At 40.0% G+C, this 72089-nt stretch overlaps 1 protein-coding gene across 2 annotated transcripts; it reads right to left on the bottom strand.

The window, feature by feature from the left end:
* Positions 1 to 21694: 21694 nt before the first annotated feature.
* NDUFS4 (NADH:ubiquinone oxidoreductase subunit S4) lies at positions 21695 to 68797 on the bottom strand. Of its 2 annotated transcripts, none has more exons than XM_081945817.1 (5): positions 68603 to 68792; positions 56357 to 56429; positions 29694 to 29866; positions 24923 to 24996; positions 21695 to 21911 (listed from the first exon to the last, which is right to left on the bottom strand). In XM_081945817.1, exons 1-5 carry the CDS (start codon positions 68722 to 68724, stop codon positions 21808 to 21810), a joined length of 546 nt encoding a protein of 181 aa, XP_081801943.1. In that variant the 5' UTR covers positions 68725 to 68792; the 3' UTR covers positions 21695 to 21807. The 2 variants fall into 2 exon arrangements, with proteins under 2 accessions (XP_081801943.1, XP_081801944.1); XM_081945818.1 differs by lacking the exon at positions 21695 to 21911 and adding an exon at positions 21918 to 22832 and having other exon boundaries at positions 68603 to 68797.
* Positions 68798 to 72089: the final 3292 nt, after the last annotated feature.

The raw sequence follows: 72089 nt of genomic DNA, 5'->3' as shown, positions 1-72089 counted from the left end.
ATTCCCCAGCCAGCAGAGCTGGCTGGGGAATTCTGGGAGTTGAAGTCCACAAGTCTTAACGTTTCCAAGTTTGGACACCCCTGATGTATTGGAATCAAAAATATATAATGTCTTGCTTATAATTTGTATTTCTACAACTGTGCTTCTGTGCATGCCAATGTGTCCTCATAACAACTTTGGTACTCACAAAGCTTCAGTTGATTTCATTATATTTCATTATATATATTAAAAAGTGTATTTTTTAAAAGAAAAAGTAGGAGTAATGTTTATTTATTGCCCCAAAGGTGCTTTTTTCCAAAGGCAATTGTACTGTCTTGTTTTTTCATTGAAAACATTTCAGTTCTCAGCCAAGAGGTTTCTTCAGTTCTGACTGGTGGAGGATGGAAGGATTTGTATTCCTTACAGTCTTCTGCTTGTCAGGACTCTGAGGGTAAGTTGTTAACCCTCTCAAAAACTGCTGAGGGCCCTTGGGAATTTATCTATATCCTCACAGTCGCCTGAATCAGAGTATAAATGGGTGTGGAACCTTCTTGGGACTGCTGAAAGAACTATGTCATAAACAGAAGATAGGTGATATCGTATCCCCGCTCCCCCGCTGAGGGAGGGCTGTTCAGTTTTAACGCAGATGGCTTCTTTGACTCCTCTTTCAAACCAGTGGTTTTCTCTTGTCCAGAATGTGAACTTTGCTGTCTTCAAAAGAGTGACCTTTTTTCTTTCAAATGCAGATGGACTGCTGAATCCTGTCTTGATGAGTTTGTTCCCCTGTGTTGTGCCATGCATTTGTGAAGTGTTTGTTTTGTTTCTCCAATGAACAAGTCTGCACATGTTTCACTGCTTCACACTGCATATACCACATCACTCTGTTTGTGTCTGAATGTTTTGTCTTTTGTTTTTATACAGATAAACACCCAAGTGGTCTCAACAACACCCAGAGAGCTAAAAACCAACCCTCAGAGTGCCAATGACCAGATGCCTGCAAAGAACATAAATCCTTCCATTCCCCAACTAAAGAAGCTTCTTAAATGAGAAGTGAAAGATGTTCAAAGAAAAGTCCAATTGCCTTTGGAAAAAGCACCTTTGGGACCATGACCTGATGTTGAGACTCTAGAAAGAGTGTAGAGAAGAGCAGCTAAGATGATTAGGGGACTAGAGGCTAAAACATATGATGAACTGTAGCAGGAACTGGGCATGGCTAGTTTAGTGAAGAGAAGGACAAAGGGAGACATGATAGCAGTGTTCCAATATTTGAGGGGCTTCCACAGACAGGAAGGGGTCAAGCTATTTCCCAAGGCACCTGAAGGCCAGACAAGGAATAATGGATGGAAACTGAACAAGGAGAAATTCAACCTGGAAATGAGGAGAAATTTTCTGACAGAGCAATCAACCAATGGAACTGTCTGCCTTTTGAAGTTGTGGTAGCTTCACCACTTGGAAGCTTTCAAGAAGAGACTGGACTGTCATTTGCCAAAAATGGTGCATGGTCTACTTGAGTGGGGCGGGGGGGTGTTGTTGGACTAGATGACCTACAAGGTCCCTTCCAACTCTGTCAATCTGTATCTGTATTTACCTAGATGGTTGAAAATCTCCACAGACATTTTTTATTGCATTTGTAAAGCTGCCCATCTCATGGAAAGCAACTCTGGGCAGGCACAACAATCTACTAAAAGAATAAAAATCTAAAACATTCATTACCTAAAACAACTATAATTATTAAAAAGCATTAAAAACTGTAAAAGCAAAACTAAAATTAAAAAGAAAATAAATGGAGGAATATTAATAATATGGGAACCGCCTCATCAGTCCACATGTGTGTCTCCCCCCCCCCACCAGACCTGCTGACAAAAATAAGCCTTGAGGGACCTTCAAAGATCAAGAATGGTGAGGCTGACCTCATCTCTGGGAGAGGAGATTCCATGATGGGGACATGTAAAAAAACGGCCTACCACTTAAGGCCCACTATCCATTTTTTTTTTAAAAAGAAAGAAATCCAAGATACTCAAAAATACTGGGCAACATTTGATAGTAAGGCTATGCCTGCCAGAGAATGAAAAGAAGGTCCTCCTTTTGTCAGAGATGTGGAAATCCTACTGATTGTATTTAATTTCTGAGATGGTGTATGACATAGTCTCAAGTTCCAAATATCTACATGGAGAATCCCGCCTACAGCATTCAGACATTCCCCTTTAAAAGTGTCAAGGAGGCTTTTTATGTGTAATGCCCATGTATTTTCCCTGCCTAAAAATCTCAAATTACATGTAGGACTTGAATGTTTGCACAATGATGATGTTATCTAATTTGGTAATGAAGCATCTGCAAAAAAAACCCAAAAAAACCACCAAACTCAGAGAGCACCAAGATCTCCACGATTCAAACCTGACCTACAAATATTCTCTTCTGTCCAAACCCATAATATGCAAACAAAGCCTAAGTCAAGACTATTTTCCATCTCCACTCAGTTGAGTTGAAATAAAATAGTACTATCACCTCTGGTTGCCACCTTATCAAATGGAAGTATGTATTTCATGGCAAGGCTACAACTTAGTTATATAGTTGTTTGTATCCATTCTAATTAATCAAATTAAAAATGTAATTATGTGGTGTCTGCGGTGGTGCATTAATTTACAAATGCCTACATAACCTATACATTCACAAATGTTTTTTTTTCAGGGATTATACTTTTAAACAAAAGAGGTGCCCAAATTCCAGAGTCTTTGAAGTTGCCCACCCAAAATGTATTCAAAACATCAGGGGTTGGCTGCAGCTTTACTGAAAGAGACACAACCAGCTAGAAGAACAGCTGGTTGGTTAAAAATAGGAAGGTGTCTAGAAATACCTCTTGCAGAAGACAAAAAAGAAAGAAACAGGTCTGTGATGCTAACATTGAGGTGATCTATCATTCAATTGACAGCTGTTGTCTCTCTACTCATGATATCTTTACTATAAGAAAACCTAGTAAACGTATCTATATCTATCACACACACACACACACACATACACACACACACACATACACAACTATTGTTAAAGTATTGGACTTGGAATGAAGACGTACAGGTTCAAATCCCACATCAATAGCATTTAGCCTATTGCCCCAACAATTTGAGTCCTCATTTCACCAACCTTGGAAGGTTGGAAGGCTGAGTCAACCTTGAGCCTCATCAGGGTTGAACTCGAGGCTGTGGGCGGAATTTGCCTGTACACTGCACTTTAACCACTGCTCTATCATTAGCCATGAAAACCCTTAGGATGTTTTTTGGCCACTCCCTTTCACTTTAATCAGCAGGGTTGCTATTACTGGAAATAAAATAACGTGGGTTGTCCATGGAAGCTGCCTTAAGCTATTGATGGAACTGCACGACAGAACTTTAATCAATCTGAACTGCAAGCCACTCAACAATGCAACGATGCAACAACGATGCACACCATATCTAGATGCATTCTTATCTCTTAGGGGGAATTAACAGTCAACCAAAAGTGCAAGAAACCTTAGAGAAATGTTTTCCTCTTGCTTGGCAAGTTTAAGATATGTGGAGGTGGAGTTCAACTCCCAGAATTTCCAACAAGTTGGGAAATTCTGTGAACCGAAGTCTTAAACTTGCCAAGTTTGAAAAAAAAAACTTATAGGCAAGCATCTCAAAATACCAACTGTAAAACCAGGTTAAAGCAACACATTTGGCAAGATGAGTTATACATCTAACAATGGATACATAAAAATAGATATTTATGCAATTCCCATTATAGATGAACTCTGTGTTTACGGCGGTCCACTTTTCAATCTCTGCATATGTCACTAGGTGTTTGCAGGAACAACTATTGTATGTGATTTAGAAGGCAAATACAAGTGATTGTGACTTGAACATTGTTGAAAAACAGTTATGAGAGGGAAGCTTAAATATGGCAGCTAATTGAAAGCCCCTAAAGTTTAGATCAATTGCAACAGAAAAAAGGTAACTTAAAAGGTGAAATGTAATTATTAGAGCACCAGTCCCCAATTTCTGAGGCTTGGTGACCCGGCGGGAGGGAAACCAGGCTCTCTGAGTGGCAGGCCTGTGCTCATGTATGTGCGCGCAACTGAACATGTGTGAGTGGTGGGCCAGTGCAAACATGCATGTGCGTGCAGTTTAACTTGCACAACTTGAGATTTATGTGCATGTGCTTGAGCGCCACCCTGCTGCTTGCATGAGCCGAGCTGTGCACTTATTCGTGCATGCCAGCCCACTGCTCACGTGATCCAGTACACTACAACCTGGTGGTGGGCTGTGGGCCAGAGATTGGGGACCCCTGTATTAGAGAATATTAGAGAAGCGTCTGACGTGCTATAACTGTTGCATGGAAAACGTAACATACTTTGTTCCACATTTGTGTGTGTGTGAGAGAGAGAAAGCATTCGTTTCATTCAAATTTTAATAAGGTTTTTATTTAGATAATACTATGTTCATAAGATTTAGAACTTCTATTTCTTTAGAAAAAGAAAGGAACAAAGATGGACTGCTGAATCCTCCATGTAGTAACACTGAATGATGATTTGGTAGATTTTTCTCCGGAGAAAGGCACAAGGCGTTTCTGCCTAAGAGCTTTAGAGACAACATTCAGTAATGTATAGGTTAAATCTTCTGATTGTATCCAAATAATTGAAAGAGAAAGAAAAGTAGCTGTGATGCTGGTTCAGACATGTTTGTGTGAAAGTTCACAGTGTGTGATATTGTCAGTTAGGTAAAGTTCATGGACTTCTGCTGGTAGAAAAGAAATTGTGCAAGTTATTGCACAAATGAAACAACCACATTAGATTTAAAGTCCCTTGTTTTGTAAATTTTCTAAGCAAATTCTGACTCACAGTATCACAAATTATAAAGTTTAACTTTGGTACATCTTGCATAAGTTTCCTACAGAGAGAAAGGGTCCCCCCTCCCCTCCTGCCCTAGGAAGACTTTTGATCCCAAAAAATGTTTTCTACTGGTTAAATAAGGGGAAAGGCAAGGTTTGCAGTTTTCATTTTTTTCCGTGACTCTGAGAAACCAGTTGTAGGAGTGGGAGTGGTAGAGCTAAGGCCTGCAAAGGGAGGGAGAATTAGAAAAAGAAAAGAAAGATAGAATGGATTGTGCATCCCGGACTGCCAATGGGGAATTTTGCTTTGGCAGTTTTTAACTGTGGGAAACAAACATTGTCTCTCTAACTCATTGTCTTTTGCCCTGTTTCATCATAAGGTTTTAGGGTTCATCTGTCAGCTTTAGTTTGAGAAAAACAGTTCATATATGAGTAAATAACCAGTTAAACAGCGTTGTATGTTTGAGAAATGCTTTTAAGAAAAGATTAGCGAGATGGAATATTCTCCATATCAGTTGTCGTCTGATATGTCTCTTTTTCTAATAATATGCCACCAAAAAACAAAAACAAAAAAACTTCACAGTATCTGCCAGAAAGGCCACATCTATTTTTATAAATAGAGACTAATCAATGATTAGACAATCTGAGTTATCATAATTTGCTAATCTCTTCATTTACAATCCCGATAAAGTTCATTCATCAAAGTTTTCCCAGGCTTCCAAATTACCTTTATTAATGAAGGACAGATCATCATCAACGTGGACATCAAGGCTTTAGAAAGTCAGCCCAGAAGAGATTCTAGGGGATTGTTTCTTTGTTACATACCTATTAGACTATCATTCAGGGACATATGAAATAATACTCATGCTATGCAAGAAAATGTTAGCACTTTCTGGATCCAGGCTAACTTTTGGAAAACTGGGACGGGGACGGCAAACATGCGATGGCCTCCTACTATTTAAGGGGCACATTCTAGGTGTGATAGTTTCTTTAGTAGGAGCTACTAATTATTTTGTTGTTAGAAATTGCTCTATAAAAGGCATCCGAGAGCAATTCAGAGCTGTTTCCTTTTATCTGCCTTACCAATTGATGTCTATACAGAGCAAGTGAGGCTCCCTAAACACATCAGTCTGCCTCAAATACACAAGATTAAGTAGCAAGTGACATTCAGGACCAACCAGCCCACCCAGGAGAAGAGAAACCAGCGGAAAAGCTGTCAGATTTCCCCTTTTCTCCATTAACGTTGAAGCTTTTCAGTGCTGCCGGGTTGCATCTCCGTCAAACAGGCTAGAAAGAGAGTCGGGGTGTTTTCTTTCTGCTCGCTCTCTCTTCTTATCAGACTCTTCCAGTAACCCCTTTTATGCTGGCCTTTGTTGTTAGACAGCTCCCAGGCTTCCAAATTACCTTTATTAATGAAGGACAGATCATCATCAACGTGGACATCAAGGCTTTAGAAAGTCAGCCCAGAAGAGATTCTAGGGGATTGTTTCTTTGTTACATACCTATTAGACTATCATTAAGTGTTGTACCCTGTGATTTTGTATATTTTTTTCTTTTATGTACACTGAGAGCTTTTGCACCAAAGACAAATTCCTTGTGTGCCCAATCACACTTGGCCAATAAATAATTCTATCTATCTGTCTGTTTACCTGTCTGTCTGTCTGTCTGTCTGTCTGTCTGTCTGTGAAACAAATTGGGAGACTCTACACACCAATTTTTTTAGGTTTAGTTTTCATTTCTGGTTGTATAATCTTATTCAGCTATGTTTTAACCCCCAAAGTCTTATTAGGATAAAAACTAAGTTCCACAGTTTGTTTCTCAGCATGAAAGAGAAAGTAAATATTGTTGTTTATTTAAATAATGATTTAAAAAGTAGTTTTCCTTTTTTTAAAAAAACAAGGAAATGCTTCATTTGCGCTAGCATTTTAATCTTTTGAAAGAGATTGTTTATATCAGTGGTTTATATTGCAAAGTAATGATTGTGAAGGGGATATTATAGATATGTGGAAATAGTTGTAGATGTTGTTTATGGAAACTGAGATTCCAGTAAGATAAACACCTCCCTTTGTGATCCCATTACGAGTGCAAACTGTCCCTAATTGGCTCTCATTAGATTTTATGTTCCACAGGCAATGAATGATGTGTGACTGAGGAGGCTGACATTGTGTTGCATAGAAAGGGAAAGGACTGCTGTGTATTTGACATGCATGGAAGCTAGGCTGTCACTGTGGTTATTTTACCCAGCAATAAAGAACAAAACATCAGGTTATAATTCAGATCAAAGAGTCCAACCCTACCCCTAAACCTAAACGAGTACAGAAGTCCTGGAAAATCCCAAATTAAACAAGTCCTCTTACTCCATAGACATCTCAGTGCTTTCAGTAGGCAAAGAAGCTCATATGGAAAGCAATAGGATTAGTTTCTAAGAAAGACAGCTGGTCATTACAAGCAAGGGATGAGATTAATGCCTTTCTTTCCAGAACCATTTCTGACTGCTACTATTGCATATAAGATAAGGTAAGGTAAAGGTTCCCCTCGCACATATGTGCTAGTCGTTTTTGACTCTAGGGGGCGGTGCTCACCACCGTTTCAAAGCGAAGAACCAGCGCTGTCCGAAGACATATCCACAGTCATGTGACCAGCATGACTAAATGCCAAAGGTGCACAGAACGCTGTTACCTTCCCACCACGGGTGTTCCCTATTTTTCTACTTGCATTTTTACTTGCTTTTGAACTGCTAGGTTGGCAGAAGCTGGGACAAGTAATGGGAGCTCGCTCCGTTATGCGGCAAAAGGGATTTGAACCGCCAAACTGCCGACTTTTCTGATCGACAAGCTCAGCGTCTTAGCCACTGAGTCACCACATCTTATATCTATATACAAGATAGTGAACATGAAACATAAAAATTTCAAACTACAGGAAAAGAAAATACATGACTGCAAAGATAATTGACCTGGAAGCTCTGTGTCCTATAGAGTTCAACAATATCTAGAGGCATGGCAATATTCTGAACTGGAAATATGACAGATGCTTGAAAAGCTAGCACAATGTTTCTCAGTCTTGGCAACTTTAAGATAAATTGACTTTGACTCCCAGAATTCCTCAGTCAGTCTGGGGAATTTGGAAAGTTGAAGTATATCTATCTTAAAGTTGCCAAGGTTGAGAAATTCTGAGTTAGTAAATAGACCACTGCTCTTCTGAAAGAGCCACCAATCCAATTTAAATTGACAGAGTCATATGAAGGTAGATGGATTATGGGGTTAGGTGACAATCTGACATCTCAGTCATAATAGGAAATGCTATAAGAACCTGGCTGGAATTGGTCCTGATAACATCAAGAGTTTCCAAAAGCATTCTAGATCAGGAGCCCCCAACCACTACCCGGCCATGGCTTGTTGGCCATCAGGCCTATGAGTAGCTGGCAAGTGTGCACTAGCATTCCCGTGAGCGCCATGCAGTTGTTACCATTGCTGTGAGTGCCACATGACTGCTACGGTTACCCCGTGTCATGCATGTGCTCATGGCTCAGTTTGCGTGTGCGTAAAGGCACCTGGCACCCCTCCAGGCTGCCAACCCAGAAAGGTTGGGGAACTCGGTTCTAGATAGTGATGTTTTAATACCAATTAATTTCCTAGATTTTAAAATTGGTTTGAAACCTCTGCATATTGAAAGATCTCTATATAGTGAGAGCCAGTTTAGTGTAGTAGTTAAGTTGTCAGGCTGACAAGTCGGACATTGGGAGTTCTAGTCCCATCTTAGTTAAACTCTCTCAATCCAACTCACGTCACAGGGCTGTTATTATGGGGAAAATGGAATGGATAAGTTGCATTGGATATGTTCCCCACCTTGAATTATTTGTTAAAAAGAATAAAGGCAGGATATAAATAAACAAACAAATGTTGACAGTTCCCTAGATACAAAAACTGAAAGCAAACATAGATTGTACTAGGAAATGTGCGACGACTCATGGACTATGGCTCGTTGCCAAGGCTTTCTGTATTCAGAGGAACTCAAGGTATCTAGACAGTCCTGAAGCACTGTCTGCTAAATAGAACTTGAGGTATCAAGGCTGAAATTTTATGTCAACACTTACCTGAAGTTACTCAATGCCAATCTTGATATCATTGCAAGAACTAAACTTCATGGCTCACAAGAATCGTCTTGTTTGAACCTCTTACAAGGTGAACAGAAGACAGAGATTCAAGCCTGCCCATGCTCCATAGTGTCTGCTCAGGCACCCACAGTTCATAGCACCTGTTTATAATGTCCATGTGCCCATGCTCCATAGCACCCACCCACCCATCTATATTCCATAGTGCCTGTCCATAGTACCCACCCACCCTTGCTCTTATCCAGTGGCCTGGTTGCCTGAAATTCCTGCTTCTTCCCATGTTGTGGACATGTGAAATCCTTGTTTAGTTATCTGTGGTGTTTTAGGTTTATAACAGCAATCAGATCTGCCTGGGTTGCTGTCACTAAGTGATGTAGTCACATGATATCATGCATTATGACCGCATCAAGTAAGAACAGAAATTTTAGCCCCAATTGCTGTTGCAACCAAAGGGCTGCCTAAAAAGCAACTGCTAAAACATAGAATGAATGGGATGCTTTTTTCAGAGCATTGAAATTAGAGGTGGTATTCAGCAGATTCTGACCAGTTCTGGAGAACCGGTAGCAAAAATTTTGAGTAGTTTGGGGAACTGGCGAGTATCACTTCTGACTGGCCACGCCCCCATCTATTTTCTGCCTCCCGAGTCCCAGCTGAACAGGAGGAAATGGGGATTTTGCAGTAACGTTCCCCTGGAGTGGGATGGGAATGGAGATTTTACACTACTCTTCCCCTGCCACACCCACAAAGCCATGCCCACAAAGCCATGCCACACCCACCACGTCACATCCACAGAACTGGTAGTAAAAATTTTGGAATCCCATCACTGATTGAAATGGTTGGCAGGGAAAGTTGCTTTGCAGCCATTTTTAACAAGCATTCACAAAACTGTTCCTAAAGAAAATGTCAACGTGAAATCTCCTCTATCTGAAAGAGAATTACTAGAGTACATGATTGCATTTCATAAGTAACTGTTGCATTTTTAGTACCACGTATCTGGCAATCTGTGAATTTCATGGTTCTGTAATGTAGAAAAATTGGAGGTGATGGAGATTGAAGAACAGAAAACCCACAAAGTTGGTGAGGCTAATATTACTCTCAAGCCCGTGATCTGATGGGTTGGGTGACCAAAGGTAACATTAATTTCTGATAGTGAATTGTAATTTGGAATTGAAAATTGGAATAGCTTGACATGTTAATACCCTAATCCAGGGGTGTCAAACTCGATTTCATTGAGGGCCGCATCAGGGTTGTGTTTGACCTTGGGGGGACAGGATGGGTGTGGCCAGGGTGGGTGTGACCAGTTTGACTTCACTCGCATCGGGGGTGCCTGTAGTGGCCCGAGGTCTACCAGTGAAAACAGGCTCCCGAACTCCGTTTTCAGTTGTGACGGCTTTCTGCAACCCTGTGCCAGTGAAAGTGGAGCTCGGGAGGTCCACCCACAACCCTCCCAAGCTCCATTTTCATTGGCAGAGGCACCGCAGGCCAATCCTTTGCAGTTTCCAGGGCAGCCCCATGAGCCAGATCTAAGCACCCTGCAGGCCAGATTCGGGCTCTGGGACTTGAGTTTGACACCCTTGCTCTAGTTGATGTTTCCTGAAATCATGCCCAACATTTGAAAGTGTACATTCATTCAAATCACGTGATGTTTTACATTCCATTCATATTGAGGGTTAACTGTAAAGACAACATTTTGCAACCATCATTTTGTCCCCTGAGCTCTTTTAGTTGCTGTTTTCAACTCAATAGAACAAGGCTCAACAAAGGAAGTTTTGTAGCTACCATACCCTCCTCATTTTATTATGGCCTTTGTTTCAGATGTGACAATTCAAATTGCCTACAGGCCTTACAAGAGTACATGTGTGGAGCAGAACAGCGAGTTTATTCATCTTGAAGGGAATGTTTAACAATGGTGGGAGACTTCATCACCAAACAAAACAGATCTGCAAGAATCCTCCACCTTCATTAATTTTAATGTATTTTACTTCATTCAAATTTGTGATGCTACCAGATGCATTCAAATGATTACTCCACAATTATAATGAATTTTAGAAAATTCTGAAGCAGTACTTCTTTTCTCTGGAAAGAGAGTGTAGCTTATATCAGACCTGGAAGCCATGTTTTACATTTTGGCCTTCAGGCCTGCCACATTTTCTACTGTGGGAAAATGGGAGGGGAGATTATATGGAGTATGGGTGATATATAGTCAAAATAACATTCTTTTCTCAGAGAGTCAAGGACACCTTGCCCTGCAGCTGTGATGAGGTGACTAGGAGGCATCTCCAGTTTTGGATGGTGCCTGATTGGACCATGTGATGGACATGTGGGTGCTGGGCAAAGACTTGAATTTAGTTTGGGTGGGGAAAACCTAGAAACTTTCAGATTCGGGTTTTCCCAGATGTGCCAATATGACATCACTGATAAAATGGAACTTTGAGGAAACGCAAGCAACAGAGTCTTCTGTCATTGGCGGTGTTACTTGAAGCCCTGATATTAACCTGAATCTGAAAGCTTTCAAGGTTTAGATGTTTCTCAGTTCCAGCAGCACTTTCCTTGAGGATACTTTCAAAAATTATAAAAAAAAAACAGGAATTATCCCAATACAGGAATGTCTGCCTTGGGGGTGGGTGATGATGGTAGGAAGAGGTTAAAAAAAAATGGCAGCCATGATCACATGATCAAAGATCCACCTCTTTTTTGCAAATGTTCAGAAATATATTGGATATGGCTGATAAATATTCAAAAGGAGTTTTGTGTAGGCAACCAGCTTCTTCATTGTCAGTGAAAGGATCAACCTGCTAACCAGACCACAGGATGCTCATGAAAAAGAAAAGAAGGAAATCTCCATTGTAATGCATGTAAGGATACAATATGTTGGTCCTAAACAGTCAATAGTTTAGTAGCTGGAATTTTGTAACACCATTCCTTTCTTCTCCATAAAACTGTTTGAAAAGATGTAAATTGTCTGGAAGAATCAAGGAGTTTGAAAACAAGTAACAGGCCTTTGTCAACTTTTGAGATTCCCCCCTATCCCCCACCTCACGATTTTCTCTGTTGTACAAATTTAAAGATGGCTAAACAGGATGAACAAACAACTTCTGGGTGGTGAGTGATTCCAAAATATAGAAATCCTTTTTGGTACCAGATGATGAGTAATAGCACATTTTCAGCTGTTTTTGATAGCCCATAGGATGTATTAAGTGCATCCTCCTATCCCTTTGCATTGACTGGCACTTTTCTTTATCCTTGATTTCCTGAACTTGGAGTAGTTTCAGGATAATCTCCAGCAATATAGTTATAAGCTGAGGAATGCTGATTCAAAAAAAGAAAAGAAAAGCTGTTGCTATCTTTGTCTTGTGCATTTTGTGTACGGTGACTTTTTAACAGCATGAAGCCTAAATAGGGTATGATTTTCTGCCTATAATCTGTCAAATATATCCAAATTGTATTGTTCCTGTATAGAGCTTAAATATATATCTGATCAGAAAAATCCCTAATAATGTGAGATTTACACATACAGGTCTTGCATATCCAGAGGCCTCTCTGTTCAGAAAAACTGGATATGGTGGGGCAAAGAGATGACCCCCCTCCCCCCCGCAATATTTTTGACTTGTGTATATATTTATGAGGGATGCGGTGGCTCAGTAGCTAAGACTCTGAATTTGTTGATCAGAAGGTCGGCAGTTCAACAGTTTGAATTCTTAGTGCTGGTAATAGGGTGAGCTCCTGTTACTTGTACCAGCTTCTGCAAACTTAGCAGTTCAAAAGCATGTAAAAATGCAAATAGAAAAAATAGGGGTCACTTTGGTGGGAAGGTAATAGTGCTCTGTGTGCCTTCAGTGTTTAGTCATGCTGGCCACATGACCACGGGGATGTCTTTGGACAGCGCTGGCTCTTTGGCTTTGAAACGGAGATGAGCACCGCCCCCTAGAGTTGGGAATGAGTAGCACATATGTGCAAGGGGAACCTGTACCTTTATATATTTATATAAAATACAGCTCTAACAGGTTTAGTTAAATATCAGCTCCACTTTTAGATAATCCTTGGAAATGGATGATTCAATGAACTCCCCCCCCCCCCCGCCTCCAAAAATTAAAAATTTCAAATTCTGTGGTCTGATTTACAATGAGTTTTCCATGTAGGAAACTTGGCTGAAATGACAAAAATAATTTAGATGTACTAAAGGTGCAGATTTTGTTTTATATCTAGAATTATATGTACTGGATGTCTGGATCTTAAGTATATAGATTCACGCGTATATTATTATGCTGAGATCATATACCCTGTTTCCCTCAAAATAAGACCTCCCTGGATAATAAGCCCAATCGGGCTTTTGAGCACATGCTCTAAAATAAGCCCTCCCCCAAAATAAACCCTCCCTGAAAATATTGCAACACAACAGCAGCCATGAGGTGACCACACTCGCTGCCTCCTGCACCTCAAAAATAATAAGACCTCCCTGAAAATAAGACCAAGTATTTAGGGGGGTCAAAAGAAAATAAGATCCTGACTTATTTTTGGGAAAACACAGTATTAGGTAATTCTTAGAGGCTTGGCAATAATTGTTGTTTTTTGTGATTGGTTTTTTTTTAATTCTCTTACATACCATTTTAAGTATACATTCACATAATGGTTATTCTTCTTTACATTTATCATTCTTATACATTTATTATTTTATTTAATAGGTTATAATATACAGTATAATATACAGGTTGCTTTGTTTACCATCCCTTCCTCCTGTTGTAACATCACCTAATTTTCCCTTTCTTTTCTCCCTCCCTCCCTTCTCTACTTCCTTCCTTCCTCCTCTCCTTTCCCTTCCTTCTTCGCTTACCTTTTTCCTACTCCTACTCTTCCTCTTCCCTTCCCTACCCTCTCTCCTTCTCTTCCTCTCCCTTCCATCCTCCTCTCCTTACCTCTTTCTTCTTTCCCCCGTCTTCCTTTCATTCTCTCCTCTTTTCTCTCTTTCTTTTCTATTATTGTAGGTGTCTCTTTCAGGTCCCAGTTTAAGTTTCCTTGGGATGGTAAACCCAAATATAATTTAATATTATTCCCTTACCTTTGTTAATCTATCCTAACTATATTCCCCACCTTTGTGTCTCACTATTGTGTGTATGTATGTGTGTGTGTGTATATATGTATGTATGTATGTATGTATGTATGTATGTATGTATGTATGTTTTCGTAGATTTTCACGGGTGTAGGTATACTGGTTTTGTTGTCTTTGGGTCTTTTCCCGTATAGGATTGAGATTGTCTTTGCAACGTTTCAGCAAGATCTCACCTGCCATCTTCGGGCTTGGGGTTTAAGCCCAAGCCCGAAGATGGCAGGTGAGATCTTGCAAAGACAATCTCAATCCTACACGGGAAAAGACCCGAAGACAACAAAACCAGTATACCTACACCCGTGAAAATCTACGAAAACATACATACATACATACATACATACATACATACATACATACATACATAATATTTTCTTTTCTGATTTCCCCTTCCTCCCCCCTTTTCCAAGGTTAAGGAGCTCTGAAAAAGAGTCCTGTTGAAGTACGAAATCTGAAGTAATTTCTTTTTTGAAAGTCCTCATATATGCTGAATAATGGGAGTAACTTTTCAATAAGCCTTTTAAAGAAGGTATCACTAGCAAAGGCAGGGTAAGAAGTCACTATTCTTCCTCGTGGGTCAGCTGTTAAAATGATAGGAGCTCAATGGAGCCCCCTCTTGCTGAGTGAGACCCTATTTGCATACACAAGGCTTCTTCAAGCTGGCAAAGCAGAGACAATCCGTTTGTGTTTCCTTTGTTTGTACAGTTGCAAATGATAGATATTCCTGCCACCTCTGGCCTGCGCTTTTGACAGATTGCTTCCCTTTCTCTTTCATCCATTGGGTTGGTAATTACACACAAATAATGGTCAGATTAGCAAGCTGTATTGAAATGCTTGGCACCATCTTTCAGCTGGATGGAATGTAAACAATGCTGGCATCAGTCTCCCCAGGAGGACTTCTCATTTCTCAGAAGATGGGGCGGAGAAGGGGGAAAAAGCAGGATCTGCTGTTACCTTGACCATTTGCTGCAATCTCTGTTTCCCTGGAAACGTACAAGGATTCAAAGAAATATCTTCAAGGCTTTTCCTTGGTTCATGAGACTGCTTGGCTCAAGCAAAGATAGATGTTCATTTTTGGGTGATATAGCAAATCTATCACTATTTTGACCTGTTACTGACATTTGTGTTTCCCTAGAAATTTGCAAGGATTCAAAGAAATACCATCAAGGCTTTTCCTTGGTTAGTAAAGCTGCTTGGCTCAGGAGCACAGATATACACATATTTTTTGTGCGATATAACAAATATATCAATAAGATTGGATGACTGAAATGTAACTAGAGGCCATTTAGTGAAACTGGTTAAAATTAGAGCATAAAAATTTAAACCTTTCTAGATTGGAACGCGGTGGCTCAGTGGCTAAGACGCTGAGCTTGTCAATCAGGAAGGTCAGCAGTTTGGCGATTCGAATCCCTAGTGCCGCCTAACGGAATGAGCTCCCGTTACTTATCCCAGTTTCTGTCAACCTAGCAGTTTGAAAGCATGTAAAAATACAAGTAGAAAAATAGGAACCGCCTTTGGTGGGAAAGTAACAGCTTTCCATGCGCCTTCGGCGTTTAGTAATGCCGGCCACATGACCATGGAGATGTCTTCGGTCAGTGCTGGCTCTTCAGCTTTGAAACAGAGATGAACACTTCCACCTAGAGTCAGGAACGATTAGTACAGATGTGTGAGGGGAACCTTTACCTTAGATTGGGACAAGGGTTAGGGTTAGGCAGGGGTGAAATTCAGCAGGTTCTGATAGGTTCTGGAGAACACGTAGTGGAAATTTTGAGTAGTTTGGAGAATCGGCAAATACCACCTCTGGCTGGCCCCAGGAGTGGGGAGGGAATGGAGATTTTGCAGTATCCTTCCCCTGCCACGCCCCCCAATCCACGCTCACAGAACCGGTAGTAAAAAAATTTGGATTTCACCACTGGGGTTAGGGCCGCAGAATATAAATAACCCCTTTGCACTATTTTCTCCAGCATCTGATAATTGAAGGCATATTGCTGCACAAGAAACTAAAGGTAAAACTGATTTTTCAAGACCAGGAGTTCTCTCCTCCATGAACCTATCCTCTTTTTTTAAAGCCATCAGGCTAATGGCCACCATCATGGCTTCGACTAATGAATTTCACAGATTAACATGCAATGTGGGAAGACCTGCCACTTTCCATCTGTTTTAAATTTTCTTCCAATCAACTTCGCTGGGTGGCCTCAACCCAAATGTTTTGAGAGAGAGAAAGAAAAACTTGTGTATTTTTTTCATGGCACGTCTCACCTCATTCACCATTTCCCAAGAAAAAGTTAATACTAGTGGGATGTAAATATCACCATAAACCCATGTATTTATTTCAGTAAAATATCTGACAGAGGTTTGGCGCATCTCAACTCCAAATCAACCTGACTAAAAAGATGAACTGTAGATTTGTGACCAAAATTAAACTCTGCCTTAACAGGAAAGGTGAATGATCCCCATTCTTACTATTTAGATGTATAGCATCTTTGTATTTGCTGTTGCTATTCCCACATGATTGTATTGCTTTTCATCAAATGATACCCATACCTTGTCGTGTGAAGCAATTAAAATGGCAAAAGAGGTACTCTTTCTTTAGTAAGCAAATATGGTCTCAGGGGAAAATGTTGATTTGCTACTCATAGCAGTCATATTACCCCAGCATACACAGTGGAGATAGATTTTGATTGTTCAGGGAAGCTGCCTGTCACATTTCCACATTGGAAATATATACATCCACCTACCCACCCACCCTCTCTCTCTCTCTCTCTCTCTCTCTCTCTCTCTCTCTCTGTCTCTGTCTCTCTCTCTCTCTCTCTCTCTCACACACACACACACACACACACGTTTCAGTCACTATCATTTCATGAATACAACATTTATTTGAAACAATTTGGAAGTGGTCAGCAATTGCCTCTGGGGATTTAAAAAACAAATCTACAAATCTGAGTATATGTCTATGTTTATACCTATGCAGAAGGTTGGACTAGAAGACCTCCAAGGTCCCTTCCAATTCTGTTATTCTGTTTTGTCAATGTCAATGTGTGCCGGCCCATTCTAAGATGAATTAGGTCTGACTCTGCTTGGCTGTTGGACATCAGTGAAGGTCATGTAGGTGCTTCCGCCTAGCTGGATTTGGACAGATACCCATTTGCTTATTAACTATTCCCCACAATATTTAAAAACAATAAATGAAATTTTGGTTCTGCAATTGCAAAAGAACTGTAAAAGATAATTTAGCAGTTACTTCTGCATTTGTACTATTGGAGTATCCATACTTTCCTGATAGGCAGCACCTCCAGAGGTCTCCTAAGCTTAATTTTATTCAATCCAACAAAAATAAATCCAAAAATGTGTCTTTGGTGACACCTCCACAGCACCGAATGGCCTTTCACAGCACTTCACAAGAGCAGAGGACTGAACTTTGGATCCTTAGGCACATTCCAGGTGAACTGGACCAAAGCTAGTGAAACTCTAGCATTCCATGGGAACTTGATGAGAGTTTGGTGAATAAGTAAAAGAGCTCACTTGAATTGAATCATTTTCTATCACTAGAGCTTTGTCTCTTGATCAGAGGTTTTCAGAGCTGTTTTGAAAACAATTTCTGGGTCTAGAAAAGATTGGAAAGCCCCAGGGGTGGCTTCTGGCAGTCACTACTGCTGGTTTGCTTGTGGGCGCGCTACACCCGGGCATGCACAGTGCAATAAAAATTGCTCTGCACATGCGCAGACGCAAAAGACAAGATGGTGGCACCTACAGCACCGCCCAGAGAACCGGTTCAGGGGTGTGGCAGGCCTGGGTTGCTGCCAGTTCCAGCTACCTGGGCCGCCAAACCAGTACTGGTTTGCCCTAACCGGTCTAAATTGATAGGAACCCACCACTGGAAAGCCCTTTTTGTAGACTACAATTCTTAGATTGCTCACATTGACTGAACTTTTAACAGCCAGGAAACACAAGGAGGAGGAAGACTTGTAGGTTCACTGGGGCTATTTTAAGAGCATTAAATTCATTTTTTTTTCATAGCAAAAGTAACATAAGAGAAAGTGCGTTTGTTCCTTCATCACTATTACCACAGTGTGGCAAATGAATTATCTTTTTAGTTTCTTACAGATTAACCAGTTACCTGGGCCTTTTAATCTTTTTTTTAGTATTCAAAATAATAGCTGATCATAAGAGCTCTGCTGAAGTTGAATAGTAAGCTTGCATCAGATCCTGAGTGATGGCCAGTCAGAAGCCCTGGAGAAGCTTCTGCATCCAGGAATCAGCTACGGTGTTTGTGTTTCTCTCCCTATTGCTCCTTTAGCAGATGTTCTGCAACAGAATGGTAACTTTGGGCTTGGAGGTTCCACATCTTTATTGTGGCTAACCTCTGTTGATGGATTTATCCTTCATAAATTTGAGTGATCCCTCTAAATCTATCAAAATTGGCAACCATTACCACATCTTCCGACTGCAAATGTTGAAGTTTAGTTGTTATGGTCTGACCACAAAGTGATTTAAGGTTCCGCCTCGAAAGGAAAGCTTCCCCCTGATCTCAATATTGAAGTGGTTGTGTTGTTTTGCTTTTAGCCTCATCTAACAATTCCAGTAGGCTAAGATGCTGAACTTGTCGATCAGAAAGGTAGGCAGTTCGGTGGTACGAATCCCTAGCGCCGTGTAACGGAGTGAGCTCCCATTATTTGTCCCAGCTAATGCCAACCTAGCAGTTTGAAAGCATGTAAAAATGCAAATGGAAAAATAGGGACCACCTTTGGTGGGAAGGTAACAGCATTCCGTGCGCCTTTGGTGTTGAGTCATGCCGGCCACATGACCATGGAGACGTCTTAGGACAGCACTGGCTCTTCGGCTTTGAAACAGAAATGAGCACCACCCCCTGGAGTTGGGAACAATTAGCACATATGTGCGAGGGGAACCTTTAACAATTCCAGTAGCCCAAAAGGCTTTTGTGTCTGCTTCCAGATGGGAACAGATTGCAAGGTAGCCCAAAACATCCCAGCTGTGAGTATTATAATGCCTCCTCTTCTTTGCAAGTAGAATTTCTTACCTTTCTGGCATGCAACCTCTTGTTGATTTGGCCTTAAGATGTACTATCTCCTTAGGAACTGGATCTAAAACTAAAAAAACCTCTAGAATTTCAGCTTATATGATATTGTGCAGTTTGTAACAAAAGGATCTAAACAATACTATTTCTTATTGCAGTATGTTACCAAATGCTTAGATAATCTCTTAATATCTATTTTTGAAGTGAAGAAATACAACTGATGCGAACAATTGACCAGTCTGGGAATTTTAGAAATAACCTGATTGCAATAATTTATAAATTCTTGTAGTGAAACATGGATTTATTGCTTTTTCTTTTACTTCATAATGCAACAGATAATTGAAAGAAGTAGTAATGATTCACTTACATACAAATTATATCATTTCAGTGGGATATATTCAGCCTTAACACGTAAAAATATTATAAAGGAAATGAGGCATGTGCAGCCTTAAGGGTATCAATAATGATGCAACTTTATGTAACTCTGGATTACTAAAATATTTTATTTGTAAATTTAAAAGCACCACATCCAACACGTTATTTCTTCTTGAAATAACAGAAATTTCTTCTAGGGGATACCTAGAAATTAAATTTTTGCAAATTTGTCAATGTCACCTATAGATGAATGTGCTATATCTTCAATATTCCTCCAGGGCTGGGCTTCAAAAATTTCAGCAACGGGTTCTCTGCCCAGTTGCTGGGTGGGCGTGGCCATGGTGGGTGTGGCCTAGTCAGCCTCCTGCATCACGGTACGGGTGGGTGTTTTTACCTTCCCAGGCTCAGGAGGCTTTCTTTGACCCTCTGGGAGGGTGAAAATTCACAGTTCCATTAGGCTTGCAATTAAGTTGGCTGCCCTTGATTACAAAAGACTTTATTACAGATATGATTGGATTTTAGGGATTACAAGAGGCACTGCTTTCTTCCTGGTGTTCAGCATGATGACTAATGCTTTAGCCTCAGTTTTGAGCAGTAGCAACAACAGTCATAACTAACTTCCCCAAATTCATTCTTCCAGATTTGAAGTGCAAGAAAGCTGCAGTGGCACTTATTCCTTGAGAAAGAAGCTGCTTACTTTTATGGAAAGTCATTTGTTGCAATTCTGTAAACGCCATGGTCTTGTATTTTAATGCCTGACTTGATGCTACACTGAGAAGCAAGACTGGAATTGGTCACTGCCTCTCTGAGAAGGGCTGGGATAAAGTGGTGATATTTTTGTCTTAGTTACAGAGAACTTTCCAAAACACCCTTAGCAATTCTTGACTGGAAAAGATGTCGAAACATTCACAACAGGGTGGTAGGATGTATCCTTTCCTCTTGCAGTAAGGGAGCACAGAGTTTTACTTGGATCCTGATAGGTTTGTACACTTACATGTTACATGTTAATAAGCAACAACAGGATTTCTCTGCTAGGGTTTAAGCATGTTCTAAGTATGCATTCAAGTTCTCAAAATGTAACATTTTTCATCATTTTTAAGGTAGAATGGCATTGAGAGTCAGAACAATGTGCATTTAATATTCCAGAGGGACCTGCTATTGACTCAAAAAATCTTGTTTTAATAAAATAGTACACTCTTGTGTACATTTGTGTACTTGGTGGGATTCAAATTGTTCTACTACTAGTTCTGTGGGTGTGGCAGGGGACGGATATTGCAAAATCTACTGGTTCTGTGGCTTGGTGGGTGTGCCAGGGGAAGGTTACTGCAAAATCCCCATTCCCTCCCCACCCCACTAACCTGCTTTCCAGCTCCATTCTCCTGCTCAGGGCAACAAAGGAAGGTCAGCTGGGAGGCAGCAGGGGCATGGCCAGCCTATTTGCTGGTTCTCCGAACTACTCAAAATTTCTGCTACCGGTTCTCCAGAACCTGTCAGAACTGGCTAAATACCACCTTTGCACTCTTGTATACAACAAAGTAAAAAAGCTCCACAAATGACTGAAGATTATGTATTAACAGCTTTTCTATGCGAAAATATATATATACAGTATGCATGCATGTATGTGAATATATACATACATACATATATATGTATGTATTTGAGTTACAACCCCTGGTATGCCCAAATATGGGAGGGAACTCACTACTCCCCCTTTCTGTCTATTGGCTCACTGCAGGAGACCATCCAGGCAGAAAACCATATTTTTAATGTTGCCTTTTTATATTTGTGTCTTTGCATACCAGGGGTTGTAACACAAATACATACCTATTTCCCTAGCTCAGCTGATAAGAAGGAGAGCCTGTGGCTTAGTGGCTAACACATCTGCCTAATATGTAATACAGTCCAGGTTCGAATCCCAGTAAGGGTATGGCTAGCTGATGAGAGCTAAATAGCTTGGAACAGATCTATACTAGTCTCCCTTTATTTATTTATCAGCACAAATACAACACACACACACACACACACACACACACACACAAATAGATATTGAATTATAAAATTATTCAAAAGCCAAGCCTTGGTCTTTAATGCTGCAGCTCATTTCAAACATTCCTTTTAATGAATTCCACGTAGAGCAATTTTCTAGAGGTATGGACACCCCAAATCTCCTCTCTAAATATAGGGAAGTTTTTAACAGGTTCAATTGGAGACATCAAAAACATTTTAAATAGACACCACAAGATGCATGAGCAGTTTAAAGGTCAAATTTATTAGGAGATTAAGAGATGTATTATACATGGACTATAAATACAGCACAGCTGACTTTATTCACAGTCAGATGCAGAGACAACCAATGCCAACCTATTTTGTGGACACCCTTGTTCTTTTGTTCCAAGAAAAGTTTGCGCCATAAGACTTGGATTTAGGTTTTGGAATCCTCTCCTCTTGAACATCATAGCTCCAGCCTAGGAAAAAACATGTTGAGAATTCTAAACAACACACACACACATGCACACACATAGCTGGTAATACTGAGCAAGTGCAACACAAACAAAAGCAAGTTCAAGCTTTTAAGAGCTAACAGAAAAGAAATACCAACATATTTGATATACAATATGCAATTACTAGTTTATTCTTTTGCAAAAGGCAGGGAACAATAATCCTTTAAGACAGATATGCCTTAAATGTGACCTACACCTGTTCCCAGGTTTGTCAGATCTCGGACACTATATGTTCCAACTTTCACCGCTCTTGCTGATGGACCAGGACCGACAGTTGACACATGAAGGCCTGTAATCTTATGCATTCACACCTCTCTATCAGATGTCAAGCCAAGTTTTGGAAATATGCCTGGTAGCAGAGTACCCCAATGCCACAAAGAAGCAAGAAGGACAAAGAGGCGAGCTTTGGAGAATTCAGAATGCGATCCTGAATTCAGAATCAGCTGCTTCACATAACAGGAATCTTGCTAATTTTTCCATAGCTTCACATTTAAAACAAACAGAATTGCCTGATATTGGTCTTCTAAAAGAGTCGTTTTCCAGCTGTAAACCTTATTCTGATTATATTCCTCTGTCACATTCAGAAATTGGATTTGCATGATGATAACCATACAGAGGCAGAAAGGAATGGGCAGTCTGGGGCAGAGACATGGGATCAAGGAAGGATAAATGTGATTAATAGACTATTCACATCGCAATAAAAGTGCAATCATGATACTCTGCACTTGCTTCTGAGTAGGCCCTCTGGGAATGAGAGTGGGAATGGGAGAGGATACAGAATGAACCTTTTTAAAAAATTATTTTATTCTCTTTTATATGCAAGATGTAATCTAGAGAAAATTCACAGTTCCAGACCTGTATTTTTGAGGAACAGCTAACTCCCTTCTATGATAAACAAACAAAAACAGTTTTTGAGTCAGAATAAAGTATTTCCGAATATATCAACATGGTGACTGTTTAATAGGATTATTAATTTTATGCTTAGAATCTTTCCTATTAATACTATCCATTACATTCTCTCTCTCTCTCTCTCTCTCTCTCTCTCTCTCCCTCCCTCCCTCCCTCCCTCCCTACACACACACATACACACACACACACCATTACTAATACACACACACACACACACACACACACACACACACACAAATTAGATTAACCAATTTAGATCTCTCCAAATATTTTGGCCTATATTTCTTAAAATACTGTTAACATCATGTGTTATTAGGGATAATTTAAAGAGAATTTATGCTGAAGTAAATATATGTTAAACAAGAAAGCAAACTTGGGTTAGGCTCCTAGGGATGATTTCAACTTTTGACTCGAGTCCCGGAAGGAAACTGAGTTTAATAACTGCATGTTAGCAGAGTGTTAGAAACAAGCCCATAAGGAATCACAGGGTTTGGCATCATTTGATCTGCCTGAGAATCTCTGCACTCATGGGGCCTAATCATGGAATAAGTGAGACTTGTAAACCTAGATAAAGATGCCCTGGCACAGGCAGATGGTAAAACATCTCTCACTCGCATTCACTGGAATTAGGCCAACGTTCTTAGTTCTCACTTTAGCAAACTGATTTTCTTGTCAAATATTTGTAGGAAATGAGATAAAGTAAAATGTAGAGATTTAGTTTAACACCAACGTTTATGGGATGTGAATGCTTGTAAGAACTACTCCCTAAAAATTCCCAGTCTATTTAAGATGTCAGGAGTAACATATTCAATATGTTTTAGTTAAGAAAATTGCGAAATCGACATTTTTGGTCCTGAAAAATGAAGGCAGATGACCTCCAGTTTAGATTTTGATCCAATAGCTGAACTTCTCATTAAAAGCAACAATATTAATTACAATTGTTTATTATGCATAGATCAAATTACTTATTGAGAATCTGTTTCTTGGTGCTGGTTTTAATCTCTAAAGCCAAATGGCTTTCTATCTGCAGGACCATTTAGTACAGATGGATCCTTCTGCCCCCAGACACCTGCCCCCCCCAGTGACCATGTCCTCATTAGAGATGCTAAGGATCCTCCCTCTAAAGACATCTGTGGACAGTAAGAAATGTGTTTCTCAATACTAGCCCTATGACACATCAATCTTGCCTATCTTGGTAAAATTGTGTCATAATGTGACGGTATTGGGAAAGACAATGTTGGATGCAAAATCCCCATGAAAAACAGCACCAGAGCTTGGTATCCATAAAGGTAAAGATTTCCCTTTTCCAGTTGTGTCTGACTCTAGGGGGTAGTGTTCATCTCCATTTCTTAGTGTTGTCCAAAGACATTTCCATGGTTCTGTGGACAGCATGACTATTCACCAAGGGGCACAGAATGCTGTTACTTTCCACTGAAGTGGTACCTATTTATCTACTCACATTTGCATGCTTTCAAACTGCTAAGTCAGCAGGAGCTGGGGCAAGTAATGGGAGCTCACCCCGTCACATGGCACTCAAGTTCGAACCTAGGCTGTCAACTTTCCAGCTGACAAATTCAGCATCTTTAACTGCTGAACCACTGCACCCCCTTTTGGTAGCAATATTTCAGGCTAAATTATACACAAGTAAAAAAATCTGCCTGGGCTGTTTGCAAAGTAAGACACCAATCACTCTGTGCCAAGGTAGCCAACCAGAGTGAGGATGCTGAGAAAATGAGAGTGACAAAAGTCTAGGAAGGGACAACTGAATAATTTTTACTACTGATGAGGTTCAATATTTTTTATTATTAACAATATCAACTGTTAAATCCAACCTTCAATTTCAAGAAATATAAGAGAATGTTAATATTTAAATGTTCTATAGCAGTTCCTATTGTAAAATCACTATTTACACTAGTACTATTACCCACGCAACAGAACACATCTGCCAAGATGGAATTTCAGTCCCAGGCCACTGTCATGTCTTTCTGCTAGTAGCTCAAACTCCCCCTCACATTCAATAAACATGCACTCATCAATCGCACTCTGGTTGCTGCTGCTGTACATACCATTTTTTTCAGCAAATGCAATAGCATCTTCTTTTGTAGAGAAGGTTAGTTGCATATTGGACAGAGGATCCGCTCTGTAAATAATAAAACATTATGGAAATAGATAGCAGGTAAAACATTTAAAAGTTGCATGATGACTTCAGAAAAACTATTAAGATCTATCTGTTTTTTTCTGGTGCCAAAATGGCAAAATTATTGGCTCTGGTCTAAAGGAAATCCTCTTCCTATAGATTATCTTTGTGTTGCTGAGAGAAAAGGCACACAAAGTCTCAACAAAGTCGCAAAGGTGCTTCTTTAAAAGACAACTGGACCAAAGGTTCAAGACCTGAAGAAGCTTCTTGGATGAGAAGCAAAACGGTTTCAAGGGAAAAAAAAACCCAAGAAAGTCCAGCTGACTTTTGAAAAAGCACTTTTGGGGCAACCATTACCTGGATGACTGAGAATTTCCATAGAAAGTTTCAAGAGAGATTCTTAAGACAGATACAATGGTAAGATTCCATGTAGGGTTAGAGTTAATGAGCGTTCTGAACTGAGTTGAGATATCAATGGGCAAACCTTCTGCTTCTGAAACTGAGGGATAAAATTCACCAGTAAAATTCTAACAACCATATTCTGTAATCTTTGAAGCTTTACAATACATTGCAGTAATGCTGATTGATAGTTCTTAAACATCACAGTATCTAGACCCATGATGGCAAACCTATGGCATGCATGCCAGATGTGGCATATGCAGAGCCCTCTTTGTAGGCATGTGTGCCGTTGCCAGTTGTTCCTCTGGTTTCCGACCAGCTGGTCTTTGCAGGCGCTGGTAAATGCCCCAGAAAACGCCCTGAAAATCGCCCCCCCCCAAACAGGCATGTGCACACCGGCCAGCTGGTCTTTGGATTTCCGGTGCTCTGGCACACGCACACATGCACGTGCGTTGCGGTTTGGGCACTCGGTACTGAAAAGGTTCACCATCACTGATCTAGACCATTAAGAGATACCAAAACTGGGCAAAACATATTTGGGTCTATAATAACAGTACTAATGATGCCATACTGGGACCTTGAGGACAATCCTGTCCAGAACAGGAGGATTATCAACTCCACAAATACAACGACCGTTAGCTCACAGCACTTTGATCTTGTTAGGATTCAGCTTCTGTTTATGTGCTACCACTTAGCCCATTGTCAAAATCAGACACTGGTTCAGCAGCTCCACGGCCTCACCTGACTCATAAGGCAAGGGAAAAGTGTCATATGCTGATCACATTTAACTCCAAATCCCTAGATGACCACATCTAGTGGTTCCAGAGAGTTTCTGAAGAAAAACAACAGATGGTGTAGAATAGAATGGAAGCTTGCAGGCATAATAATACAAGTGTGCCTCGGGCCTGACTAGAAATCCCACAGATTTTTAAAATACAGATCTGGCTCGAACAACCACGCATGCTTGCATGCATTCTTTTATCTCTTTAAATTTAAATCATATTCTTTGTCCAAGAATTGAGACAAATTGCTGGCTGCCTGCTTCTAATTCTGAAGTTTCACAACATCTTATGGTGGTTAGAAATGCAGTTTGTTACACCAGAAAAAAAGAAACAAAAACAATTTAGTTTTTCTGTGTGGATTCTGATTTTTGATTTCTAAAGGAGGAGGAGGCTGAACCACAAAAGAGCCAAGAATTCTTAGCCTTCCATTTTCTGAGTCAGCCAAACATCCAAACCCACAGTCCAGCCTGAAATGCTAAACATGTGCTTACTTAATTTTTCAGAATATCTCTTTCATGAATAACACCACCACAATCACTAAAATAGAACTTCTAGTACTACCAAGGGAAGCATGATGAATTCTCAGAATTTATGAGAATAAATCTGTTATGGCAACTCTGAAATTATGTAAAATGTGTCCCAAGGTCATAAATGGTGGTGTCTAATTGCTTGGTCACAAGAAGTCCTTTTGATCTGCAACTAAATCTTCATAAAATCTGCCGTACTTTCTTCAGAGATGGAGAACTAACTTTCAGACTTTAAAAAGCAAGGAGGCAGGTGACAGACGAAGACAGATTGTAAACCGAATGGCTTCTTTCATTGAGCCTTTGATATAAAATTTAACAAATTATTAAAGAACTATGGAGATACTATCACATGGTATTATACAACAAAAATGCATCCATTCTCACACTGAGGTCAGCAAGTTTTGAGCTAAGAATCTGGGCAGTTATAATACAAGTGGGGAAATTCCATCCTGCTGCACTTAAGAGAAATCAAGACTGATTTCTCAGTCTTGGAAGACACAAGCCTATCTAATACAGTAAAATAAGGTAAACCAAGAACGTTTCCAAAGAATTGCTTCAGCCAGTATCTAAAGTGGCCTAGTCCCCAAAGAAGAGGCAGCTGAATTCTAAAAGCAAGAGGGTTAAGGAACCCGGGAAATTACTTTAAGAACCTAGATCAAGTATTATCTAAGCTGGAAGCATCCCTACAGATACATATCGGCTTGTCACATCTGTTTGCAACTTTTAGCAACGCTTTCACTGGAATGCATTCTTTATCTGACCGAATTGATAAGATGAAGGGGTTTATCATGTTTATACAGTCTACAGATAAACCAAAAATGTTTTGGAATATAGTGATTATTTCACAGACATTGCCTAGTCACATGCAAAGGGAACAAATCAGATCCTGCAAATTACCATATAATCAGTGGTTTTATCTGTAATTAGTAAATTATACCTTTTATTGTAATTTATTTAATTGTTGTGAATCGCCGAGATTCTGGGCTAAGATCCATTAGGCTACAGTAAATAAAGATGACTCTCTGTTTTGGCCTCTCATTTCTTTATTTCATTTCATTTCATTTCATTTATTAAATTTATAGACCGCCCCCTCTCCCCGAGGGGACTCGGGCAGTGTACAGACAAAAGCTAAAACCATATATACAATAACAGTATTAAATACCCCTTATTAAAAACAAATTAAATATAGGGTCTGTACAGCGATAATAAAAATTAAAACAGGTAAAAAGGACAACCCCTTAAAATTTAAAATGCCGGTCAGGAGGATTGAAAATTGAAACTACAGTTGGGCCAGGCGAGCTAATTGGAACAGGTGGGTCTTGAGTTTCTTGCGGAAGGAGCGGAGATCGGTAGTAGTTCTAATGTCGGGGGGGAGGTCATTCCAGAGGGTCGGGCCCATCACAGAGAAGGCCCTACTCCTGGGCGCCGCCCGCTGGCATTGCCTAGTGGACGGCACCCGGAGGAGTCCCTCCCTGTGAGAGCGAATTGGTCGCAGGGATGTATGGGGTAGGATGCGATCCCGCAGGTAACTAGGTCCTGTGCCATGGAGCGCTTTAAAGGTGATAACCAACACCTTGGTGTTATCATTTTTATCAGTAAAATTTAACCTAGCTTTCCCCCACCCCCTTTCTGAAGCATTTTCTCATAGGTGCAGGGTCTGCTTTTTCAAATTAACTGAGTGTTGATCAATTGATTGGACAGAAATTGACCCACCAGGTTATCACTTGAGCCTGATGTCATGGGTTGAGACAGGATGACTGGCCCAAGGTTACCCAGCTGGCTGTCAACTCACAAAGCTTTCCTGACCCCTGGCTTCCATGCCTAAAGCGGGACTAGAACTCACAGTCTCCTGGCTTCTAGTTGGATGCTTTAATCACTGGACAAAACTGATTCTTATGTAATGGAGCTAATAATAACAATTTGATCTTGTCTGACTCTTGGAATTTTCTGGAAAAGTTTTTTTAATTTTTTTGTTCTCTATATACAATTACAGGTATTTGTTTTTTGTATATTACAGGTATATATTCACATAGTTATTATTCTTTTTATATTCATCATTCTTATACATTTATCATTTCATTTACAGAGTTATAAGGGTTGCTTTATTTAACATCCCTCGCCTGTTTTGACACCACCTTCTTTTCCTTTCTTTTCTCCCTCCTCTCCTTCCTTCCTTCCTCTCCTTTCCCTTCCTTCTTCCCTTTCCTCTCCCCTACTCCTCTCTTCCTCTCCCTGCTCTCTCTCCGTCTCCTTTCTATCTTCCTCTCCTCACCTCTATTTTCCTTCCCACCTCTTCCTCTCATCTCCTTCCCTCCTTTCTTTTTTCTATTGTTATAGGTGTCTCTTCCAACTCTTAATTTTTATTTTCTTGGGGTGGTATTTCTGCAGAGCCAAAAATAGTTGAATATCATTTCTTATTCCCTTTCCTTCTCAAATCTATCCTGATTGTGTGTGTGTCCCCCCTTTGTATCTTACTTTTGAATATATACTTATATATTATCATTTTCTTCCCTATTGCCCCCCCCCCTTCCCTCCCTTTTCTACCTGATGGCGTATCTGTATGTCTTTTTCTAACTATTCATAAAATCTTCCCCATTCCTTGAAGTACACCGATTCCTCTTTATCCTTTATTTTCAAGGTCAATCTGTTCCTCTCTGCACAGTCTAGATTTTTTAAATTATCTCCTCTTCTGTTGGTACCTTATTTAATTTCCAATTTTGAGCAAATACAATTCTCGCTGGAATTTACGTGGCCTACTTAATGCAACGCCACATGGTCCTTTGTACATCCGACTACCAGATGACTCCCTTTCTCGAGTGTGAGAATAGCTCCAATTTCACAGTTAGAAGTTAATAAAAAAATTCCCAAATAAAAAATAACATCCCTGGCAAAAACATAATTTTATTAGCCCTTTTAAAATCTAACAGTGCTGGATAAAGGTCTGTATTAGTTGATCAAAGAATAAACTTTGAAAATGCTATTTTATACTTACGAAGATGCCCAACCCATCAGTGGGTTTTCCCAGCGCTCCCTTGTATCAAATTCCATTTTCCATTTTTTTGTGTTATTAACACCAGCTTGCATGGCATTACGGGCGGGAACAAAAATATAAGCTTTTCGTGTTTTAATATGCTCCTCTGGAACACCAGTTAGAGGGGTAATGTCCTATGAAAACAAGAAAAGTGAGATAAAACAAGTGCATTTTTTGAAATGCCAATGACCGATACTTTGGGGAAAGTTAATTTTCATTGAGAGGAATGAAACGCAGAGTTTCCAAATCTATCCATCATGTATAGGATAACGAATATTCAAGAGTCTTTTATACAGCTTACATAAACTTTCTGGAATTACAATTTTTCACTGAGCAGAAGATCATTAACATTTAAACTTTAGGGGAGTTGCGGTACCTTTGCAATGCACTGCTGTAAACATTTCTTCTGTAGTGTTTAGGCTAAAACGTGCAGCTCTAAGGGGCGCACCAGAAGCCTTAATGAAGCTTAGCACCATGCATTTATCTCAGTGCTATGACTAAGCAGTTTTGCAAGACCCTTGCACATAGTCCTTGTTCAGTGACTACCTTGCTGTGAATGTTCAGTTACAATTATGATGACTCCAAATTCTCTATTACGCCTCCCGGTTCTACACCATACTTGACTTATGTTTCGCATCTACAGCTTTTGGTACTATCCCGTTGAATGAAGAATTCTGGAAAGCAAAAAAAACTTGCACATTTTTGTGCAATTTTGTTGATCGGATTACAAGTATCGATTAACATTTGGAGGTTAGTTTTAGTTCGTATAGGCCAACACAACTATTTCTGGTTTTAGCCAGTAACATACCGCATGGATGGAATTGGAGTGATACGATTAAAGCTCAGTAAGCCAGATATTTTGCATAGGTTTTGCATAAGTTATTGCATAGATAACTTGTAGGACGTTATCACCCAGCCCTCTCCCAGAAAAATGAAATATCCTAGGAAATATTGAAAAGGCAGAATATTTCTCTGGATGTGAAAAGGGAGAAACATTTTAAAGACAGAATGACCATTGGCTTACCTGAAGGGTCCTTTTCTGTACACCGCGGGAGAGTCCAAGCAATGGGTTAATTCAGTCTGCTTGCCCTTAGGACTGAGGAACTATTTTTCCTTAAGCCACACCTCCTCCTGGTGTGCTCAATCCCCCAGAATTCTTAGAAGGAGTCAGTTCGTGCGGACGGAGCGAAGCGTCCAAGATGATGTACTGTTGACACGAGGAACCCGAATCCCGGCCTTGAGAGCCAGGGTGGGTTGGACTCTCCCGCGGTGTACAGAAAAGGACCCTTCAGGTAAGCCAATGGTCATTTTCCTGTACACCGCTTGGAGAGTCCAAGCAATGGGACATACCAAAGTTATTGTCCATCTGGGCGGGCAGAAGAAGGCTCCCGGGATTCGGTCTCTGACACAACCGCCTGGAGCACACGCCTGCCGAAGAACGCCTCAGCCGAGGCGAAAATGTCCAATTTATAGTGTCGCACAAATGGAGAAGGAGAGGACCACGTAGCGGCCCTGCAGATGTCCAGGATCGAGGCCTGGGTGGCCCAGGCCGCTGAGGTAGCAGCACTTCGTGTGGAGTGTGCAGTGATGCCGCGCGGAACGGCCTTGGATTGACTTTCATAGGCAGTCGCAATGCAAGCACGAAGCCACCTGCCAATTGTGGAGGAAGTGACCTTCTTCCCTAGGGAACCGGGCTGGAAGGAGAGGAAAAGAGCCTCTGACTTCCTGAATTCCGCAGTACGAGCGATGTAGACCTTCAGGGCCCTCCTGACATCAAGATTGTGCCAGGATCGCTCTCTGGGATGCGACGGATGAGGACAAAAATTTGGCAACACAATGTCTTGCGCTCTATGGAACCATGAGTTTACTTTGGGGGTAAAGGTCGGGTCCAGCCTCAAAATGACCCTGTCAGGGTGGATGACGCACAGATCCTGGCGAACAGAAAGAGCCGCCAGCTCCGAAATCCGGCGAGCTGACGTGATGGCAATCAAGAAGGCCGTCTTCAGCGTCAGGAATCGAAGAGAAGTAGTGCGTAAAGGCTCGAATGGAGGGCCAGAGAGGGCCCGCAGGACCACGGACAGCTGCCAAGTAGGGTAGCGATGAACGGTGGGAGGGCGAAGGTTAGAGGCGCCCTTGAGGAAAAGACGCACCTTCGGGATTTTGCTGAGAGGCAAAAGGTGGTCGCCCGACCAGACAGTAGACAAAGCCGCCACTTGGCGTCGAAGGGTGTTCGGGGCCAGGCCCTTGTTGAGTCCCGCTTGAAGGAAGTCAAGCACTCTGGGAACAGGCGCGGTCGTCGGCTCGATGAGCAGCTCCTCACACCACTTGGCGAAGGCGGCCCAGGACGCATCATAAATCCTAGTGGTTGAAGGGCGTCTCGCCGCCTGAATGGTGTTCACTACCTCCTCCGACAGGCCTTGGCCTTTTAGTTGGTCCCCCTCAAGTGCCAGACGGCCAACTGGAGCCACTGGGGCTCTGGGTGAATCACGGCCCCCTGGCTGAGGGAGATCTGGTCCGGAGGAATGCGCCACGGAGGAGACACCGACAGGTGGACAAGGTCGGCGAACCACGACCTGCGGGGCCAATGCGGGGCCACGAGAAGGACCTCTGCTCCCTCTGCGATGACTTTGGAGATGAATTGAGGAAGGAGAGGCAGGGGAGGGAAGGCATACAGTAGCTCGCGGGGCCACTTGCAACGCAGTGCGTCTGTCCCCTCCGCCCCCGGGGTGAAGAACCGGGAGTAGAAGCGGTCGAGCTGCTTGTTGTCCCTGGACGCAAACAGGTCTACAGCCGGAGTCCCGAATCTGTCGGACATCTGGTGGAACAGGCGAGGGTCCAGTTTCCACTCCGCAGGATCTATGGTCGTCCTGCTCAGCCAGTCTGCCTGTGTGTTGTCCACTCCGGAGATATGGTCGGAGCGAAGGGATTCCAGATGGCGCTCCGCCCAGCGGCCCAGGGACTCCGCCTCTCTCATCAGTGCTCTGGATCTGGTGCCGCCCTGGCGGTTGATGTGGGCTTTGGTGGCCACATTGTCCGTCATCAGAAGCACATGTTGACGATGGATGGACCGGCTGAAATGGCGCAGGGCCAGGCGAGCAGCTCTCAGTTCCAGCAGGTTGATGCTGTAGCTGGTTTCCACTTGGGACCACTTGCCCTGAACAACCAGGGACCCCATGTGGGCTCCCCAGCCGGAGAGGCTGGCGTCTGTGGTGATGATCAACCTCTCGGGCTCCTTGAATAGGTGGCCCTTGAGGATGGCCGGAGACACCCACCAGCGGAGAGACCTCTTTACGTCCGGCGTAACTCGAATCGGCCTGGTAGAGTTGCTCCTGGATGCCCTCTGGTGCGGCAGCAGCAGCCACTGAAGAGCCCTGGAATGCAGGCGGGCCCACGGCACTATGGAAATGCAGGAGATCATTTTTCCCAGCAGCTGCGACAGAAGGACCACTGGAGCCTGCCTCAAGCTCAACACCTTGTGGGTCATGGACCTTAGACCGGCCAACCTGTCTCGGGAGAGGAAAACCCTGCACAAGTTGGTATCTATCACCGCCCCCAGGTGTACAAGTCTGTTTGTTGGAGTGAGATGGCTCTTTTCTATGTTTAGAGTGAAGCCGTGATTTCTGAGGGATCTCATAGTGGTTTGGAGATCCCGTAGGGCCTGTTGCCTGGACGACGACTGGATAAGTATGTCGTCCAGGTAGCACTGGAGCCTTATGGGCCTGCGTCTTAGCTGGGCCGCCACTACCGCCAGCACTTTGGTAAACGTCCGAGGAGCGGACGAGAGGCCAAATGGAAGAGCTTTGTACTGGAAGTGGCGACCCGCATAATAGAAGCGCAGGAACTTCCTGTGCTGAGGACGGATGGGGATGTGGAGGTATGCCTCTTTGAGATCTATAGATGTAAGTAGATCTCCTTGTCGGATCCCCGCCAGAATAGTCTGCAGGGACTGCATCTTGAACCTCCGGTAGGCGATATGCCTGTTGAGGTTTTTGAGGTCCAAGATGGCTCTCCACCCCCCCGAGTTCTTTGGCACCAGGAAGAGGATGGAGTAAAACCCCCTCCCCTCTTCGCCCTGGGGAACTGGTTCCACGGCCCTGATGTCTAGGAGATGACTGACTTCCTGGTCCATACGCTCCCTCTTTTGGGGGCAGGATGGGACAGGGCACCGGATGAAGGTCCGGGGGGGGAGGGACAGGAACTCCAGAGATAGGCCTTCCCTGACTGTCTGCAGAACCCAAGCATCCTCGGTGTTCTGGGCCCAATGGGAGGCAAACAGCTGGAGGCGACCCCCGATGGGCGCCAAGCCCGGGCAGTCACTTTGACTTACGGAACGGCCTGTTGGAGGCCCCACCGCGGTTATACTTGCGGAAGCCGAACTGCTGCCTGCCTCTGTCCTGAAAGGGCGCCCTGTCCTGGGATCTGTCGCCCTGCTGGCCGAAGGACCTATTGGAGGGAGAGAAGGAAGAGGCAGAGGTAGAAGGCTCGGAGGCACGAAAGGACTGCCTCCTAGAATAGGGAGCGGCCTTACGTTCCTGCTTTTTGTTTAGAGAAGGTAGGATCTTCCTCTTGTCCTTGGACTCGATGAGGAGAGGATCCAGGGACTCGCCAAATAATTTGGACCCCTTAAAGGGGGCGGAATCCAGTTTCCACTTGTTTTTCTGGTCCGCTTGCCAATGTCGGAGCCAGATCAGCCGACGAGAAGTTATATTAGAGCCGAGCGCCCTGGAGGCAAATTTTGTGGCATTAAGGGATGCATCAGCGGCATACTGGGAGGCCGCGATTATTTTTGACACGTCCTGGTGGAGACGGACGTCTCCCGCCGGGAGCTTGGTTAGGAGCTCGCGCAGCCAGATCACAGAGGCCCTATTAAAAAAGGAGGCGGATGAAGAGGCCCTGATGGCCCAGGCAGCCGCCAGGTGGGTTTTGTGGCACGCCTTTTCCGCCTTCTTGTCCTCCGCCTTAAGGCCTTCCAGGAGGTCGGCCGGTAGGGAGGAGTTGGAGGTGAGCACAGCGATGGGCGGGTCGACAGTGGGCAGGGCCAGAAGGTCCTCCAGCACTGGCTCCATAGTATAAAGCTTCCTATCTACCCCACTGGGAGAGGACTGCGTGGCTGGCTGAGCCCACTGGCGCTGGATTAGGTCGAGAAACAGCCCCGGGACCGGAACCAGCTCTTGCTGGGGCGCTGGGACATCAAACATGACCGCATTGGGATTAGCCGGAGTGGCATCCGCTGCCGGCGCGGTCGGTTTGGGCTTGATCCCCACCCTGGTGGCAGCCTTGACCTTGTGAAGGACAGATTTGAAAAGGCTGGGCTTGAACAGACCCGCAAAGGCGGGCGCTTCAGGGGGGAGGTCCTCGTCGTCCGAGAGACCTAGCACCTCCGGGTCAGGGTCCTCAATGGCAGAGGCCTCGCTGACCACCAAGGATTCCAGGGAAGGATGGCGAGCACGCTTGCTTGGAGGGGGAGCTGCCTGATCGGGTTTGGGGCCCTTAGGGGCCACTGCAGTGGGACTCTTAAATTTCATGGCCTCCGTGATGCCCTTGGCAATGGCATGGGCCATTAGTTCCTGCATGCGGGGCGATAACTCCTCAGAGTCAGAATCAGGATCCAAACCCTCCTCTAGGGGGGGTGAAGCCTCACCCTGCATATCGTCTATGCTAGCATCCCCAGGGGGAGGGGCCTGCTCACAGGCCCAAGAGGGCGCCAGGGAAGCCGGCTCTGCAAATGACCTATTTGGGGATAGGTCCTGGGACTCCACCTCCTCGGCGAGGACCATCTGGAGCTCTTCCCGGGAGGGAGGGATTCCTGAGAGGGACTGCTCCCTGTCTGCCTGGCGTCTGGCCTTCTCAAATTGCTTGTCAAGGGCCCGCTGGCGCCTTTCAGCATCCTTGGCCTCAGCCACAGAAGGGGTCCTGGAACGCTGTTTCCCAGAGCTACCCCCACCACTCTTGCCCGCACCCCCACTCCCCGATGAGGAGGAACCCTTGCTAGGGGCCTGCGAGAGGCTCGGCCTAGTATCTTGGGAATCGGGGGGACTGGGCAGATCCATAGTCAATGACCACACAAGATGGAGCAAGGCTATGATAAGGCAGAAGGATAGAGATAGACTGGTTGCTGCAATGGGAAACAAAACAAAAAGATTCGTTAAAATTGCCATATGCACAGTAATTGAATCAATACGTAAGACATCATCCCATGCTTAATACCAGTCGGAGGCCCAGGGGTAGGATTGGAGCCTGCACCGAGGTGCAAGGCTCCGCAGGAGAAGCAGGGAGGAGAATGACTATCAAAAAGCTTTGGCCTGCGCTTACTTAAGGCCTCCTCCCTGAGCCGGTATGATGACCGTTGGAATGGCACAGGAACCAGCGCCGCTCGCAAAAATAGACAAAAAAACGAAGGTGGCGATCCTAGCCCGAGAAACCCTTGCTAGGCCCTGCCACCTCCAGCGGCCTCCTGATAACGAGGCTGATGCAAAATGGCGGCCATGGCTGGGCGCGCTATTTTCGCGCCTAAAATGGCCGCCGCAACAGCGTGGGGCTAAGGGAGAGCGAGGAGCGAACGCGCCTCGAATGGCGACGATCGCCCACTCCTCCCTGCGGTCGAGGTCTTCTAGCAGGCCGGGAACGAAAAATACTTCGTCTAAAACAACAAACGGGGGGCCTGGGAACGTAGGGACCTCGCCGCTGCAGCCGCGCCGTTTTAAACGACAAGCGGCAGGCCTCCGAAGCCGTCCCATGAGGATCGGCTGAGGGGCACCCCCCACCACCTTCCAGCTTACCTCCTGGCCTTCAAATGCAATTTCTACCGGAGAGAGTCGCAGAATTGAAGAGAGAAACGTCTCACAAGGTTGGGGAATATTAGGAAATAGAATTTAAACGCAAATAGAGAGTCCAAGCCAAAAAAAGGATTAATTTAGCTCAGAGCTCTAACTAATTACGTCCAAACGGGCTGACTGAGGAAGAATTCTGGGGGATTGAGCACACCAGGAGGAGGTGTGGCTTACGGAAAAATAGTTCCTCAGTCCTAAGGGCAAGCAGACTGAATTAACCCATTGCTTGGACTCTCCAAGCGGTGTACAGGAAAATAGCTCCCTGCAGCTTCCTACCCCCACCCACTTTGTCAGTTGGGCCATTAAGAAGGCCAAGCCAGTCCCTTTCCATAATAAAGAGTTCTCCCCTTCCGCTCCAGGGGGATGGGATTAAGGCATGATAATATTGGCCCTTTACCCAACCCACCACATGGCATCTGAGAAGTCAACCAAACCTGGATTCAAAATGCAGCCTAGAGAGTTGCCCTTCATGACCCTATGGGAGTCTGACAACCAATCAGAATACAAGATCAAGATCAAAGGCCAGAGAGGGAATAAAACCAGGGACTCAGCTTCTCTTTCTTCCTTCTCTTTTTCTCCACCAACATTGAAGCATGTGATCACCTTTTCTGTTCAGGACTCAAGCCATGTGGTCCTGTCCACCATTAAAACCATCTTTCCAAGCAGCCTCCATGTTTCCAGTGTCTTTTTCCCCACTTTGAGCCCAATCCAGAAGGACATTTCTTTCAACAGTTTGAAGCAAGCTCTTGGTGATTGTTGGAAGAAATGTCCTTCTGGGTTCGGCTCCAAGTGGGGAAAAAGACACTGGAGACATGGAGGCTGCTTGGAAAGATGGTTTTAATGGTGGACAGGACCGCATGGCTTGAGTCCTGAACAGAAAAGGTGATCACATGCTTCAATGTTGGTGGAGAAGAAGAGAAGAGAAGGACTGAAGAAGGGCTTGCAGGGATTTTTATAATCTGTTCGGCCCCACCTATCTGTTTCCTGTTCCTGTGTAAGAAATGTATTCTGACTGGTTGCCAGACTCCCATGGGCCCGTGCAAGGGCAACCCTCTAGGCTGTTTTGAATTCAGGTTTGATTGAGTTCAGATGCCATGTGGTCAGTTGAATGAAGGCTTATATTATCCTGCCTTATCACATCACTCTGGAGTTGAAGAGGAGAACTCTTTATTATGTAAAGTGGACTAGCTTGGTCTTCTTAATGGCCCATTGACAAAGTGGGGATGGGCTGGAAGCTGTAGGAATTTACTTTGTGTTTAAAATGTGTTTCTCCCTTTTTTCACATCCAGGAAAATATAATATTCTGCCTTTTCAATATTTCCTAGGATATTTCATTTTTTCTGGGGGAGGGCTAGGTGATAACTTCCTACAGATACAAAAGGTATTCTCTATAATTTGAATCCTAATCTTCTAACATCTGTTGACAAAAACTCAGATTATCAAATGCTTCCTCCCAAAAGGACCACATTAGCCTAGCAGGGTAATTCAAAACTACCACCTACTTTAGATTTTTCCTTGCACAATGCCAATGGGAATGGCTTGGATCTCTTTCTTCTGCCTGTCTCCAAAACAAAGGCTGATCTGATGCAAGTCCAACTCTTGGCAGACAGAGGTAATCCAAGCCAGTGATGACATGACTTAAGTTTAAGGAGGCAAACAAATTTAAATAGCACACTGGGATTTTAAAAAATAAGCCTCAGCTACCAACCTCAGTGTATCTGCTGTCAAAGGCTTTAAAAGCTGCTCTCAGCAGACCATTCCTGGAAAAGGGGAGGCATGTCTTCCACTCCCCCCCTCCCCTTTTTGTTTCACTTTATAAAATCAACTCCGAGAGATCAGTCACAACTGCCAAGTGTGAAATGTTTGTCTTGCATTTAGAACTAAAGGGGGGGGGGAGACCCACAGGAAATTACAACAACGCATAAAAGCTGAGCTCAGACTACCTAAAGCAAACTGTCAAAATATTTTAACAATTTAATCATAAATGTTTTCTTTGAGTCCAAATAGTGTTTATATTAAATTCCAGGCTAGTCAAAATATGAAGACACGCCAATTATTTAGTCAAAAAGTTGCAACATACAAAACTACACTCTCTTCCGACAGACAGGCATTTATTTGATTGCTTAAAAAGAACTATCACAAAGGTTGTTTGGTTGGGTAATCAATTGTAGTACTTCACACAATTTGTTTCACCTATGGTAAAAATAAGGCGAGGCTTAACTGTTGCAGCTTGTCTGTTTATAAAAATCAACTGGCAGTTTATTCACATTCACACAGATACAATCTTAAAGTCAGGATTTGTGTGCCTCTGCATAAAATATGTAACTGACAAAAAAGTAGTTTCTACTGATTTTAAAGGGATGCCACAGAATATGCAGACATATACATTAAGGAAAAATGACCAAATTAACAAAGATGTACCTAACCTTCACACTATTTACTTTTGGAATAAACTATGTTATGCAAAGTGTACAAGAGTATTAAGAAATTGTAAAGGAAAAAACCCTAAACATGAGATGAGAATAAGAAAATTAGCTAAAGTTTTAGTTTACGCCAACACCATTCATATTTTTTTTTCATTCTTCCAGAATGTCCTCATACCGCTTCATATGCTGCTTTTTAAATTTCACATGCCCTTCTTTTGAAGGACCTCATCAACTCCAATCACCACTTTCAGCTGGGAAGTGATTTAAGCCTGAGTGACAATGACCATGACTATATATCACTTCATACTTTCCCTTTTGTTGTTTTAAATTTTCCACTCTTTTTTTTTGTAAGATTCATCAGCTCCATCCAACTATAATTTTCTTGGTTCTTTCCATTCTCTTAACTTGCTCACTCTACTTCCAGGTATTTGTTTTATGATATGGTCCTCATATGTTCTCTCTATATGACCAAGGCACAACAATTTATGTCTCTGAATTACCGTATTTTTTGGAGTATAAGACACATCTTTTCCCCTCAAAATTTCCTTTATACACTGAATACAGCATTTTTGGCCTACTGAAACCCCGCCCCCTTTGCAAAAATGGACGTGCAGAGGGTTTGGGAGGCTTGCAAAGTGCTCCTGAGGGCTGGGGAGGGCAAATAATGGGCCGTTTTTGCCTCCCCCAGGAGCCATCTACAAGCCTCCCAAATCTCTGTATCCCCCCCTTTTTTTTTGAAAAAAATGAGGTGTGCAGAGAGCTTGGGAGGCCTGCAGAGTGCAAAAATGTTTTTTAAAAATTTACCTCTTCAACATCATGGTGCGTCTTATACTCCAGTGCATCTTATATTCCAAAAAATACGGTACTCACTTTTGCATTCAGCCTTCCTTCCTTTGTTCCCCTCCCCCTCATTCATGTAATTACTGCTAGTCTTCATTCTCCTGTCAAAAACAATTATCTTGATTTCCTGCAAATACTTCAAATTCTCAGCCAACAATTCAGGATTCTCCACATACAGTCGCATTCATATCCCCAATCGATGTATGTAACATCACACAAACGTTTTTGATATATTTATCAATAAACAGAATAAACAACTAAATGGACACCAGATACCAATTTGTTAAGTGTTACTCTCACTACCTTACTCTCATAAATGATTTATTTCTATCATGTAATACTGGTATTGCATTCAGCAACTAATGTTTCCTGCTAATAATATGGACCGAACCATCATTTTTAGTATATTTTGGTCACAAGCATAGTCAAGGCTACAGTCAAAGCCCAGTTTTAATGCACATAATATCATGTCATTCTATACAAACTATGAATCTTTAGGAACTACTTTGCAAAACATAAGATAAATAAAATATGCTTTGGATGCAATAACCATAGAGGTGTTCTTGGAAATAAGGTGTGGCTGCATTTTTTTAGCTGGCACGAGCATCTTAAAACAACGAAATAAGAAGGAAGTTGTGGTGGAGAAGGCAAGCTGCAAGATGGGGCTAGGAATAGCTTCTCCCATTTGCCATCTGGTTAATGAGATTTTTGTGAATGGCCACAGTGACAATGATTTTGCACATGTATAAGCCTCCTCAGGGCAGTTTGTTAAGAGTTCCCATGGTATGATTCCAGATTCCAAATGTGTTTACCAGTCTTCAAAGTAGACTTTTGCAGTCTACTCCTGCAAAAATCTCCAGATCTTTATTGACCCCAGAGATATATTTGGATAACCATGCATCTGAAATTAAGTCATCAAGGAGAAAATACTGCAACTTCATTTTATATATTTCTGAATTTTCTTCCTGAACCAGAACCAGAATATTTTATAAGTCATCGTATCTTATGTAGGATATTTGAAAAGTATAATTCAATGAGAATACCCCGTTAAAGGAAATTAGATCCCTACTTGAAATAAACAAGGAATGTATTAGGCTGTTTCACTTTCATAGTTTACCCATGTGATACTTGGGTAAGAATGGGTTAAATCCACAATTTCCCTGTGTTTGTCTCCAATGGATGCTATGAGAAAATAAGACCATTTTAACTAAAAGTAGAATAAGGGAAGGCAATCATTCCTTACATTCAGTTTTTTTAAAAAAACGAAACCTTTTCTGGTTTTCTCAGATATCACCAGGACACATTTTCCACAGGGATTCACTCAGGACACTTACAAAGAAAACGCTGAATACAAAAGTATAGCAAGAGACATACCTTACAAAAGTTGCTAGCATTAGCAAATTATTTTTCAATCTCAGTTTTCACTCCACTAAATCAATTTGCACAATGGATACATATTTATATACAGTGGAACACAATGTTAAGATACTTAGGCCTATAGGTTATGCTTTACCAAACAGCGATCATGAAGAGGTGTACATTAGAAGCTGCAATTTAGCTGAAAAAAACAAATGTGAGCCACCATTTCTTCCATGGGAAAAAGAACATAAAGACCTGTTTTGCAAGGCTGGAGGAACTAATCTGCTTAACTACCGTAATGTGTGTTACTCAGGAGCATTTCATGACCAAAAGCCAGACATCTGAACATTATTAGCCTACTGGAATAATTTTTATCTTTTAACATAATAAATAAACTTAACTTTTGAATAAATACCAATCATGCTCTTGTATTTTTTGACAAATCACTAATAACCATCTTTTCTTCCATTAGAAAGTTCTATTGTTCTTGAATACCGAGAAGCATGTTGAATGGACAAAAATAAATTGTAGGAGCCATGGCTCATACTAGAAACTTAGGTTTTGAACATAAACTTTGTTTGATCTAAGGAAGAATAGATCTGACTAAAAAGTAAAATATTCACTTAGTACATTCTTAAACCTTAGGAATACCATCTTCCTACTCCAAGTTGTATTTTGAAAGGGTGTAACAATCTACTATAGTTATTTCAGCCACGCAGCTTTAGCTGCTGACCAAAGAAATTGTCTTTTTAGTTACATTTAAAGGGGTTAAATCTCCTGCTTCTAAATGCCATTTAAAATATTTGAGATGTTGGGAGGAAAAAAAATTTGAGATGTTGGGAGGAAAAAAATTCTCCATTGTGTCACCAAGTACTTTGTTCCAAATTCAAGACCTTAGTGAAAGTACCAGTGAAACAAATGGCTGCAACACTATTGTTGGGAGAAGTCGTGTAAAAATTTCTTTAGCTCCATGTTTTCAAGTTCACTCTCCTTTAATTATTGGCAACACAGAATGTGTGGAAGTTCTTTGATACATACTGATGCATATCAGTAACATTCAAAATGTTTAATGAAGAAATGGGAAAAAATCAATTGGGATATATAATGAATTAGTATGGCACATAATTCTATTTTGAAGCTTACTCTCAGATGTTGTGATCTAAAGGATAAATATTAAATATTCCTATTTGTTTTGTTTTTTAAAGAGTTAATAATCACAATAGAACTCTTGGAGATTTAAGAAACTAGTATATAGAGTTCAAGTCTTTATACCATGTACTTCCCCAAAGGAAGGGGGAACCAATGTAATTACTGACTCAAAACAACAATAGTGGAATAATGTCCATTACTATGATCTTGCTTTAGTTCTCAAGTCACTTTGGCCAATTTATTATGGCACACAAGTTCACAAGGTGAAGTATTAAGTAACACGGTAGAAGTAAAGAATGAGGCAGAATAAAATCTTGTTTCTGCCCCAAGTTATTTATGGATATTTAAGTGTCAGCAGTTTGTGTTTAAAGAGACAGAAATACATCCAAAATTTCCATCTGCACAATCCCAAAGAGACTGTATAGCATCCATGTGAGCAAGTAGCTGTTTAACATTCTCCTCCTCTCTAAATAAAGGAAGCTGGGAACAAGAGACGGGAAGTTGATGTCAAAATGCAGAAAACCTCCCAGCAAGCTCCCAGCAGCCACCCAAGATTCTGAAACTTGCTAGCTGCCCTCTTTTCAATGCCAGAATTTCACACATTTCAATGACCATTATGACTTCAAAGAATCAAATTTTCATCATTGTCCATCATCTGCCAGTTGATTTGTATAAAGAAGTTCTGCATGCACTCAAGACAAAAGGCCCCTTCCTTCCATGGCTATGTATCAAATTTAAAAGTACTGTTTGTGACAGTTGTGTCTGTGGTAAATTGGGATAACACTGAAGAAGTGCAGCTGCTCTGCAGGAGCCTCCTTTTTGGCTGCATTTCAGTTAAATAAAAACTGAATAATTAGTCCCTGCTTTTATTAAACTGAAAAAATGCCAGTGGCCTTCATAATTACTTCCGGTTCCCTAGCCTACTTCAACTCCATAATAGATCCTTGGATTAAAAAGAAGAGGGATTAAAGACCAACAACCTCCCATATTTTTTTGACAAAAGGTAGCACAAATATACAAATATAAAACTGAGACCACAAAGGTGATGCAAGTTTTGCCTTGCTAGGATGGACACCTGAACAAAGTGAACATTAAAGGAAGTCGTATAACAATTTTTATCTGTTGACCTTCAAAAATACTAATGTGAAAATTTGGGTTGCATTAGTTTAGTTGCTTTTCCCATTACATTGCAGTGTTCTCCTACCCTTGATAGATCTCCATCATTTCCACCTAGGATGGTCCTGTTGCACTTAAATTTATCTATAGGCCTGCTGGCTAAAAGTAGAGAAAAGTGCAGGCCTTCTAAAACCTGACTATGTAGTCAGGCCTGGAGCTCCCAGCAAACAGCAGACTTGCTCAGATGGCTCCATTGTTCAAGTGCCCATTTTTATTCTCCCTCTCCTAGGGTTTGGATTTTTGTTTTTATGATATTTAGGAATATGGATTTTTATTTTGTTGTTTTTATTTGTTGCTTTTTATGTGGCTCTTTTGCACCACACAAAGTCGCTTTTGGTGAGATTGATGGCTGTATAAATTTAATAAATAGATCTGAAAAGATATTGAATTCAGGCAGACATGTAATTTCTCCTACAGAAAGAAGTGAAGAAAAGTTATAAAAACAGGTCTCCTGCAAGGAGAAGCAACCTAGGTAACTTCCTTCCAATATACAGCACTGTTCAGTTGTAAGTTAATTCACGTAGACAAACAGGTGCAAACAGATGCTTTAGCATCTCTGCTCTGTACTCCCTCCACTGGCACTATAACTAAGCCATAAAAACTCTTAGAACATGTATCCTCTGAAGCATTTGGATCAGTGATGGGTTCCTACCGGTTCGGACCAGTTCTCCTGAACCAGAAGTGCTGACTTCAAACAAGAGAGCGAACCGGTTCTCTGTTTTTTTAAAAAGTGGCCACACCCGCTTGCCCCTGGATTATACTTACCTTTATTCCAGCTTCTAAAGCTCAGCTGATTTGGAATGGCAGCTTGAATTGCCGTTCCTCAGTGGTTTTCCTTTTTTTCTAAGTGATTCTCGTTCCATTATGCACTTGCACGCAGCATACCGGTAGTAATACCGGTAGTGATTTGGATATAGTGCCCACCCAAATCAGTGGTGGGCGTTATATCCAAATCAGTGCCCACCATTGATTTGGATATAGACTAATTCCTTCTTCACATTAATTCACTCTTTGTGCATGTATCCACAAGTGTATTAAATCCCACTAATAAATTTCATAGAATCTTAGGGTTGGAAGACACCTTGGAGGTCTTCTAATCCAACTCCCTGCTCAGCGCAGGAGTCTTATACCATCCCATTCAAATAGTTGTGCAGTCTATTTTTGAAAATCTGCAGTGATGGAACACCACAATTCTAGGAGGCAAGCTATTCCATTGATTAACTCTGTTACTGCTCTGTAGATGCTCTGTTAACTTTACAATTTCTCCTTACCTCTACCTTGTGTCTCTCTATTACAACCTTCTGCCCATTACTTCTTGGCCTGCCCTCTGGTGCCCTAGAGAATAAATCAATCCTTTCTTCTTTGTGACTTCCTCTCACGTATGGGAAGACAGTTATGTCCCCCCTGATCCTTCTCTTTGATAGGCTAGACATATCGAGATCTCTCAACAGTTTGTCATCCAGACTTTTTATCACCTTTGTTGCTCTTCTCTGCACACTTTCCAGGGTCTCAACATCTGTTTTGTATGGTGATGACCACAACTGGATGCAGTATTCCAAGTGTGGTCTCACCAATGCAGTGTAAAGAAGTACTTTCATTTCTTAGTGTCTTGACACTAAATCTTTGTTGATGCAGCCTAGGACTGCATTGGCTTTTTTTTGGCAGTTGTAGTTGCTAAGAGTCAACAATGACTTGATGACACAATTGCTATGCCTGGCAATTTTGTAGGCAGACTACACTGGACGGTAGCCAAAACAAAGAAAAAACTGTGAAAAATTAGATTTATACAATTATGATAAATGCCATATTTTCTAACATAAATGCTTAGCTGTAAAGGATTGTGTACTATTGCCACCAGTCTGGATCACAATTAGTATTATTTGCTACATTAAATGGTGGAAAAACTTAAAAGGAAATGATTGCTATTGATTTAAGATGTTCCCATCAGGTATTCTTTGAACATTCAATTTTGAATATGTGCTCTAATAACAAATGTAGATTTCCGCACTGCACAAAATTTTGTCCTTTGACTCTATTATTAGTCCTGTGCAGGTCTAATCTTTCTTAAATCTAGAATTGTCATGTAGCATCTTGTGGAAGGTAGCAAGCAATTAAGTGAGAGAGGGCATATTTTTAAAACAAACAAGCAAACAAACACACCCACTTTTGAGGTCATTTGTGCACTAAAATGTTAGATGACATGCTTAGAAATTGATAAGTCATTTAGCCTTACAGTTCTCTGTAGCTCCTTTTCACCACAGGAGGTTAGGGCCTATTAAATTGTTTCACCCTGGGAGCCAAGAGATCCTGTTGGTTTCTGAGGGAATTTGGGTTATTCCTGGGGTTCTGATGTGCTGGTTGTCTGAGGCCTCAGATATGAGGACTCCTCCTACATGTGAAACTCAAAGAGCCCTTTGGTTTTCTAAGGATTTCCAGGAGATAAACTGGCATCAGATATGCCTACAACACTGCTGGAGGAATATCAAATCTGATGAACAAAAGCAAAATTTTCTATTAAGGTTTCCTTTATTGCAATAAGGACAGCAAAACTTATTTTTCCACTCACACTACAGATAGCCAACCAGTAGCCTTGTTAAGGGTACTTACATTTCCTGAGGAGAAAGTAGGGAAAAAATCTACAAGATTGTTGTAAAGACTCCTTTTTAAAAGCATTTATACAGCCACCAATCTTTTAACCAACTCTGGACAGTTCTCAATCAATATTCTCAGCATCTGTAAAGAAAATTCACTCAGATCTGTTTGATCGGTTATCTTTTGGATTTTGATCTTTGGTTCTTTTCCAATTGCTTGATTATTGCCTTTAAAAGTTCCAAGTAACCAATACAAGCAGTGCTTGACTTACAATCATAATCGAGCCCAAAATTTCTGTTGCTAAATGAGACACTTGTTAAATGAATTTTTTCCCATTTTACGACTTTGCCACAGTTAAGCGAATAACTGCAGCTGTTAGGTTAGTAACATGATTGTTAAATGAATCTGGCTTCCCCACTTTACTTGCCAGAAGGTTATAAAAGGGGATTAAATTACCCTGGGACACTGCAACGATCATAAATATGAGTTAGTTGCCAAGCATCTCAATTTTGATCTCATGACCTTTAGAATACTGCAACGGATGTAAGTGAGAAAAATAGTTATGTCACTTTTTTCAGTACCATTGTAACTTTGGTCACTAAATGAACTATTGTAAGTCTAGGACAGGGGTGTCCAAACTTGGGAACTTTAAGACTTGTGGACTTCAACTCCCAGAATTCCCCAGCCAGGCTGGGGTCTTCTGGGAGTTGAAGTCCACAAGTCTTAAAGTTCCCAAGTTTGGACACCTCTGGTCTAGGACTACCTGTATAAGAGTCCAGATATGAGGATTTCACAGAATCAGTCACTATAAAAGGAAGTTGAATTGAATATGTTTAGTAAAACAAACCGTCATAAGTGCAAATTTAGTTTCAAATGAGTCAAGTCCCATTATTCCTTCATAATATCTAGGTCTCAATAATTATCATAATTAAAACATCTGAATAACATTATATCTTTATTTCTATTTAATAGGGAGACAATCTCAAAAATATAAAAAAGCTTTAAAATGCGGTTAACATAACAGATTATGTTGAAATACTTTTAATTTTTTTGTCTAGCACAGTATTTTTTTAAAAAATATTCTCTTTAAAACCTAATCAAGCAAATAACAAGAATTGAATGAATGAAATAATCATTCATTCATTCTTTATCTGCTAGATTAACATTTTTCTTAATTGAGCTGTAAATCTCATTATTTGTTCTTCCTACCTTGATTATTCTTATACATATAACTGGCTTATTTTTTTCTTTTAGTTTTGTATTTTTTTAAAAGGATACTTTGTGTTTTTCTTTTTAAAAAAACCATCAGAATTCCCTCTTCCTATAACTCCTAAATAAGAGCATGTCATTATCAGGCATTGTTCTTCAAATGTAACCCTACTGTGAGAGCCTGCTGATTGTAGATAAGAGAAAGAGGCCCCCTTTTGGGGATAGAGGGTGGGGGGAATGCCCTTCCTAGATAGGATCTATCTGAATTTTCTTTAGTACCAGGTAAAAACTACTGCTCTTTAATATGCTCTTTGAGGTCATGGCTTCTTAAAATGTTAGATTTAGTTGTGTTTAATTTTACTGCTTAAACAACTTCACTGATACTGTGTTTTATATTATAATAAATCTTTATTGCTAACTTTTAATTTTATTAATATTAAATTTTTCCAAAGTTATGGAGTATCACAGAAATATTATTAATATAAACAGCAAAGTCAAACACAAAAAATAAAATAGATGTCTTGCAAAATACATATTTCAAACTGAACAACTTTAAGAACTAAACATATGTATTCAACATTAAACATTTAAAAGACTGCTCCGAACTGCCATTACACTACCGTCTGAGTTATTCTTTGATGTGAAGCAAAGAAACTCATGAATTAAAAAAGACTCCTGTCTGCCCTTCAAAGAGAAATATCCTTTGACCCAGTGCTCCAGACTAAAGCCTTGAAATATCTGCACAAGAACCTTCTATGAGAAAAATCCAGACAAAACAGACACTTGAGATTTTTTTTAAAAAAAGCTCAGTGTAATTTGTTCCTATACCCCAAAAGAGATAGCAGTGCCCATGTGAAATTGAACAGGCAGAATAAAACTTCTGTTCACTTTGCAAACCAAATGCAAATATAATAGGCAGAAAAAAAAAGTCAGGTTGGTAATTCAAAATAATAGTCTTATCCTCTGAAAAATCTGTCAGATTAGCCCTTGCAATGAGGAAGAATATGTGCATTTCTTTTCAATTAAAATATATTCCTTTTAAACAATAAAACTCTTTTTATATATATTTTAATTTTGTTATTTGAACTGTGACAGTTACAGATATAGACTGTTGTCTAGCAGAATACTCGCTGCCTGCAGTCATTTTACAGAAAGCTCTGTATCACTAGCCAGTTAGCTGAGCTAGCTAACACTGCCACATGTTTAATCACAGTAATTACTTACAAAAGCAAGTGGCAGCAAGCACCGGAGGCTGAATTGAGATATGTTATTCTAATTAAAGAGGGAATTAATTGACAAGTAATGAATTGCAATGAATTAGCGATCTTTTTTTTAAAAAAAAGTGAATATATTTATCTAGATATAAATATGCATGCATTGGCATAGATGATGGCTTTAATACCTGCATAATTATCATGTTTGTTTTTCTTTTCTTAATGTTACTTTGCAGTGTTTTCTGCAGTAGACAAACATTTACAAGTTACAATCAAGCTGTACCTACTATGAAAGAAGTGTACATTATATCAAAAGGTAGTATTCTGATCATTGTGATAGTTTTAATATCTATTTTAAGGACACTTTTGAAAATTTGTGGCAGACAAAAAAACATGCAAAATATTGTACTGTTTCTACTAAGTATTTTTTTTAAACGTATCTAAATAACCACATCCCTAAATGATAGGCCTGTGATGGTGAATTTATGGCATGAGAGCCAGAGGTGACAACACAGAGCCCTCTCTGTGGGTATGCATGCCATTGCCAGCTGCTCTTCCGGGTTCCATTATGAGCATGCGCACTGGCCAGCTGTTCTCTTCTTGGTTCCAGTGCGCGCACACACTCCAATTTCGGCACTTGGTGCCCAAAGGGTTAACCGTGATAGGCAATATCATAGAAAACAAAAACAGCTATAACTAGTCCTTGCTTATTGACCATTAGTTCAGAAATTGTCTGAAGTTGTGACAGTGCTGAACAAGTATATTTACAACTGGTCCTCAAAGTTCCAGCTGTTGCACATGATTGCAATTTGGGTGCTTGGCAATAGACTTGCACTTATGATAGTTGCAGCATTCCACTGTCATGTGATTGCCATTTGTGACCTCTCCTCCTGGCTTCCCACAACCAAAGTCAGTCAGTCAGTCAGTCAGTCAGTCAGTCAGTCAGTCAGTCAATCAATCAATCAATCAATCAATCAATCAATCAGAACAGAGTGGAATTGACCTTGGAGGTCTTCTAGTCCAGCCCCTGCTCAAGCAGGAGATCCTATACCATTTCAGACAAGTGACAGGAGGAGTCCCTTCTTAAAAACCTCCAGTGATGAAGCTCCCACAACTTCTGAAGGCAAGCTGTTCTACTGGTTAATTGTTCTCACTGTCAGAAAATTTCTCCTTAATTCAATGTTGCTTCTTTCCTTGATTAGTTTCCATTCATTGTTTCTTTCCCCATTGCCCTCAATGGGGAAGCCAACAGGGAAGGTTGCAAGTTGCTTGGGTAAAACTTACACACTTGGCAGCAGACACCGCTGGGATTGAAAACACTTAACCAGGCCATTACAGCCACTTGGCAGCAGCCAGTTACCTGCCTGCTAACCTGACTGCAAGCCACCTGGGACCTACAACTTCTCGCCTTCTTCCATACTAACATTATTTGTTGGAAGCTGTAGGAAGTTGTGAGAAGGTCCTCGCTTAATGACCTGCAATGCTCACTTAACAATGGCAACCAAGACTGTTCGAACTGTTCTTGCTAAATGATGTCACCTGACATTGTGCTTTGCCTTGCTTAGTAATGAAAATTCCAGACGCAATTGTTATTAACTGAGGATTATCTGCATTAACAGAGCCTTATTTGTAAATAAATTTTGCTTCCACCGTTCTGTCTTTGTTTTCTTTCTGCAATTATTGTTAGAGCAGAGACAGAGCCAGTTTCTGGTCACACAATGATTCAGTCTTGATGGGACTCAACTTCTGTTTTGTTTTGTTTTTCTGTCTCAAGCCTTAAAGCCTCCAGGCATCAGATCTTTTATTGCATCTATGTCTCAAGTAAGTATACTGAGAGATCATGAGATGATATCTACCTGTAAACTGAAATGGCTTAAATTTTAGCTATGAACTGCTGGGTGATTAAAGGATTGGAATAGAGATCTATATTCAAATCCTGAATTTTGTCTCATTATTAGTAGGGAATTATTCTTTTTTTTAAAAAAAAATATTTTTTTAAACATAAAAGACAACATAAAAAATTCTCATTCATTACATATAGTATGTCGTTTGGTTACAAGCTTTTGTGCATCCATATTTTCAATTACATATACAGTCACAAATTTTCCATCCAATATGACTAGGTACCTCACTTTCATTTTACATCATATATTCAATTACAGTTAATATTTCTTTCCTTTCAGCAAACCTAATTCCCTTGCATTCTTAATTATCTATTTAATAACAATATACCTTTATGTAATCACTTATCTCATTCTGATTATTTTTACAGTATAAAAGAATTTACCAATTATTTATGTTTATACATCACTACTTTCAATTATGCATAGTCCCACTAATCGTCATCCATCAAGTATGCTTATGTTCATTGTTGTCTTTGTACATCATACATTCAAACAAAAATATAGTTCCTTCATTTTTAAACAAAGTATTCTAAATGCTCATTTCATAAATATACCAATCTTTCATTACTTCCTTATTAAACTATTTATCAACAAGATATCTTTATAATATACATCACTATTAGTGTTATGCCCCAAGGCTATTCATGCCTTTTTTTAAAAAAATAAGGGGGCTGTTTTTGTGAAAAACGGGCTGTTTTGGGGAGGTTTGTGGAGTGCAAAAACTTTTTTTTCCTTTTAGAAAGCTCTTTAACTGATTGATGAGAATTACAATGATCAAGTGCTGTGCCAGCAGAAACACCTACCTATCTACTGTATTTCTCTCTATCTCTATTTCTCTCTCTCTATCCCTCTACCTACCTACACACACACTTTCTCTCTCCCTACCTAGCTACTGTATTTCTCTCTCTCTCTCTCTCTCTCCCTCTACCTACCTACCTACACACATTCGCTCTTTCCCTATCTAACTACTGTTTTTCTCTCTCTCTCTCTCTCTCTTTCTCTCTCTTTCTTTATCTACCTACTTACCTAACTACTCTCTCTTTCTCCCTATCTACTGTATTTCTCTCTCTTTCTCTCCCTCTCTATCACTCTATTTACCTACCTACTTTTTTTAAAAAAATTGCCTCTTCAAAACCTTGGTGTGTCTTATACTCCGAAAAATAAGGTACATATAACCAAAGTTGCACTCTCATTTGCCAATTTATTTCACAAAGACTACATTTCCCCCCTATATTTTATTTCAGTATATCTTTTTCAGAGACAAAGAAGAAAAGACTCTTTTGTCAATGACACAACCTTCAATTTAAATACAAAGCTTTGGTCATAAGGTTATTATAATCCTTCCACTGCCTGTGTCCAAGGTACAGCTGTCCTCAACTATGCTTTGAACTGGTACTAGCTACAAAAATATATTTGGATGGACACAGAACAGTAAAGCAAATCTTCAGTAGCTAAAAAGGGAAAACAAACAGAACTCTTTATAACACAAATTAAGCAACAACAATATTGTTCTTGGCTACACAAGGTACTCTTGAGGAGTGTTATTCAGTGTTGGGGTGAGTAGCAAGCAACTGATTAGCCCAACTAAACAGCATTACAGCATATGTAGTTGGATTGAACTGGACAGTCCATTTGAGATAAATCTTCAGTAATATGAGTGGCTTGGCTTGCACCCCTGGAAGTAGAGTAGTAGTACAAAAGTCTGGGGCCTGTTCCATATTTAGACTGTTAGGTATCAACAAATGCAATCTATTTGTTTCCTATCCATGTGTCTACATTTCTGTAATTCTGCTACTTCACATCACATATCTGATGGCACAGCATAAGCTAATTTGTATACTGTATTGTTTCCAAGGATATTTAAGGAATAACATGACTCCAAGAATTTCATTGACATATTTGTTTTGTCCCGCACTGGGGTGGAACATAAATTTGTTTTACAAGATTCCTAAAGTTCTTTAATAAAAGTTATAATCAGAAGCCACAATGTAGAATTCAAGAACAGAAAGTTTCTGAATATGTTCTGATTTTGAGTCCCAGAAGAAAATAAAGCACCAAATTCTAAATCATAAAAGCCCATTCCAATACACTTGTCCTTTTCATTTTATAAGCTTAATTTACAACCTTTGACTATTGGTAGCAAGTTGGTACTTACTCCTTCAATTTTCTAATGGTAAATTGTACTATCAGTTTATGTTATCCTTGCCTTTGACAAGGTTATCAGTTTAAATTTTTTTTACCAAGAAATCCACAGCCATTAAACTTAAAACAATGAACACATTTTATTACATTATCATGTGTCACTAAGCTCCAGAACATTTACTGAAGTCTACAAGAAATTTCCACACAAAAGTCATAATGAACTTTCCTTTTGGGCCTCTAAGCAAAATCAACCCAAATAAAGACAAATATTTCAACTGGCAGTATTCATTTGTCTGCAGGCTGAGGTCAAGCAGATCAAAGAAGCAAACAAGGGTCAGATAAATGCTTTCACGATACCCCCCCCCCCCCGAAAGGGAGACCATGCATTGCTGGTCCTCGCTATTACTAGTGGATGGGCAAACCATTGATTAGAAGAGAATAAAATCTGTCTTCTCCATTCTATGAATAAAAGATGAACTGAACTTAAAGCCACCCTTTAAGATAACTTGAACTGAGTTAGTTTACCAAAGGTAGCCTGGACAGTGTTGTGGCTCGCTACTTGTCTGCGGAGCTGGCAGCAGATTCAGACAGTGAGAAGGTTGGGGAGGAACATGGGCCAGTCCTGCAGTCTGGTGAGGGCTCTGTGTCAGAGGCAGAGAGGGGGCCACAGTTATGCCAGTTATCAACTGCCTTCAGAGTCAGACATCAGTGAGGCAGACAAACAGCTGGAGCCTGTTCCCAGTGTGTGCATGCGCAGAGTGGCCAGACGAAGGGAACAGCTAAAGAACAGGGGTTGACTTGGGAGTAAGGCCACAGATGGACGATGAATGACCCTTCCCAGAGGAAATAAAAGAGGAGCGAAAGGGGAGTGGAGTTTGCAGGAGACAATTAGTTTGCTTAATTGGTTTGTGACTCTCCGAGACTCCTTGCCAAGTTTTGCAGATATCGGCTTGTCAGCTCTCCAAGCCAGATAAGGTCTGTGACTGTAAATCCTCCCTTGAAAGACTTTGCTAGATGTGAATGAGCAGAATTCACAGTAAATTAATAAAAGGGTTTTTTGTCGTGACAAGGAGTTTGCTTCATGCTCTTGGGAAGCCTCGGTCAGAACAGACTGTCTGAGACTGGAATACACACATGATATAAAAGTGCTAGTATCTATTACGAAGTATTATAATATCCTTCCTTTTATACATAAAATCACATATTGCTGTGATTAACTGGTCAAATCTACATCAGAATATTTTCTGACTGAAGTCCATAATTTTAGAAGATGTTTCCCCTCTTTTTTCCTTATGGAAAAGTAGAGTGTTAGGGAAACTAGCATGTTAGGAATTCCACTTTCAATATTATAGGAAGATTTATCTGACACAAAAATTTACAATCATATTTATGATGCAAGTTTAGTGATAATTGGACACTAATATTAACAATAATCTCATTGTACCTACTACATAATATTATTTTAGCATAAAACTGAATAAAGAGAGCTATTTCTATATCTTTCTGGTTTTAAATGGAAAACATAATGAAATAATACTACCAATTAATTCAAAATTTGAGCTGGATTAAAAGACATACTGACATGGTGACTGAGGCCAAAAGTCTGCAGAAACGGTTGAAGGAAAACCATATGTAACACACAAGGGGAAACATAATTTATGCAATAGCATTGGAACTACTTTTGTTTCATATGTGAGGCAGTAAATCATGTTACAATACAATACAACACAATACGATAGCAGAGTTGGAAGGGACTTGGAGGTCTTCTAGTCCAACCCCCTGCCTAGGCAGGAAACCCTATACCGTTTCAGACAAATAGCTATCCAACATCTTCTTAAAGACTTCCAGTGTTGGGGCATTCACAACTTCTGGAGGCAAGCTGTTCCACTGATTAATTGTTCTCACTGTCAGGAAATTTCTCCTCAGTTCTAAGTTGCTTCTCTCCTTGATTAGTTTCCACCCATTGCTTCTTGTTCTACCCTCAGGTGCCTTGGAGAATAGTTTGACTCCCTTCTTTGTGGCAACCCCTGAGATATTGGAACACTGATATCATGTCTCCCCTAGTCCTTCTTTCTATTTAACTAGACATACCAGTTCCTGCAACCGTTCTTCATATGTTTTAGTCTCCAGTCCCCTAATCATCTTTGTTGCTCTTCTCTGCACTCTTTCTAGAGTCTCCACATCTTTTCTATATTGTGACGACCAAAACTGAATCTTGAAGAAATTCTCATAAGGAGTAGTAGTTATTACAAAATGTTGCCTCATTTACTAATTCTAAGAATTATTACTATACAGAAGAAAATAGGAAAAATATTAGTTACAGTTAGTAAATAATTCAATTAAAATTATACAATACATTGGCTTCAACTTGAAAAGCTGAGACTGCAATTGCTAAAATATTGAGAAAAAAACAAAATGCAACTGAAGTATACATGATTAAAGAGAAATGCCATATATTCAATTAAACTGTCATGTCTTTTTTATTTAATGCCCCAAAAATGAATAGTGAAAATTTCTCTACAATACATCAATTATAACAGCAATGAATTCAAACAACAAAACAAACTTCCCTTAATGTTACCTATTTTCCTTACTTTCTTGCATCCCAATCCAGCCATCCTAATAAGATGAAAAAAATAAGAACACTTCCTTCTGCTTTAAACTTTAAATTTATCGAATGGCAGTTACAAATCATCATCACCAATAAAAATTAGATACAATACTGAATTTGCATTGTGTCAAAATAGCAGTCTATAGCGACAAAATTAACCCTGTTGAAAGCTCCGTTATTATTGTAAGCTTTTAAAATTCATTTTTTTAAAAAGTGACTTTATACAGATCTATTCTAAGTGTGTTTTGTGTTTGCTTTCAGAGAGATTTGTTACTATTTTTCACCTCCAAAATTAAAACACAGTAATGTCAATGGAGATTATTATGTAAGCCATGATATATCAAGTCCCTTGAATGCTTTACAAAAAAAAACATCCAGTTAATGAATAATATAAGCATAAATATTACAGCATCATTATTTTGGTAAGAAGTCACACATTGTAATATACTGGAACCTAAAAATTATGAACTGGTAATGATTAGCAAAAGAATGCTATACAGTTGTTTCTAATTGTGATCCTTCATGCACATTTTGGGCAGAATATATGAGCAGATTTTACAAAAGATTTATAAGGGGAATTTTTATTATATTTTTTAAAAAAGGGTAAATCTAACAATTAATTCTAATGAACATTATTGAATCATGTATGATTTCATTCAGAAAAAGTATTTCAAAATGGCAAATTGCATATTAATACATTGCTTCCTAAATATAATACAGGTATAGTGGTACGTCAGTACTTGACTGCTTTAAAACTCATCAAATTTGGTACTCGACACATTTTGCCCCGATACTCATTTGTTTGATACTTGACAAGCAAACTAGAAGTTGTCAGTTGGCTCATAACTAATATATTATTCCTTAGTTTGGTACTTGTCTTTTTTGGTACTTGCTGTGCTTCCTGGAACCAATTAATGACAAGTCCAGCGGTACCATTGTAGTTATAATACATAATTTCATAATACGTGATTAAATATGTGGAGTCCACATATTAAACCTCCACGCATCCTTATCAAACTTGAATGCCTTTTTATAAGTTACCATAGTTTGTATTTTAATTGAAGAACTTTGATACTTTGCACTTACCCTGATTCCCAATTACAGTATACAATTTGTAGTACCTGATACACAGAAATATCTTCAAGGGAATATATACACCAGAAAAGCCTTACCAATTTTTGATCAACTGTGATAACTTGTGTATCTTGGTCCTGTGCCAGCTGCCATGTGGAAGTCTTCAAAGGCCTGCAATGCAAGATTTAAAGTGAAAAATTGATTTGTCCAATGAAAAAATAGAGAGATAAATATAGTAATGATTTTCATAGCAACGATGCACAATTCAGCCGAAGTCTTAATTGCAGGTTGGAATGAGCAAGTGATGACAGCCTTGAATTGGATTGTCTTTGTGATCATAAGTCCTGTAATGTACTCTGGATACAAGATATGCCAAGAACAGTGTTTCTCAATCTTTTTCCACCTGTGAACCCCTTCCATCCTTGTTTTTCTCCTGTGTCCAGGACCCATCACTAGATATGGACATAAGATGGTAACGGGTATGCTTTCTGATGTCTGCAAGGCAGCATTTGCAGTATTGTATACTTTGCTTCTCTGTGGCACCTTTGATACATGCCATGACCTCCTGTTACATGTTTTTCGCCTGTGCTCCCCTTTCAAATACCCTTGGGCTCCAAGGAGGCCATATAACTTGCAATTGAGGATTGCTAACCTAGAGTAGTACTGAAACAAGATGAAGAACGAATCCTACTGGGCACAGATAAATGTCTACATTAGGAATTATTTTTGGTAATAAAAGTAGTGAAATGGGCTTACTTCTCCATTCTCATGAACCTGTAGGTAATGGTCTGTAGCCTTATTTCAGATGATCAGATCCCTTTTGGGTAGAAGGAAGACTACGGAGTCCTTACTGGGTCATTGTGTAGACTAAATGGTTAGATTCACTCTGAGTTGAACTCCGGCTGGTTCGATAAAGGTGACTGATGTATGATTTTGTTCCATTATCTGAGACAAGATTCTGTTTGTTATTCCTGAAGAAATCGAGTCCTTGATATTATGATCTCTACCACCTGAGTTCCGGATTTATGTCTCTCCTGGTCAAGGCCTCCTGAATAGCGTCATGCAATTGGTTCCAAATGGCAGTTAATACCTCTTTGTGACAGGAATTGGTGCCACTTGTCTCGAAGTAGGCAGTTGTCCACCCCTTCTTAACTGTGTTTAATAACTGTCACTCAATCTCTTAAGAATTTCCCTTTTTAAATAAAACTTGTTAGAGGTGCTAGATGCTCAGTTCAACAGGCCCTGGAGAAATAAGTTATCTAGAGTCTTCAGCCAGGTTTTAGGCCAGGTCATAGAATCATAAAAGCATTGGCCACATTTGTGGATGACCGTTTATGGAGATTCTCAACCAACCAGGTCATTATCCCAAAGGTGCTTTTCAAAAGGCAACTGGATTTTCTTTAGTTTTTCCTTGAAAATGTTCCATTTCTCATCCAAGACACACACACACCAGTTGCCTTTATAGTCCAAAAACTAGGAAGGGTACCTTCTGAGATGTTTGCCATGCCCACATACCTTCTGTAGGCTCTACCCCCTGTCCCCCAATGTCATTGCCCTATACCATTACAGCTCTCTCTCCATCCTAATTTAACATCTACCAGTAGGCAAGGTCTTTTATTGGCACAGGAAGAGATAACATCAAAATTATTATCAGACACTCAGTTGTAGATTTTTAAACCAAGGATTCTGTTGAGACATTTATCCAGTGTCTATAGACTTTCAGGACCTAAAAAAACGACAAGCAGACCATGATTCAATCCTAGCAGGTGGGAGTAGTCTCCGGGTCCCCTGAATCTGGGGATTTTTCATTTCAACACTTGATAGGGTAGCACTCTGCACACAGAGCCAGATTTGGAAGTCCTCCTTTCACTTGAAGAACAGGTGGCAACCAAAGTTGTGGGAGGGGAGGTTGCCCAAGGAAGCAATTCATTTTGTGTGCAAATTGCTCACTTCATGGACTAGGAGGTCCTGCCCACAATTATTTATACCCCAGGGACTTTCCAATTGGAATTGCTCTTATGAATTCTGCATGGAGCTGTCCTTTACAAACACACACAGGTGTTCTGGTAAATAATATGCATGTTTTAGGAGTGTTCTCAGTCACACCTTGGCAGCGTAGCAATATGTTGGTTGCTGTTATTTATTTAGAATTGTTGTCAAATGCCTACAATCATTCACTCATATGTCTTTCAAATTAATTAAATAACTAAATAACTAAAATCAGCCTGTAGATTAAACAGCTTACCCATATGAGATTGTCTCTTTCCACTGCAAAGGAAATCTTGCCCAACTGAGAGCAATAAAAAACAACCCATAACTTGATCTTATCATCCAGTTGAAATCCAATCAAAGCTAGTACTATAAGAATTCATTGGCAATTAGTTACATTCTGTGAGGTTCTGTGTGGTAATAAAACTCCCTCTTCAAACTGGACTCCTAGTGAGTTACATGGAGACATTGATGTCATTTTATTGGTAAGAATATGGAAGTGATTTGCCTTTTTATGGGGATTAAAAAAACACACACACCAATTTCCAGTCTAACCTACAACCTTCAGGTTACCTGAGGGTACCTCCTCTGAATAATAATCAGGATTGCCCTGTCTAGCTTTCTTTACCTATATGTATGTAAAAAGTGCAAGACATTCCTAGGGAGCATGTATTCAATGTACCTTTTCACTCTGAACTGCTTAAACTTTAATGAACATCCAAGGCTTCACTATTATTCCTGACCAAAACACTATTATTTCATGGTGACATGAAAAAAAATTGTCATCTAGTTCTTGATGTTGCTAGCTTTAACCATAATTTAGTTTTCCTAACAATGCACACTGTCCATTATTACACAAGTTGGACAGTCATATAAAACTTCTAAATAAATAAACAAAGACACACATTTAAAATTGCTTTAATATATCTGAATAATAAGCAAATTATATTTTTCAGTAATTATTGCTTGGAATCTTGCTCACTGGAATTCTGAAAAAATGGTGACAGTTTCAGTTGAAGTTGAACAATTAAAATTACTAAGGCAATTGTTTAGTAAAACCTCAAAAATTATTTCAGAGAAGACTATAATATGAACCATATAAATGCATTGTATCACAGAACGTGAATCATATTTTCAGATTTCTATTAGCACTGTTGAAGTCAAGTATATGAGAGCTAAAAAGGAGCCATTTTAAATTAGAAGAAAAAAGTTTCTTGGTAATTCTTATTTTAATGGCAAAATGTATTTTCTGTGGCTCTCTCCAAAAGTCCTATCAAACACATAGAAAGACACTATTAGCACTTAAAATTAATCCTGGTTCAAATCTCAAACAACAGATTTTCAGGGCCAAATAACACTTACTGAAATTACAGAAGTATTTTTAAAACCTATCCCATCTAGAAACAATTACAATAGTTTAATCTAGAAGTTTCTAAAGCATGAACAATTGACACCAAAATTCTCTTTTCCAGGCATAGCAGATAAAAACCATCACCTATATCATCATCATCTACAGAACACTGAAAAGGGCACAAAGATACTGAAGTGGAATAGAAATCATCTATCGCCTATGAGGTTTTTTTCACTGAATATTTTCAAAGAACATAAATAACTGCTCTGAAAGTCAATTTCTGGTATATCTCAATTCTATTTTATCTCCACCATTTTTTAAAAAAAATTCACAGTAAGACATTATCAACTCCTCTATTTATCAGATCAAAAGTGCTTTGGTGTTAAATACTTAAATTTGGATTTAAATCATTACAAAGACGACTTAGTTTAATGATTAAAACAGTCATAATGGTAGATGGTACAGGATAATAAAAACAAGGACAAATAGGCTGAAAAACAGCTTTTATACATTCATACATCTATCTTAATATTTTGCTGTACAATTCAATTCCTTGTGATTTCATATATTTATCCATAAAATGTTGTTATAAAAAGACAGAGTGAGTTTCTTTTCCAGGATATTTTTTATTTTATTGCTCAGTCTAGTCTACAACTATAGTATCCGATGGAATCTGCCATCCAAACACAATCAAACCTAATCTGACAGTTTCTCAACTCAGGTAAAGTAATCTACCTGCTGAGTTGTGTTTTTTTCTCTTTTAGAGTTAAAAAATGTGAAATGTTTTAAAGATAAATTGGATTAAAACATGGACTTGAAAAATAGTCATATATTAAACTAGGTAACACCGAGTACTTGACACTCTCTTTTTCGTCCTCTTACACATATATCCCAAACAACATGAACAGAATAATTCTCTATTTTTGCCTTTTAAGATAACACCAGCTTGAAAAATATGCAGATGCTGCTTTTCCGAGATGTAAATAAATGCAATAAAATAAACCTAATTTTAACATTGGCTGTCAAGGTCAAGAACATACGTGGTCTCAGATATCAAAGCCAATTTGTATAGAAAGTTCACCTGTCTTTTGTAATTGAACTCATGACCCCTCAAGTACTAAATACATTATTAAGAAAGTACACTATTACTTAAAAATAAAGGGGAATCAGAATATTTTGAAGTATGGAACAGATTTTATGATTGGTATAAGACAAGATGACAAGACTGGAACAAATGTATATATTGTGATTGAACAGAAGGACAGACAATGTATTAAGTAGATTAATTGTTAATGGTCGAAACTAGCTGTACATAATGTGAATGTATGACCACTCCGACTCCGCGGTATTGCATTGTTTTAAATGTAAAAATAATATATACTGGGATTTGAACCCGGGCTGTATTATATCTTAGGCAGGAGTCTTAGCCAAATCCCAGTAAGGGTATGGCTAGCTGATGAGAGCTAATTAGCTCGAAATAGATCTATACTAGTCTCCCTTTATTTATTTATCAGTACAAATACCACACAAATATAAAAAAAAGGCAACATTAAAAATAAAAATATGGTCTTCTGCCTGCATGGTCTTCTGTGATAAGCTGAAGGACAGAAAGAGGGAGTAGGGACCTTCCTCCCATATTTAGGCATACCAGGGGTTGTAACACAAATACATATATATATATATATATATATATATATATATATATATATATATATATATATATATATATATATATATATATATATATATATACACATATACATATACATATACATATACATATATAGTACACTATTAAAAGACATTCAACTGGATGTTACAAGCAACTCCATAAAGTTTAAAACTTAAGCCTTTCAATATAATAGATACCATTAAAGAGGTATTTTAAATTCTTCCCTGGTATCAGATGTCTAAATAATTCATCATCAGTAGTCTTTATGCATATAGTTACTTATGAAAAGAAACAATACAGTACTTAAGAAAAAGCTACTTGCTAACCAAGAAACAGCTATCCTAACTGAATTAACAGGTTCCAAACTTTCTTTACCTAGAATATGTCAAGAATAGTTTTCATATGATACACAAATTAAAGAGAACAATTATTGTGCTCATTCAGCAATTTCTTAACTACTGACTAGTGCTGGAATTCTGTAATTGTGGGCTGACTGCTGGAAACTGTGAGAAGAACGGGGGTGGAAATATTATTTGCAAAACACCACAGGTGACCCCGTGCTTTGCCCTGCATGTTTTCTGAAATGTCAAATGTCTCCCCACAGATATATTCAGATCATACCAAGGGTGCATTAATTATCGCAATGTAACTCAAAAGTCAAATTATTTAATCCCAGAAGTGCAAGGAATGGTAACGTTCTACAACCCACCTCACATTGGAAAAGGCTATGTCCTTTCACTGTTCAGAGTGCTTTAGAACTGCAACATTTTGTTATTTATGTTAAATAATCCCCCAGTCATGAGATATATTCATCTTTTAAAACGTAAATGCTAGATACCAAACTAACCTTTAGCCAGATATTCCAGTTAGTAATTGCTGATCAATTGTAGGCAATATCAAATGTGAATGATTTTCAGGATCTATTTCAGTTTGGCTTCAGGCCTGTTTTACAGGATAAACTGTTTTACAGGATAAACTGTCATGTGGGGTAACCTATGCTGGAAGCATGATTGATTAGACATCTCAGACCAAGTTAAATAGAATTCCTCTTATGGGTAGAACTTATACTCAGAATTATTCACCACTGAAGGCTGAATGAATTGAATGGGTCAAGCCGACCTAGACATTGTCATAAACAATTCTCAATATTTCAATATTTGTTTAATTTATTTCTAAATATAATATATGAGGCTCATTGTAACAGTACCTAGTCCTAGCAGGTATCGGCTGACTTTGATAAAAGCTATAAAGTGCCCAGCCACATTAGTATTTGGATGGAAGACTGCCGGAATATTGTTAAAGACTCAGACTAGATTGGGATATTTTAAAAAAGAATGAAGTGGTGATAAAAAATATCTGACTTCCATATAATAAAGAAAGCTATTGGGAATATGTTCAGGTAACCACAGACTCCCCCCCACCCCAAGTCTTGTAAAGTCTCATCATAATGGTGGTGGTGGTGGCGGCAGTAGGTGTTCCTAGGAGGGATGAGCAAAGAATGCAGGGAGCGTTTGCCAAGAGAATATATTCCCAGTAGGTTTGAAGATCATTCTGGCTGCCCAGCTAAAGCAAGCAAGCAGCAGCAATGTAAGAAGATGCTGAAGCAGATTATCGCTTTAGTAACAAAAGCATTCATTCATACTGTGCGGAAAAAAGCAATGGTAAACCTATCTTGTATTTTTATTAAGAAAACCACATAGATAGAATATATACAATGACTGACAATCTAGGGCCATATGATAGGCCCTTTCAGGTCTAACATTAGACTATGAGCCAAGCTGTGAAGTCAAATTTGAAAGCATCTCTTTTCCACCCTGAAATCAAGTTTATAAACTTTAGGGATTAGGCCACCTTGAGTTCTACAAATTAAAATTGTGGGATATAAATCAAATACTTAAATATGTAAATCGGGACAGGTAGATTAATGAGTAGAATTTGAATTATTAAAAATAAATTATGACACTTTAAAAAAAAATTACTGGATGTTGAATGTTTATGAGGTGAACTCAAAGTGTTAATTACTTGTTTATCAGAAAGAAGGATTCTCCTCCATTAAAATACTCAGAATATACGAATCATTTCTATTAGGGTCCCAAATTAATGACAGGACATGGATATTTTACAGATGAGAGGTTCTTTTCAATTATAGTCTTCTGTCCCTAGAATTCATTCTGCTAAAAACAACATGAAACCTATGTTTTTATTTTTCAACATGTACCCTTTTATTTTCAAATTCATTTGAAGAATCAATTCTTTGATTCATTTCCTTGATTTACAACAGTTCATTTAGTGACCATTGAAAGTTACAACAGTACTGAAAAGTGACTTATGACCATTTTTCACAGTTACCACCTTTGTTGCGTCCCCATAATCATGTGATCAAAATTTAGATGCATAGCAACTGGTTTATTTATGACCATTGCTGAGTCCCAAGGTCATGTGATCACTTTTGCAACCTTTTGACAAGCAAAGTCAATGGGAAAGTCTGATTCACTTAACAAATGGGTTACTAACATATCAACTGCAGTGATTCACTTAATAACTGGTAAGAAAAGGTTGTAAAATGGATCAAAACTCACTTAACAATTGTCTGGCTTAGGAATGGAAATTTTGGGCTCAATTGTGATAGTAAATTGGGGACTATCTGTACTGTGATTTTGCATTTTAAGTTTTTGATCTGTACAGTTCAGTTTTTGAGTGGTTTAAAAATATAAATAAGTATTCTACTACAAGATGAGTTTTCTTTCAGTCTCAGGAATTAATGACAAACTACTACCAAGATCGGAGAGCAACTGGACACATTCCTAATCAATGTACTGTAACTGCTTACAAAAATATTCTCAATACTACTTTTTATATTTTTAAATGAAATCCATTTTAATTTTGTCTTAGCAAGTTACAATAGACGACTGATCCTATAAAAATAAATAATTCCACAATATTAATTAGATTCTTAATAGTTATGTGCATGTACTTTTCTTAGCTGTGTAATGAATTTGTCATGGCTGGTAAGCTAATTGGGGAAAGGTGTGGTTAGTATTTTGATGGGGGACCCAGGGCTGGGGATTGAGATGTTAGAAGGAAAAATCAAAAAGAAAACCATGAAACCACTTCAAAAAATGCCATGGATATGTCCATAAAATAGCAGGAATTGAGCTTAACTTGAAGAAGACTTTAGATTAATCTGGATTTATTCATTAGTTTACAACAGGGGTGTCAAACTCAAGGCCTCGGGAGAGGTCCGGCTTAGATCGGGCCTGTGGAGCTGCCCTGGAAACAGGAAAGGACCGGCCTGTGGTTCCTCTGCCAGCAAAAATGGAGCTCCATTTTCATTGGCAGAGGGTTGCAGGAGGCCGTTGTAGCGGAAAATGGACCTTGCAAGAGCCTCTGGAGGCCTTGCTGAGCTCCTTTTTTGCTGGCAGAAGGTTGCAGGACACCATCACAGCTGAAAACGAAGGGTGGGTGGCCCTTCTGAGCTCTGTTTTCGCTGTCAGAGCACTCAGGCTGCCACAGGCGCCCCAATACAAGTGACATCGAGCTGGCCACTCCCCCCCTCAAACACACCCGAAGTCAAATACAACCCTGATGCAGCCCTCAATGAAATCGAGTTTGACACTCCTGGTTTACAACAATTGCATGGGAAATGTATATGTAAAGCTAAGTATCATTGGAGTATTGTTTTGTTTCAAAGTTCCTTAGACTAATGACTCTTCTGAATATACAGTTTGTGTAAATTATGCCTAATATTGTTAACTTATAACCCATATGCCTAATATTTCAATGCTTTAGCAAGCCATTGAATGAAATGTACTTGATCTATTTTCAATGCTACACAGAAAGACAATTATTACTCTGAACAAGAGAATGGTGAGAACAGTTCCTGGATCAAGTGCATTTTGTACTATAAACTGGACTTAGCAACAGCTGAATGAGCATTTATAGCTTGATCTAAAATAATTACATTTGAATGTAAAAGTTTAATAATTATGTAAATATAATTACATTTATTTCCTACTTTACTTAATAAATTATTCTTTTCTTTTTGGAAAAAAAATAGCTGTGAAAAACTGTCTTATCATCAAGCTTACTGATTGAAAAACTGATTTCAAACACTGCTTGAAAATACCAGTTCTTTTTGATACAAAGACCTTAGAGATGGGGTTTCTCATGCCAACAATCAAATCTGTATTTTGTAATGAATAACATTCTTAGAATGTTAATGACTAGTTAACTTAACTTAACTTAAATTTATTGGATTTCTAGACCGCCCCTCTCTCAAAAGAGACTCAGGGCGGTGTACAGTCATATTAAAATAGTTGAACAGTAAATATACATGTTATAAGTATACAATAAATAAACATAGGACTGGAGGAGGTAGTAGAAGTTCCCTGTACAATTTAGTTAAGTTAGATTAAAAAATTTTTAAAAAATTTTAAAAAGTTAAAAACATTAACCTTAAAAGCTATCCCAAATAAAATATCCGCCAGGAGGTAAGAGTAGAACTATAAGTGGGCTAGGCCAGCTAGTCGGAACAGGTGAGTCTTAAGTTTTTGTCGGAAGGAGCGGAAGTCGGTGGTAGTTCTAATATTTGGGGGGGAGTTGCGATATAATGGCTGGTTTAAAAACCAGATTGGTCAAAGAGGACTGCTGGAGAACAATATTGTCAGAAGTATAAAAGAAATACAACTTCGTAGAATTTGGGTTGCAAATTCTAATTAATTAGAATTAATAAATTATATTCATGATATATTCTTCATAATATGTTCTTCTGTATTTTGATTTAATGGATATTTGGTAGCAAGTAGGGGTACACTGCCATTTTAGCTTTGAAAATGAGCATTCTCTTACAAAATGATGAACTAGCTTTTAATTAAGAGTAGCCTAAAGTATGCTTCTAATGTCTGATTCTATACTACTTAAGAGATGTTAAAAGAATATTACACAAACAACCATACCAATTGCTTCACTTCAAGGAATTGCTTAGTTTTTTAGGAATGGTATGAAGCATAATGTGCAATTTGCATTATGAAAGACATCCTTTTCATTATTGTAAAGCAGGGGTGTTGAACTCTCATCGTCATGGTGTCGTTACGTGACGTATTGTAACTTTCCCCCCCTTCACTAAACCGTGTGTTGAGCGTGGCCAGCATATGACACATTCGGCCCATAGGCCACAAGTTTGACAGCCCTGTTGTAAAGTATCATATTGTATGCAGGCATATACAATTAGGGTGTTTTTACAACATTCCAAATAACACTTGGATATATGTCATGTTATGTATTAATTTTCAATAATAAAATACTTGGAGCTAATTGGACTTTGGCTATAAAATGACATAAATTCTTCAACATTGTTTTCAATGGTTTTACATTTCTGAAAACTTTCACTTGGGAAAGTTAAGAAAAAATCATTTTGCACTCCAGGTGGAGGGAATTTTATTGCTAATTGTACCTAATTTTTATATTGAAATAAAGAGATCATGAGAGTCACTTTGATGTAATAGTTAAAGCATTGTACTAGAAACTGGGAAATTGTGAGTTCTAGTCCCACTTTAAACACAAAGCCAGATGGGTAACCTTGAGCCAGTTCATTTCTTTCAGCCCTAGGAAGGCAATGGAAAACCACTTCTGAAAAGCCTTGCCAGGGAAAATGCAGGAACTTGTCCAGAGGTCTTAGAGAAAATCGGAAATGATGGAATGGAAGAAAAAAATTACAAACAATATTGTTCTAGAGAAGAAAAACAATGGTCTATCATAGCATTGGAAGCATAAAACCACTGTCCACTCAAAAACTCATTTCTAAATATCCAAATTTTTGCAGTACATGGCCCATAAATAACAGACCAGCTATTTATGTGAAATAATCATTTTTGCTTTCTAACAAAAATATACAATTTTGCATTGAGAAGCAAATCTATACTTTTTGAACAAAAATCAAAATCTATCTAAAGAGAGTTCTGATTCCTTAGAAACTTAACCATGATAAAAATTCTAAATACCCCCTTCTATGTTTTAAAATTTTAATAGTATCATTTCTGTAGATGAAATTATTAAATTGTTTTGACACCCATCTCCCCTATAAGGCGACCCTGAGTGGATAGTTACTATTTCTAGGTAGTTGTCACTTTTTCATACACCCTGGAATCTAAAACAAGAAAGGGATTTGCAAATTTCTGTAGATGAAATTTGATTCAGTTGGCTACATACTAGAAAGAACAGCATTTTATTATTTTTTTATGCTGCCCATCTCCCTTACAAAGTAATCCTGAATGGATAGTTATTACTTCCAGATAGTGGTCACTTTTTTCACAAACCCTGGAATGTAAAAAAGAAAGGGAACTGCAAATATGGGAAGTTTTGAAAGGCTTATAAAGGTAAAGGTAAAGGTTCCCCTCACACATATGTGCAATTCGTTCCCGACTCTAGGGAGTGGTGCTCATCTCCGTTTCAAAGCCAAAGAGCCAGCGCTGTCTGAAGACGTCTCTCTGGTCTTGTGGCGGGCATGACTAAATGCCAAAGGCGCATGAAACACTGTTATCTTCCCACCAAAGGTGGTTTCTATTTTTCTACTTGCATTTTTACATGCTTTTGAAGTACTAGGTTGGCAGAAGCTGGGACAAGCAACGGGAGCTCACTCAGTTACGTTATGCTAGGGATTCGAACCTCTGAACTGCCAATCTTACAAGCTCAGCGTCTTAGCCACTGAGCCACCGCGTTCCTGAAAGGCTTATGTATCAATAAACCAGCCCATGTTCTAGGAAACATAACCTTCATCCTAGACACAAAAAGTATGCTTGTACATTATTTTCTCCTTACACAGAGAATCAGCGAAAGGTAGCATTGTCAGAATGACTGCTGCCATCATCCTATCTGGACTGATACCGACATAGTCCTATAGCCTCCATTGCTCGGATGTCAAGCTTCCCTGTTTCAGCCTACAACCACGTGTAGGAGGAATCCGACCAACACGCAAAACGTTTCACGCAAGTCTGAAAAGTTCTACTATTTCGGAGCATTTTCCTTCTCCGATGCCGCAGCGTCCGCTTTGTTTTGACAGCCTGACTCCCGCTACCCCCCCCCCCAACCCCAGAGATGGCAGAGGCGGGATAACGTCCGCTTCGTCGGGGTCTCCTGAAGGGATTCCAAACGAGGTGCGCAGCTTTTACAGCCGGAGAGGCGAAGCATCCTCAGGGCTCCGTTGCCGGTGCTGCCTGGAAGCCTAAACGCCTTCACCTCTTTCGCAGAACAGAGGTCGGGTGGGTAGGGAAAGAAGATGCAATGGAGTGGGGGGATCCGTCTAGCCAAGGAGCCACCCGCCCCTTCTATAGATACCTGGCCCCAATGGCGAGGACAGCTTCGCTCCTTCTTCCTCCTCCTCCCCCGCGCAGCAGGTGCCTCGCTGCAGCCGTTGTCATTGAGATCTCCCGCAGCAGAAGCACCGCCGCCGCCGCCATGATGGTGCAAACAGCTGCTTCCGGGAAGGGGTGTCGCTAGGGACAAACTACCTCCGTCCTCGTCAGGAACGCGAAGTGAAGCCGCTGAAATCGCCGAGCAGACGAGGAAGGCGGGTTTGGAGGGTGGTTACGGCCAATGCAAAATAAAGGGCGGGATAGTGGCGGGCATGGGCGATGTGGGAGGACGAGACTTTTTGGAGGGGTGGGGGTGGGATATATAGGTCAGTCCCTTCTGAGCGTTGGCTGGAAGGCAAAGCTTTAGGAAGTGGTTCCAGAAGTCGGGGAATTAAATCATTACCCACCATTGAGTTGACTTGCATCCCCCTGAAAAGAAGCAAGTTTGTTTTAGGCGTTCTGGGTGTTTTGGGGCAAACAAATCTTCCTGTTATATCGGTTTACGGAGGAATAAACGTTTGCATTTTATTTATTTATTTATTTATTTTATCAGACTTATTAGTCGCCCCCTCTCCCCACAGGGACTCGGGGCGACGTACATAAGCAACGGTCTACGGACTACAAAGAAGGAGGTAAAAATAAATAAATACAATAATCAGAGAAGTTAAAACCCCAATAAGAATAAAAGTTTAAAAGCTAACATTGACAATTAAAATTAACCAAGGGGTGGAACAGTTGTCGACCTCTTCCATGTGTTGAAAGAAATGTCCTTCTGGGTTCGGCTCCAAGTGGGGAAAAAGACACTGGAGACATGGAAGCTGCTTGGAAAGATGGTTTTAATGGTGGACAGGACCACGTGACTGGAGTCCTGAACAGAAAAGGTGATCACATGCTTCAATGTTAGTGGAGAAGAAGAGAAGGGAGGAAGAGAAGCTGAGTCCCTGATTTTATGCCCTCTCTGGCCTTTGATCTTGAGCTTGTCTTCTGATTGGTTGTCAGACTCCCATGGAGCCATGCAGGGGCAACTCTCTGTTGCGTTTTGAATCCAGGTTTGGTTGAGTTCTCAGATGCCATGTGGTGAGTTGGGTAAAGGGCCAATATTATCATGCCTTAATTCCATCACTCTGGAGCTGAAGGGGAGAACTCTTTATTATGTAAAGTGGACTAGCTTGGCCTTCTTAATGGCCCATTGACAAAGTGGGGATGGGCAGGAAGCTACAGGGAGCTGTTATCTCTTTAATAAAACATGTTTCTTCCTTTTCACATCCAGAGAAATATTCTGCCTTTTCAATATTTCCTAGGATATTTCATTTTTCTGGGAGCGGGCTGGGTGATAACTTCCTACAATCCGTCCTTTTTATTTTTTCAAAACATGTCAGTGGAACGCACATGTTCTTGACAAAAGATCAAAACTGGTCATATCAGGGAAACGTAATTTTTTTCTGATGGAAAGGCATTGAGAGAGACAGCAAAGGATCCCTTCAGTGGCTCCCAGAGAGCTTTCAACCATGAAGGTCTAGCAACCAGGGCACAATTTATGGAAAGAAATTTACAGTATCCAATTTACCATGCCAATTAATATCAGATATCACTTACTGGGAGCTTCCAGACAAGTTTCAAACAAGCAGAAATCCCAAAATTCTTCACAGCTATGGTTTTGCCTTTTAAATACCTACAGGCTGCCCATTTCCAAGGGATGGTTCTTGAACCTGCCCTAGCTCTTATTTTAGTGAGGCCAAATTGAGTTTAGCTAGTGTGCAATGCAGGCTATTTGGTATTTTTTTGAAATTACACACAATGAGCCCAGGTACTCCTACTCATGAGACCACCAGTGAAACATATCCTGCTTTACTGGGCAATTGGGCAGCATCATTTTTTTGAGTCACAGTCAGAGTTTGAGTTTTGAAGATCCTTTCTGCTACTCTTGAAGTGGGGGAATTGCCTGAGGGGAATTAACCCTCCCCCATGGGATTAAAAAGAAGATATCACTGCTTAGGCTTTTGTGCCATGGCAAAATTCAACCTAAGAGAAGCTTTGTGTGGAGGTAAATCAAGGAGATAGTTTCAGTCTAATTTGGAATAGGCTCGCTCTCTCTCTCTCTCTCTCTCTCTCTCTCTCTCTCTCTCTCTCTTTCTCTCTCTCTCTCTCTCTCTCTCTCTCTCTGTGTGTGTTTGTAGCTGCTTGTACAATACAGAAAATACAGATATTTTGGACAAAATTTCCCTCCCACTAGACAGAAATCTAAGGTGTTCAGAACTTGCTGTGCTAGCCATTCTCAAATACAATTCTTATATGAATACATTAAACTGATTACAATATAAATGAGACAAGAAAGAAAACCTTACAATGAATTTCTGTGAAGGAAGCAAAGAAAGAAAACTTTTCAATCAATTTCCATCCTCCCCCCGTAGTGTTTACAGCTGTCTTCTGAGAATTGAAGAGTCTTTTGGTCTTTACTTCATCTCAGGGTCCTTTTTCATGTCTGCTGGATGGCATTAGGTTTGGCTTGCTGGTAAGAGTGGTCAGTCAGTCTTGGTAGTCTGTCCCAGGCTTGGCTAAGTTTTTCCCCCCTCATGTCAGGTTTTATCAGGAGGCAATCACCAGCAGCAAATTTGAGAGTTTTATTGTTTGAGCTAGCAGTCCTTTGTTTCTGAGGTGAAGAAGAAGAGGAGAGGCCAAGTATACAGTTCTTTACAGATACATATTTAGTCTCATGTTGTGGAATTTCCCCCATTCTGTCCAAGTGTGGAAATCCAAACATTATTTTAGAAGGCAAACGATGTAAATTTCATGGAACATGACATTCCCACTGCCTGTATGATTGAAACACTTTTGCAGTAAGATGAGTAAATTTCCAAAAGGGACAACAACTTGTATTGCAAACAAACAAACAAAATATCATAGGGTAGAGCACCTTGACTCATAAGCATTAAAAATGCACTCAGGCGTAAAAGAGGGAGGGAAGAAGAACAGCTTTTTAAAAAATTGCAATTAAAATAAAGGTACTTTGAGTCAACACTCCAAAATATCAGATTCCATTCAGATGGAAGCAAATTCTCATTAAGTATGTTAAAACATTTACAAATGTAAGCAAAATATCTCAAAATCATTTCTTTTTTAATAGGTTTAATTAAGCATTTTAAACCTCAAAAATTTCTAGAAGGAAAAAAAAATCAAAATGGTATTCAGAGTAGACAGTTTGCAGGCAGCGTTTGAAAAAAAATAAAACCATCAGTTACTAAACAGATAAACTGGTAACATTATGGAGATATCACAGATGAGAAATGGGGTCTGGATTCACATGCTTCAGGAAAGAAATGAACAGGTAAAATCATTTAAACACACAATAAATGCAAGGATGAAACTTTTCTTGTAAATGAACTTAAAACATTTCCTGGGTTGTTACTTTAAGGTATAGGGAAGGAAGGAAGGAAAAAAAACCTTCTCTTTACTCTGTTTCTGCTGGCCAA

This window comes from Natrix helvetica, assembly GCF_964273705.1.
Source record: "Natrix helvetica genome assembly, chromosome: 2".
NCBI classification, from domain to species: domain Eukaryota; kingdom Metazoa; phylum Chordata; class Lepidosauria; order Squamata; family Natricidae; genus Natrix; species Natrix helvetica.
The sequence above is the reverse complement of the archived record's forward strand: the minus strand, read 5'-3'. Positions and strand labels throughout refer to the sequence as shown.

Coding starts and splice junctions, on each gene's coding strand:
- NDUFS4 (XM_081945817.1), bottom strand. CDS start 68,724: ATGGCGGCGGCGGCGGTGCTTCTGCTGCGGGAGATCTCAATGACAACG. Junction 24,997..29,693: donor CTGATGGGTTGGGCATCTTC/GTAAGTATAAAA, acceptor TATTATTTACAG/AGCGGATCCTCTGTCCAATA. Junction 21,912..24,922: donor TGCATTTGCTGAAAAAAATG/GTATGTACAGCA, acceptor GTTTTTTCCTAG/GCTGGAGCTATGATGTTCAA.